We start from the raw sequence: 72,089 nt of genomic DNA, 5'->3' as shown, positions 1-72,089 counted from the left end.
AGATGCCCTGCTCGCCTTCCATTGTTGCAAACCTATGGCGTCGACAAAAATAGCCAATGTTAGTAATGTTGTCAATATGTCATGGTTTGAGATACCTCATCATGAGCGAGACGAGAGGCAGGGAGATAATTGTGAGACATGGAGGTCAGTGTGGTTGCGTAGACGAGATCACATGTTGGCTTTTAAGTCCTAATTAAGTAAAAAGGTTAGCTTTAATCATGACTGGCATTATGTTTATATATATAATGACCTGTGGGATTCAAGTTTTAAGTCAACATATTTTAGCTACAATCATCAATGGCTTTAATCATCAAGGACTTTGGAAAATATATAGAAAGTTACATTTAGGCTCAAAGTTCCAAATCAAAATGTTGTATGAACAGATTAAAGAGTACTGGTCTTTTTCAAATATGGACTGTTAAAGTATTACATCTACGAGAAGGATTGTTTCTGTATTTCTTCTAAAGACGGAATGTTAAACTATTTGTCATTTTGAACATATCTAGCTGGTCTGTTGATGTTCAATTGTTAGGACTATTTCACCACTAAAAGAACACTAATCAGTCGGACTAGAAACCCCACATGGGTGTCCGATTTTCAGTCAGCAACACAATGGCATCACTGATGGGAATGCCATCACTGATGACAGGTTAAGAATTGTCACCGGAAGTGAAACAAAATCATCAAACATAACATTCATTATAGAAAAAAAATCATCAAACATGAAAACCAACAACCATCGGAGCCAGAGGCCACCGGCGCCGCCGCTACTGAGATGCGAGAGACCACGATCAGATCTAGGGGATGGTAGGAGAGACCAAAGAGGGCGATGAGGGATGCAATATGGGGGGGGGGCACCTATTAGCTCATGTCCACCATCACTTTCATTGAGTTCACCGTCGCACCCACTGCTTGATGAAGCCACCTGTGCCAATTCATGTGCTCCATTGGAGGGAAGGGATCCCTGCCTCTCTTTGGTCATGTGTTGCCACATCTGCGTTTGTGGGAGTGGGAGAGTGAGCCACATTAACACAGGATCTGTCATCTCAAATGGGCGGATAGCCTTCTTAGTGTCGGAAATGGCCACCATCAGTATACAAAGGTTACAGATGTGAGAAGTTATTTCAATCGGGCATTTGACTGTCACGGATGAAAGTTATTTCAATTGGGCAAAAAAACAAGACCCGTCACAGATGGATTTGACCTAGCATATGAGTCAAGCATGGTTACGTAAGGCGCTCGTCACAGATGACTAATCTCAATTGGGCAACCCTTTAGAACCGTCACGGATGATGTTGTCTCAATCGGGCTTCAATTTAGGCCCGTCATGGATGAGGCTATCTCTATCGAGCTTTACTATATGCCCGTCACTGATGAGTACAATAACAAAAAAATAAAATCTGTTTTTTCGGCTAGCCTTAGGCCTTTGCTAGCCATGCCCGCATATATATATATATAGCAAAACTAATATGTGCACCCACTTAAAATAAGCTATTCTATGCCCCCCTCTCTCTTAAGGCCCAAACCCTTTTCTAACCCCTTCCAAAGGCCCAAAACCTCTCTTCTACCCTGGTCAAAGCACTCTCCCACCGGTCAAACCCGTCATTTGACCTTCCTCTACACCTCATATTTGCCAACTCCCGTCTATCTGAAAAGTACAGTAACACGAAGCCAAAAATACAGTAACATGCCTTATAAAATGCAGTAACAATATCAAAATATAGTCATGATGGATCTAGTTTTTTAAATCACATTTTTTTAACCAATGTGGTGAAAATGGTTTTGAAAAATAATATAAAACATATGAGATATTGTTCTCTAAAGATTGAGAATACAATATTTTTAGCTCCTTCCACATGCATTAGTTGTGCTGTAACAACAATATAAAATCATGATGTTACTGTAATTCTATCGTGATGTTACTGTATTTCTATCACGACATTACTGCAACTGTGCAACACACGTGTTACTGCACGTATTTTGCGATGTTACCGCACATCTATCACGATGTTACTGTAATTGTGCAGTAACAATACATATGTTTTATAGCAACATAACATTATTACTGTATAGGAAGCGCATCATTACTGCACATATAGATATTTCTTAAGATTTTGAACTTTAAACAACTTTCTCTCTCACCTCATATATTATTTTTTAAGAAGTTTTGTGCCATATTGTTTGAAAAAATTGTTCTAGATCCCTTATAGGTATGTTTCGACATTGTTACTGCAAATTAGTCGTTGTGTTACAGTATTTTTATCATCGTGTTACTGCACAACTCCTGTGAGACGAGAGGTGAGCTTAGATAGGTATGAGGAGAAGCCCATAAAGGGGTTGACCCACGGGATTAACCCTTTGCCCAGCCTTTAAACAAGGTGGGAGTGATTTTTGGGCCTTAGGAGGAGGGTAGGAGGTGGGATGGGCCTTGGGAGGCCTTGAAAGAGTGGGGGTGTAGAATAACTTATACTAAGAGGGCGCACACATTAGTCTTGCTCTCTCTATATATATATATATATTCAGCATTTTACAAAATCAAACATTCAGATTCATATTCACAAATGTCATCACAGTTAGGTTGAAAACGGTACGGAAATTCCCGACCGTACTGGCTACCGTTACCATTTTTTTCCAACTGTTTTAGCCGGTAACAGTAATCCACGGAAATGGAAATGGAAACGGTAAAGTTGTGCGGAAACGGTAATGTATTTTTTTCGACCGTTTTGTTCGAATTCCGTATTGGACCAAAAATTTCCGAATGCCCACGAACTAGCCACAAGAAATTTCAGAGAACCTAAATAATCCGAGTTGGCCCATTAGCTCCTAACCCTAACCGCTGCTGCGTTGGTCTGCCCAGCCGGCCACCGCAGCGCCCGAAGCCATTGCGCCAACGCACCCTAAGCTATCATGTCGCCGCCACTCACTGCTCTAGTCCTGCTCTAGTCTGCGCGCCCACGCCACCATCGCTAGCTGGTCTGTGCCGCCATGCCATACAGCGTTGCGCCAGTGCTGCTCCCAGCAGCCGCATCGCTGCTGCGTTGCTTCCTAACCTGCACCACCTCGCCAGCCCTCTCTGCAGCGCGGCCTCTCTGCAGGGGGAAAACTTGAAATGTCTTCTTATTGATCTATCCAATGGAATTGCATCCTCAATCCCCCAGTAATCAATCTTAATTAATTGATCTAATGTGAGTATGAAGTTGACAAGTCACAAGTGGTGGTATCAATCTATCATGCACTTATCCTTATTATATAATGCTATATATCGTTATTTTCGATATGCATTTCCGCTTACCGACCGATATCGATATATTTCCGTTCCGTTAGTACCGTTTCCGAAATTCCGACAACACCGATATCGTTTCTGTTTTCGTCTCTACCGTTCCGTTTTTGTTTCCGAACAAAAAATATGGAAATGGAAATGGGAGCGACAGTTTTCCGACCGTTTTCAACCCTAATCACAGTCATTCCAAGATTCAATTTACTCATGTTCAGTCACATACATATTGGAACAAATACATATAGTAGCATCCATTCACAATTCCTGTTGATCCTCATTAAAACCTGCAAAACTAAGCTATAATTGAAAGAAATATAAACATAATTAGCATTGCAAGTATGCACCGAACTGTTTTACATGGAATATATACAAAAATTAATGTTGACTCAAGAGAAAAATTAAAAGGCATTCAGATGCATTGCAACAAGTTCAACAAATAACGAACGAGTTAGATACTAATATGGTCAAAACATACCATTGGGTGATATGATGTCATCGAGTATGAAACGTGCTATCTCCTCTCTAATGACATCAAAGTTGTTTAATTGTCAGGATGTTAGAAAGTTTTTCCTACATGTGAGGCGCCTTAAGTTAGTGAATATACTTCAATTTTTTTCCTATATATATACTTCAAAGTACGTAGTATAAAAACAATTATAGCACAGACCTCAAGGTTGATAAACGTCACCTTATGAGCAAGGCTTCTCATTTTATGCCAGATGAGAAAACCACATTGGTCGCCAACTTGTTAACTTACTGGGACTTACGGCCGGAGGCATGGGACGAGCTGATGGTGTCTTTCCAAGCTCTAGCTTTTTGGGAACCAGAGGTGAGGCTTGCAGGTTTCCTCTTCCTTTTCCCCTCCCAACACCTTTTTTTTTTGGTTCTCGCTGCGGTGGAGAAGATTGTGCCTTCTTGCTCTTTTTGGCAGGAGGGGGATCGAAAGTGGGTCATGCTATCGACTTCCATATATACCATCCTCCACAAAATTTGTATCATATGGCAATTACAAATCTTTATCTCCTTCTTCAATGGCTGGAGGGGTTGATACTTGAGTAGGGGGGGGGTCTTGGTGGCTGACGAGTCAATAGGGCTAGCCTAGGAGTAATATTGATGTGAATGTTTTGCTTTGGGCATTGGATAAAGGTCTCAGGGGCATCTCCTAGTGTCAAAACCTTGTCGTTTGGAGGATGCGTTAGATTGAAGACTACCCATTAGAGGTTGATTAAGTCCACTTGTAACTTTGTATGCCCGGCCATCAGCCGCACCCCATGAACTCGGGTGTCAGGCGTAGGTTTGAAAGCAAGGCCCTCGGCGGTAGGAACTGTAAATGTTTGTGTCACCCTAATGAGTAGGGTGCACTATGTGGGCTCCTGCTATAGAGACAAACACGTTCTTGTACTATGTTACATATCTTTGTTGTTGTAAGACAATGTACGACTTGTCGGTTGTATTTACCATTATATGGTCAACTGCAGCAGGGTGTGGTGGTTGTTCCTCAGCTGCTTCGCTTGATCCACAACTGCTATGCCTTTATGTGGGGCTCGCTTGCACTAGGCGATCGTCACAGGATTCGGCACTCCCATGCTTGAACTGACCCTTGATGCGTGCCTCCACTTGTGACAGCTTCTGATCAAACTCAGAGCTCAACTTTGCTCTCATCTTCTCCCTAAGCTACTCCTTCAGGCGTGCATCTTTCTTCCCGCCATCATCTTTCTCTTCTCGTACTGCCACACGTACTAAGGAAACCCGTGCTTCCATGGAATATTGGAGCCAGCACCCCTTGTTCGTCCATGGTGTTCATCGTTGCCCAACGCTACCGTGAGGATGTCATCCTGCTGTCTTGCGAGCAAGTATCTTGCGAGGCATGTCGCTCGGTAGTAAGTTCCCTCTATAGCACAGTTAATGATTAATTAGTTAGACACATAATACGATAGAAACCGAGTTGAACATGTACGATGTGTTGAACTAACAATTTCCTAGTACACTGCTTGACCTTTGGCATTTGGGAACGCCAGTGTTCCCTCTCGCTACTCTTTTTCACTGTTGCCCTTGCCCGACTGGCTGGGATATAACCTAGAACAGGCGGAGTGTTAGATTGAGTAGTAACCTCATCGTCCCGATTCCATTCCTCCTATTTGCCAGCATATCCTCCCGTTCCAAGCCAGTGCGAGTGAACGTTTCTTGCTGCCTGGAGCACCTTATAAGCCTCGCTTAATGCGTGAGACTCAGGGGTTGATTTCACCGCGTGGAACTCTTGCCACATGCCCTCCGTGATGAATAGGTACTTTGCAAATGGTGTTGGCTGGGCGGGGTTGAGGATGAACTCGGACACTACGTCTGTCTTGAAAATTTTCCAACAATGCCCCTTCTTTTGGATAGTCCGATGCTCTAGTCTTTCCTTGTCCTCACGCGGTATGTAAAGCTAAGCTTGAATTCTTTCTAGGCTTCACCCTTTTCAGCCTGTGAGACCTAATTGATGTGGTTCGCAAGAATGATGAAGTGGCCGCCTCCCTAGCACCCCACAGATCGAAGGGAACTTCATAATGGCGCTTTTAGGAGAATGGGGAAAATCCTAGAGCGTCGACCTCTGTTATGTGTACTTCTCCTTAGGAATCTTGTTTGATGTCCTAGGATTCCGACTTGAAGTTGTCTCACTAGTGGTCACTGACATGGGTCATGCTCAGACATTTTGCAAATAACTATTGGACGACAAACAGAAGAGTCAAATTTAGATTTACTGCCGTCTTTTTATCTCTCAATAAGAAGAGGGCTGTGTCACTCGCTTGTTATCACTCAATAAGAAGAGGACAGTGTCACTCTCGGTCAACAAGAAAAAGACGAGGAAAGATGAAATTAAATAGAGGACTTTACCTAATACACATGATGACATGTAAATATGATGGTACGTCTCATTACGCTACGATGATTCTCTATACGTTTGTACTAACTCACGCCATGGAAATATGATGGTCATGTGAGAGATTCGAAAGAAAGCGTATATATATTGGTAAAGGCAGTTTTTACAGGGTAATTAATGATGCCTCCATGGTGAAAACATGGGCCCTTCACTGGAGGGGCGTATATATCTTATCCAGTTCGGGTGGTAGGTTTGCACACAAATGGATTAGCGAACAAAGCGTTCAGGGTTCCTCCGAAGAAGCAGTACTCCATGGGGAATGAAGCATTGTATTGCAACATACACGCTCGATGTCTTTAGAGCCACCGTCGTCGCTTTCTTCACTGATCCATTCTTGCACGCTCAAGTCCAGGATTTCCCTAAAGTGTGCAAACCTACCACCTGTCCTAACGACCAAGCATCCTATGTTCCATCACACATATTTATATGGGCATATCCACTACCAAGTCATGAATCTATGTGAACTATAGCATCAATATGTGGGTAGACACCTACTTGGTCTCTAGGAATTTAATTTTGTAGTGAGCAAATTTGAGATTTTATTAGGACTTAGCATTCCAGTCAACTATAGCCTGAGACGTGCCTGTCAAACGGCTCGATGGCGGCGACCAAATATGTTACACATCTCAGGAGACTAAATGGCGGTGCGCCTTGGGGACCAACCGCTAGCTCGGGGAGCAACGGCGGCAGCGTGGTTGGGAGAGAGAGCGAGAGTGAGAAGAGAAACGGATTTGGACCTGGGGATAACCCTAATTAAGTTAACACATCTCTATCGGGCATTGCTGTTAAGCCCGTCACGAATGAGTTTTATCTGTGACGGGCTTTAGTAGTACGCCCGATACAGATGTAACTCATCCGTGATGGGCCGGCTTTACATCAGAGCCCGTCAAAGATGATGCAATCTCTATCGGCCTTTAATATTTCACCCATTAGAGATGCGTTTGGCCAACTACAAATTCATTATAGTAATTTTAAATTGATATCTTATTTATTAAAATCGTTTACAAAGTTTAAAATTGCTATTAAATTTTAAAATTCATATAATGATGAATGCCTTTTTCAGAAATGGTTTAACATTCCTATTAAAATTTAAAAATCAAATAAGTACCAAATGGCTTTCTCACAAATAGTTTAAAATTTCTATTAAATTTTAAAAATCATATAAGTATCAAATGTGTTTCTCACATGGGGTTTAAAATTGCTATTAAATTTTAAAAATCATATAATTATGAAATGTCTTTCTCACAAATAATTTAAAATTGCTATTAAATTTGAAAAATCATATAAGTATCAAATGGCTTTCTCACAAATAGGGTTTCATCTTATATATACTTCTTGTAAACCGTCGTACGGCTTTGTAACCTTATCTCAATATAGTGAAGATATTTGCTGGTTGGTGCCCGTGGTTTTTTTTCTCCTGCATTAGGAGGGTTTTTCAGATTAAATCTCATGTTTTGTGTGATTGATCTACTGTGTTCATCGTTTATTTATCTGCCGTTTCCTAATAGTAGTTTCCATATGTGTACATAGCAAAAATTGTGTTCGCTCATATCAACTCAGTTAGGTTATTTAATTCATCAGTGGCCTTAGTCATCATTTGCTTTAAGGATAATATACAAAATCACGTGTGTACTTAATGTTACAAGTCAAAAAAAAAATCATGTTGAGTCATAAACGGCTTTAATCATTGATTACTTTAAACAATATATACAAAACGACAGGTAGGGTTACATTTCCAAGTAAAAAGTTCTCTCTGTAATCATCAATGTCTGAACAGGGAGACTCTTAATTAAAGCTGTGACCAGAATAATTTTAGCTTGACATGAGTGGCTCTTATTATAATCGTCAATAGCCTTAATCATCAATCAGCGGTCTCATTCAACACTTGTTTTATTGACTCGCCTGATTCTTTTATAAACGCTTGTTAAGTGTTAACACACTCGAGGCCAGTATATAATTGTCCCACATTTGATGCTAGCTTGTCCAGCTCGACTCAATCGCTCAGCTAGTAGAACCAGCCTTTCTTCTCTAGCACCGGCCGGCCGGCATGCCGGAGGCCACCGTGCCTAACGCCGGCATGAACCAAGGTATGGAGGCCGCCCCGCCTAAACCTAACGACGAGGACCACATCCCGGAAGGTACAGACGCTGCAACGTCTAAACCTAACGATGAGGACCACATGCCGGAAGGTACAGACGCCGCAACGTCTAAACCAGGCGAGACCCGCACGGCTCAGGCTGCCCGACCTCGCCGGACTCGCCCTACTCGTCGTCCCCGTCGTTATGATGATCTCGGTTACCCTATTGATTATGATCTCCCATGCGGGTGCAAGGTCCTCCGCTTCATGTGCAAGTCAATTTGTAACTTCCTCGGCTCCTTGCTAACAGTCTATCTTCTCTGGCTCGTCATCTTCCGCCCCTACAAGGTCCACCCCCACGTCGACGGCGCCGCCCTCACCGTCTTCGAGCTCGCCGGTCCAGCGCCAGGCGGCAACGCCACCGCGCTGCGGTACGACATGGCCCTCAACATCTCCTTCTTCAACAGCCGATTCTCCTACCTCATCGAATTCGGCCACCTCACCGCGGGGCTCTACTACAACGGTACCAAGATGGGGCCCTCCGACGACACGCTGCCCAGCTTCATGCTGCGGACAAGGCGGCACCGCGTCGTGTACCCGGTGCTGCGCGGGCGGGCGAGCAACGTGAGCGACGCCGTGGTGGAGTCGCTGGCGAGGGACCGCGCGGAGGGACGGCTGAACCTCGACGTGAGGGTGAAGACGACGCTCACATACAGGATCTGGCCCAGCAAGGCCACCTACTACTACGAGTACGACTGCTGGCTGCTGTTCGCGCCGCCGCCCGGCAACGGCACACCCGCCTTTACCGGCGGCTTCAACTGCGGGAGACGCAAATGATACAACATTATATATGCTCGCACAATATTTAGTTAATTCACTTGCATGCACTGTCTTGTATTGTGCTACCGTACCGTTTGGCTTTTCCTTCTTCTTGCATTCAAAGTTTAGTTATTGTCCCCTTGTTAACTATGTGGGCTTTATGGATAACAACAAATGGGATCCTCTGCAGTTGCAGTACTGCATAGGATCGATCCCCTTATGGATAATCATATAGTTGATTGTATCATATACTATATTGGTGAACGAATAAAGTGAAATTGTGTTACATAATATATACAATTCTTTATTCTAACTAGAGTAAACACACAATTGAGTGAATACTTTAGCTATTCGAAAGGATGCCACCAATAATCTCGCATTTAGCTTAATATGTTTGTACATATAATTACTACAAGTAGAATGATATGATCTTTATGTATATCTTTTGGGTTAATATATCGTGCTAACGACCATTATTGATACGTGGACTCAAGAAGTATTTTCAGGTTGCAACCAAGTATATGTGATATTATTGGCATGTTGAATAAGTTCCTATTGTGACATAATGTGAATTCGAGTTGAGTTCATAATAGCCCTCACTTTGGGAGGCCTAAACTTCTTATATATTCAAGGAAAAGGGGCTAATGGAAAACACTAAGACAAATGACTTAAAAGCAAATCCTAGCTGCCTCTCCCAACAACATTGACCTTGATGCCCACTATTTCTTTTGTGACAAAATCATTTGATCTAATTGTGTTTTACGTGGCGTGGGCCAACTAATAGTTGCATTTTGTTTTTTTTTCTAGTCCTTCATTCGAGCACAAATCTTAGGGTTGTTACATGTAATTGGTGGCCTAACATGGATCCTTCGTTCATGACATCCCACGAATTAATCTTAGATGGCTTATTAATATGATATATTGAGGGACTAAAGGGTGTTTTGGTACTACTTGGGATGAAAATTTGGTGGACTACTTGGTGTGCATGTATATGCGGCTAACGTGGGCCACGTTATGACATTTGTAACTGGAACAGTTTTGTTTGGTTTATGTGTGTGTAAGTGATGAAAGTCAATCTTTGCTAATAGTGAGTACCGGGACTTATGTCGGGGAGAAGCGAAGGTTTGAGGCGGTCAGGATGCCATGCGATAAGATGGGACGAACGTCAACTTCCTAGGATGTTGTTGCCAACAAAAAATCTTTGGTGTGATCGGTGTGTGGGACTAGTGATTTCCACGGAAGAAATTAAATTGCCTAGCTACTGCTTGTGAATCTGTTTGGGATCGTTAGATGCAGCACAGCAGGAGAAAGCAGGAAGCAGACAGGCACAGCACGTCCCTCCGGCGCCGGTGCACACGTAGCTGCTGCTGCTGCTACGATGCGTATTGCCGCCGGCAGGATAGCATGAGAACGATGGCACGCCAATGCCAGATCGATAGAATAGAGAAAACCTGGAAATTTTTCACCCCTACAAGGTCCAACCCCACGTCGATGGCGCCGCCCTCGCCGTCTTCGAGCTCTCCGGTCCGGGCGTCCGGTGCCAGGCGGCAACGCCACCGCGCTACGCTACGACCTGGCCCTCAACATCTCCTTCTTCAACCGTCGATTCGCCTACCACGCACATCCGCTTCGGCCACCTCAGCGCGGGGCTCTACTACAATGGCACCAAGATTGGGCCCTCCGACGACACGCTTCCCAGCTTCAAGCAGCGGCCAAGGAGGCATCGCGTGGTGTACCCGGCGCTGCGCGGGCGGGCGAGCAACGTGAGCGACGCCGTGGTGGAGTCGCTGGCGAGGGAGCGCGCGGAGGGACGGCTCAACCTCGAGGTGAGGGTGAGGACGACGCTCACCTACAAGATCTGGCCCAGCAAGGCCACCTACTTCTACGAGCATGACTGCTGGCTACAGTTCACGCCGCCGCACGGCAATGGCACGCCCGCCCTCACCGGCGGCTTCAACTGCGGCAGGCGCAAGTGATACAACAATGTATATGCGCACGCACGCCTTTTAGTTAATTCGCATGCATGCACTTTCTTGTATTGTGCTACTCTGTTTGGCTTTTTCTTTGTTCCTGTGTACGTTTCACCTGCACTGAAAGTTTACTTCTTGCCCTCTTGTTAACGATGTGCGATTTATGGATAATCGTATAGTTGATTATATCGCATACTATGTTTACGAACGAATAAAGTCAAATTATGTTACTTAAATATATAATTTTTTATTCTAACTACAAAATGGAGTATATACAAAATCGAGTGAATAATTTAGCTATTTGAAAGGATGCCACCAATCTCACATTTAGCTTAATGGGTTCGAACATATAATTACTACACGTAAAATGATATGTCATGCTAGCGACCATTATTGATACGTGGAATCGAGAAGCATTTTCAGATTGCAACCGAGTATATGTGATATTATCGGCATGTTGGGATACGTTCCAATTGTGGCGAAATGTGAATTCAACATTTCAACATGAGTTCATAATAGCCCTCACTTTGGAGGCCAAAACTTTTCATATATTCAGGAAAGAGCAATTTTACCATTCTTAAGAAGGTAGGTACCAAAAGGTGTCACTGTTTTTTATGTAAAATTTAGTATCTTCTAGTACCAAAAGGTACCAAGTTTTACATAGAAAACAGTGATACCTCATGTTACCTCCTCAAGGATGGGAAAAAGGCTCATCAAGAAAAGGGGTTGAGGGAACACACTAAGGCTGTATTCGATTGAGGAAGGATGGATATTAGTTATCCGACAAAAAAAACGTAGTAATAGATTATTACATGATTAATTAATTATTAAAAAATATAAAATAGATTATATGATTTTTTTAAAACAACTTTCCTATAGAATATTTTTAAAAAGAAATACATATTTTAGCAGTTTGAGAAACGTACACGTAAAAAATAAGAGAATCTTTGGTTAGTACAGGGAGGGCCGAACACAGCCTTGACTTGAACCAAATGCTAGCTGCCTCTTCCAACAACCTGGACCCTTGAGTCCCACTATCTCTTTTCTTGCAAAATCATTTGATCTAATTGTATTTTACGGAGAGTGGCGAACTAATAGTTGCGTTTTGCATTTTCCTGGTTCCTTCCACTTGAGCCCAAATCTTGGGGTTGTTACTTATTACGTATAATTGGTGGTTTAACTTGGATTCTTCATTCATGACATCCCACAAATTAAGCTTAGATGGCTTGATGGCTTATTAACATGATGTAATTTGATTTATGAGCATAGTAACTTTAAGTATGACTTATAATTTTGATTAAAATTTTTTAATAAGACGAGCAGTCAACACGTATATCCAAAAGCCAATGACTTCATGTAAAAAAACCATGAATGGAGTATTATGTTTCATTATTCCCGTAGGTAAACTGTCACCAATCAATTGAAGTATTCTCGTTTCAAAGAAAAATGAAACCATATATTTACAATCCATAAATCAGATTTGATGTAGGAAGTACAAACATATATAAACATAAACTGGTATCTGTCCAATTTATTCTGCAACCAGAAACGTCAGAAATAAGGCCTAAAACCCAACCGAAAACCTGCTGAAATGAACTGGGCCTCGGCCCAAGCAAAGGGCGCACTCACGGACATGCGTATGTGTACGGCCGCGTTCGTCTCCCGCCGATCGCTCGCGGCCGCTCGTCTCCACCTCCCGCGCTTGAAAGAGAGCGGCCACCCGCTCAAAGAACCCACCCTTGAAGCTGCTCCAACGCGTGTACGCCCCACCCGATCACCTCGCTCGCCGGCCGGAACACGCAGCGCGCGCGTCCATCATATCCATGGCCCGCCTCGGCATCGGAGTGGTGGCCGTGGCCGCGCTGGCGGTGGCGGCCTCCCTGTGCACGGCGGAGGCGTACTCCAGCGCCGTCGGCGGCTACGACCTGCTCACCACGGCCCACCTGGCCTCCTCCTCCTCCTCCCCGTGCGACGGCGAGCTGGGGCAGTGCTCGGCGGCGGACGGCGAGGGCCTGCTCCGGCGATCGCTGGCGGCGCGGAAGCCGACGAACCGGTACGTCAGCTACGCGTCGCTGAGCGCGAACAAGGTGCCGTGCAACAAGAGGGGGCAGTCCTACTACCAGAACTGCGCGTCGCAGAAGGCCGCCAACCCCTACCGCCGCGGCTGCTCCGCCATCACCCGCTGCTCCCGCAACATGAACTGATCATTCATGCATCCCCCCTCCCCTCCATGTCTCTCCCACTGATCGATCATGCATCGTCTCCACTCGGCCGGCACCACGACGACGACGACGACGACGTCCATGGATGGAGCGATAAGATGCGTCACTATTTGTGTTATATATTATATACATATTGACTAAGTGAATCGATTAGTTGCGTTATATTGTATGCTTGCTGTTGATGATGGTGATGGTGGTGATTATGCATGTTCTTCTTCTCCTGTTCTTTCTTTTTCTTTCTTTTTATTTAATCGTTCGTTTTCGTGGAACGATTTATCTCTATTGATGGTGTGACATTCGTGTTATGTGTAAGTAGTTTAGCTTTATCCTCTCTCGTGTGCTTTAATTTCTTGTTTATGTGGTTGATGCATGCATGCAGGTGCAATATATAGCATCAAAATAAGGTCTTATTACTACAAGCACGCCATAACTAAGATAAGTTTGATCAATATATAAGTCGACACAGATACAAATGCGACGATCGATGCACAGGATCATATCATCACATCATGACCCACATGACATACACACACAGGCGGAGACACGTGACAGCGAGTCACACGTGGCACGTACACAGCACAGAAACATTATTTATCACGCATGCGCCATGCATATGTAGGCATATGCACGCACGCACGGGCATTACACTGGACGGTGGGGCCCACATGCAGAGGCTGCTTCACTTGCCGCAGTTGCAGCCGGCGCAGGTGCAGTTGGAGACGCACTTGCACTTGCCGTCGTTCTCGTACGCCACCTCCTCCGCCATCTCGAAGTGGCTGCGTCCATATATTATTATTATTAATAATTTGATATATATATATATATATATTTCACTTTCACATAAATTTCTCGTTCAATAACAATTGCTATTTATTAGGATCAAAATATACAACTGATATAGTTTTTTTTTTTTTTTACTTTTCGTCTAGTCAAGCTTTTAAAGCTTTTAATTTGACGGTATATATAAGTATTAGTTATCGATATGGATCGATGAAAGACGATCGATCGTCTTGGCAGTGTTAAATCGATCGAGTACGTACCTCTTCTCGGCATCAACTATGACGACGCCATAGCTGGTCCCCTTCTTCCTGCAAATTCAACACGCATGCACGTCAATCGAATAACTAATCGATTCAGTATGAAATCAAGACCGAAACGAAAAGAACAAACACAGTTTGAAACCAAGACTGAAATGAAATGAAATTGAAGAACAAACAGATGGCTAGCTATGTCGTCTCTGGAAGCAGCAGCAGCAGCAGTAGATCGAAGTACTTACACGCACTGGCTCTTGTCAGCGCAGTCGCAGTTGCCGCACTTGTCCGACATGTTGATTGATCTACGGGAGGGAAGAACTTGAGAGCTTGGTATAATTTGTTTGCTTTGGAAGGTGAGTAGTGCTTGCGATGAGGAGCAATGGCCGTGGCCTGCGCCGGTATATATAGCGGCGGGGAGGCGTGAGCCGCTCGGATGCCGACGAACTATTCATTTCGTTCCTTTCCACGTGTCCAATTCTAGGTGGTAGAATTTCTAATTTTTTTAAAATAAAAAATAATAATAGTTTTACGATGGACCTATAATCGTGTTCTTAATTATGTGGTATATTTCTACAGACGTTAATTAGTCTCGGGAATCTACCCAACAATTACTAGCCAAATAGTACGTCTTAATGGCTAGTTAGCAAAAAAAAATTGTCTAGTCGTATGAATATTGTTAGTAATGTCAAATAAAAAAACGGAGGGAGTCTATGAGATCTGTGTATACTCTCTCCAATTTTCTGTTATAATAAATTAACAAATAAATATTTATTTTATTAAAATACTTTTTAAACTTATATATGCATATTTCCATAGAGTTTTCAAACTAAATATCAATATCAAAAGTTTCAAATACATCAACTTTCACCTTTATTTTTTCATTTCTGCTTATACTTAGAAACTAAAATTTGATTTTTTTTTAACCTTAACTAAAGAGTTGATTTGAATGTTTTCTTTTTTAATTTTTCATGCTTGATTTTTAGATCATTAAAACCATACATATATAAAACTTTCACTCCCAAACCATTTTTAATTTATAAATATGACGTTCGGGTTATCCCTCAGAAAGCCAAAATTTAGTCTCGTAAGAAAAACGACAGGAATCAGGAAAATCCTAGCGGTGCATCGAAGTGTGTGAATCAGATACCATATATATAAGTCACTCCAGGACGATCGAGCAAATTAAAAGTTGAGGATAATTTGGGGCCGGGGGCGTAGGTGGTTCCCACGGCTGCACGGCTCGCACACGCCTCCCACCCAATCAAGGCACACGCTTGGAGGAGCAGCTGCCTGTTTCTCTATCGAATCTCTCTTTCTCTCCAAAACCAATTCTATGATCATCTCCCTCTTTCTATCTCTATCTCGAAAAGAAGGACGAATAAACGAAGAAGTAATAATAATGATAAAAATAATAAATGAAGGAATCTCACAAAAGTTAACTCGGATAACTCGTCCATCTCTGTCGCTTGTGGGAACCTGCAACTGCTAAGCTAGCTCTCTCCTTTTACGTTTTGGCGCCACGCTACCCAACCTTGCCCAGCTTGCTGTAGCGTGTCTGACTGTGTGACTGTGCAACTTTTTTCCTAATTAACAGTGAAAATATTTTATATGTGGTGGACAGCACAATATATGTTGTATAAGCCTAATAACCTTGTTTTAATAGTACCAATTATACGTACTTCTCGTATTATAAAATGTTTGTCTTTTCTTCATTCACATATGCACATTGATTCATTCATAAATCTAAGGATTATCAAAACATCTTATAACATGAAACAAAATATAGAATTTCACATGTAAATTGAACTTCGTTTTTGAATTATAGAATTAGCAACCTCACAAAGAGAAAACACCAATTTTTGTCTCTTTTTACTATTTTTCATTGTTATGTGTAGGGGTGAGATTGTTTCAAATGTTTTTAAGAAATCTTACGATATTGTATCCGTGGTTTACGTAAAGATAATGGTTTCGACCTTATACTTATCCTTTTAACATAGTAAGCGGGGAAAAAGGTTTTGTTACGCACAATTATGCCCACAACCCTACTCACAGGATCACACTGAGATGCGCGCCATGGGGTCCAAACCATATATTTATAAATGAAAAAAAATTTGTGAATAAAACTTTTATATATGTATGCTTAATGATCTATAAGCCAATGCTAAACAATATACTTAGGGTTAAAAAATCAATTTTTTTTCTTATAAGCATAAACATAAGTGAAAAGATAGCGTGTTTTTTCGTATGCCATTTGGTCACCATCAAGACTGGCTACCTTTCAATTGTATATAAAGTTTAGAGAATTTTAATCCTATGGAAAATTTTTCATGTGAAGATATTTCAAATAAAGTATTGAATCATACCATTTTCTTTAAAATTTATTTGAATTTGGCAATCCAGATTTTGGAGGAAAATAAACACGAGGTTTTACCTCACATTTTCTTTTCCCTCCCACTCTAAATTCATATGTTCCTCCCTTGTCAATCAAATGACAGTTTTTACGAGCTTTCCTAAGTTTTTAAGCAGCGGACCTATCATTCTGTTAACACGATGTTTTTCATATTCTATAGGAAATGGACTAAATTTTCACAGGTGCCAAAATATGTATAATTAGAAATCGTTCGATTTTCTCTCTTTTTTGGTATTGGCTCAAGCTGGCTTAGTTGCCGTGGTCAAGACTCATGCAATTATTGATTTTGAAATAAAAAAACTTAAAAATGTACGAAGATATCATTTGCACTATGGATTTCTTACAAACTAAGCGCACATCGTTTCGCTTTATGGAAGAAAAAGTGAAACAACCTACTTATAAAAAAACTGTAGGTAGAAACTTTTCATATTTGTAACTACAATAAAGCTATAAATTCAACTCAAAACTAAATTTTAAAATTTAAATATTAGCTTACAAGAAGATGTATAAGTAAAACGACGAGAGCGTAAGTTTCTTAACAAAGCCGTTATTACCAATGGACCCTCAAAAGGGAGCTCTGGAACTATATCAAATAGTTGACACACGCGACTATAGTATTCTGTGTCCTAAAATAAATTGACTTTTAACAGCTAAAGAAAATACCAGTGAAGGAAACAGACAAAAATACGTCTAATTAATTGGAAAGTAGTATGGTTGATGAGTGAGCGAGGGATATCGAAGGATAAAACTTATCTCTTTTTTGTAAAACAAATGTAGGTAAAAGTGTGAAAATCAAATAAATTTCTAACTTAAAAAATCAGTTTATTTTTGGAACAAATGAAGTACCATGAATCCTCTCCATATCTGCCACACGATGGCACAACTGTCTTCGACCGAAACTGAATCGCATATATGAAATTAAAGTTAGATATCGATGTGCCATATTGTTTTAGTCCAAGACACTAATGTTGACAGATTCTCATCTGTTTCAATCTTCGAAAGAACAGAGAATAATTCAATATGAATTAATGGATGTGCTTAGAAGTTAAAGCAAAGTGGACAGGGTAACTATAATGCAGATACTTGTTAGGGCCACAATAATCTCTGTAAAACGGTGACCTTAGATGTCGCTGGTAGACAGACCTTATCTCCTCAACGTTTGGTCGCTTCTGAAGATTTTACTGTGCCGTAGCAATCACAAGCGTCGTGTCAAATCTGTCGCTAATTCACATTTACGAAAAGAGAGGTCACATTAAATTGGTGGTATATCAATCGTGAACTCAGGTGTCAGCAATCGTTTTTTTATAGGGCTTTTGTAAATTTATTTTTTGTTTTTTCTAAATTGTAAGATGTCATTAGAACGATAGTTCTATTGTTATTTTTTAATTTTCTAGTGATAGTTTTATAACGTTTTAAACTACTGGCAAATTGGTGGTATATCAATCACGAACTCAAGTCTCAGCAAGCGTTTTTTCATTTATTTAGGCAATTCCATTATTGCCTTTAGTTTTAGCTTCAATTATGATTGCACCCCCTTTTTTTTTAACTTTGTGATTTTGCCCTCGTTTTTCCAAACTGAAGTTAATTTGTGTTTGTCCCCATTTATTAAAGACATATATGTGCCATTTGCAGATTTTTGTTATGAGTTTCACAAAATAAGTTCAAGCAAAAGCTTAGACATATGAATTTTGATCCTGTTTTGTTATGGATTTTAACACCGTCAAAAGTATCTCATAAAATTTAAAAAGTAAGTAATGTAAAATCTCAAATAAAGTTTAAAACAAGGGTAATAATATAACTGTCTTTTTTTCATGTGTGTAAACTCGAGCAAAGTCCTCTTGTTTACACTCTTGAACTTCAGTAAACTAGATGATCGATCTGCACGTTACTTATCAATAATTAAAACCAAATAGCACCTTAGTTTTTAATACAGGGTTGTTGACAACTACATCTATCACTAGATTGGATTTAAGCAACTTCAAGCTAAATTTGAAAAGAACCAGAGTTTTCCTAAGGAAACAGCTGGTCTCTGACCATTACTGTGTGCCCGGGCAAAGCAAATGGTGTACTTGGGTGGTATGACCAGCATCCTCTGAGTCTTGAGTCCAATTAAAGTTAGTTCTTATGTTGTATAGCTTGGATCCAAGATTTGTTTGAATTGCAGTTGATCTCCAAGCCTGATTTATAGGATGTGTGGAGAAATCCACGTAGAGGCAAGACCACCCTTTTCTGTAACCATGTGGGGCTAATTAAGCTGATTTAAATCAACCAACAGTAAATGGACAAACCAATCAACGACCTCTACAATCTATCTAATACATATCCCTGTGTGTTTATATGTCTTCGTGTAATTTGATGCCAACTACGATGTTGTTGAATTTTGAACATGACATTTGACCATTATTCATCCAACTAAGGAAGCTATGCAAGTATGATTTATTTTGTTACACTTATTTTATCATTAAATATATTTTAACGATGACTTTATGTCTGAATCTTTGGACCAAAATTCTGGATGAATCATTAATATCATGTCTAAAATCAAACGGCATCATATATTTGACTTAGATTTTCGCTGAGGCCGGTGTTGTCATGTATAGAAAGAATAATCCATATCTGATCCAGGAGCACGCGATGCAGTCATTTGGTGGACACAGCCGTGACTTGTCATGGGCACAAAATGATCATCCAGCTATAGACGTGAAAACAACTACCACTAAAACCAGTCGCGAATGTGATATTTTTAACGTGTTCCAAAATTCAGGGATGAATTGTAACCGTTCTACTATAATGTACGGTGAAAAAATGGATCCATAAAGTTTTATGGCCAAAAACCCTTTTTTTTTTCTGGTTCACTTTGTCACTCTTTGTCATCTTCAAAACGACATGGCATGTTGACCCGTTTTTGTGAAATGTTTTTCGTTGGCCCCACTTTCACCATCATATTTCTTGGGGCTGTGTATGTGTTTTGAGCTTTTTCGTTCTCCCTATTGCCGAAAGGACCAAAATTCCAAATATATATTTCCAATTCAAATTGCTGCAAAATTTCTCCGGGAAAATGTTGCCGCAAAATTTGCTCTAAAATTGAGATTGAGAAAGTCCATTTGGAAATCAGCTTTCCTAAGTTGGGCCAATATTCTTATCTTAGGCTATCCAGGGTGAGCAAACTAGTAAACCCAACAGCGCCCACTAGGCATATCCATCTTCCACCTGACGGGCCCAGTCATCCCATTTCTACACAGACAAAGTCCAAATTTGGTCCCTCAATTATGGGCTGAGTTACTACAACTGTTGTTTCCCTCAATTTGGTCCCATAGACAAAGTACAAATCATGCTACTAAATAGTTTCAAGAGTAGTTTTGTCTCACATGACATCTACGTGGCAAGTTGTCTAAGTCAGACATACAGGGCTTACATGTAATTACAATAAAGAAAAATAAAAAATACACAAGGGTATCTGCATGTTAAAAAAAATTAAGAAACATATCTCATCTCTTTTTGTTCTTTTTCCTCTCTCTCCTCCACGTACCGGCGAGCTCCCCGATGTGGGGGGCGTTGAAGGCCGCGATGTCAAGTAGGACAACGATGACTGCCACGCGAAGGTTGGCATAGAGCTTAGCTCCCTAGGCTTGCACACAAAGGGCCCGCGATCTTGATGCGGGGAGGCTGCACTTCGTGTTTTGTGGAGATAGCTCATTTCTTATTGCAACAAAAATACTGAATAAAACAACGATCGTAAATTGTTCCAACAAAATATAGTCATTTGTCATAGAAAAAATTATCATTACGATAGTACAGTATATTATTTTTCGTTGTGATAAATTGGTGGCAATAAATTATTTTTTTAAATAGTGTGAGTCGTTCTTTCTCGCACCGGCGAGCCTTCGTCCGGCTGTTAAAGCCTTTGTTGCATGCATTCCTTTGTGTTGTTGCCAGCAATGCATGTCCATGCTAGCTCCTCATCCTCGTCGTGCTGCTCCTCAGTGCCAGTGGCACTTCGATCTTTCTCAGCGAAAGAGGATGTGAAGAGAAAGAGAAGAGAGAACATGGACGGTGAGAAAGAGGAGCAGGAGAGATGGTGTGATGATAACTCGTGGCCCACTGTTTTTATTTTATTTTTGAGTTTGTTACTACACATGGGCAATGTTTTTTTTATTTCTTAATATGCTTACATTAGCTTCCATTGGAAAAAATCTTGCTAATACATTAGCTTTCATTGTTCAACCATGAATACATAGAGTACTCAAAAGTCACCACTACAACAAGAGTTTTGAACACATGGTTCAAGGATGGACGTTATTTGCATAAAGACAGTTTTTGTAAAGCAATTCACATGGGCAATGTTTTTTTTATTTCTTAATATGCTTACATGTCGGCCCCACCGATTTTTAATTGTTTTATTTAATTTTTGTGTCCCGCCGATTTATGTCCATGCTACATAAACGCTATATATGCCACATGAAAAACCTAAAATATTGAGTCCATATGTCCACATTGGTGTCACGTTAGTGAAAACCACTTAGAAGAGGATGTTTTATAAGTTAAATGTCTAGCTTTATTCAGTTTTGTGATTGAAACTCTGACCAGACATGTAAAATTAACATTTTCCTTATTACATCCAACAACCTACACGAACACGTACCATATCCACTCGGCCACCTCCATGTTTTCGCTACTCCTTATATTTGTAAGTCAAAATTTTAATTTTAACCTTAAATTTAAAGTTGCTTTTATGTTTTTTTCACCTAACTTTATTTTCAGCCTTGTTTTTTAATCAGTAAGATATGTATATAAAATATTTACTCATAAATTATTTTTCCAACAAATATGCCATTCCTCCCCTGCATTCGAGCACGTGCCAATCTTTTCTTTTCTAAAAATGGTGCCAATCATTATTAGATAGATACGTACAGACACATGATTACATTGATTCAGAAACACTTAAATGCAAATACCATGCATATGCACCTACAATCACATATATGTAACTAGTGTCCCTAATACGCAGTCTAATGAAATGAACCATAACATCTCTGAAAGAGGAAATAAAGTTGATATACAATTAGCCATACACAAATGAGCAATTTACATGACACTTCCATATACAGGTTTTTTACTGTCCATGTTAAAATACAGGGTATCTGAACATTAAAATTAATTGCACGTTACTGAAAGATAAATACGATCACGTCAAGAACCTTGGCTGGCAGCTGAGTGTCCTCGCCATCGTTTTGCCAACCCGGAGCTGGTCGTGGCACGTCGCCGGCGACGACGACGACGACGACGTCCGCCGGTTGAAGCTCCTCCTGGCAATGTCCCTCATGGAGCCGGCGAGGGAGAGCTTTGGGTTCAGCCTCGTCGTCGAGTTGAAGTTCCTGCACACCGCCATGTGCGAACGCAGCGCCTCCTCCATGGTGGCGCCGCCGTCGGCGGGCGCCCGGCGGCGCAGCCGCTCGCTGACGGCCTCCGCGCAGAGGCCGCACACCCAGTAGCCGCAGTGCGCCGCCCGGACGCGGCGGATGTAGGCGGCCGTGCACTCCTCCGTCACGCTGCAGCACGCGCACCGCACCGCCGTCGTCGTCTCCACGTCGGAGCCGCCTCCGCCTGCCGCCACCGCTCCGGCGACGAGCTGACGATCCGCCGCAATGGGGTTGGAGCACTCCGAGTGTGATCGCCGCAGCTCAGCTTGATCCTTGTTCTGGTGAGGGAGAACAGATACACATATTAGCATTAATCACCAACATATTTCATTTCACCTATGCATATTAAATTTTCCCTCAAAAAATTTGTTCTTGCATAAAAAATCCTGCTAATACATTAGCTTCCATTGGAATAAATCATGTCATTTTGGATATAGTTGTTTGCAAAATTTTAAATAAGCTAATGTCTTTACTAATTATGAGAAATTTTTGCAAGATGAAAAATTAGTTAGGGTGATTAATTAGATGTTTCGTGGAAAAAAAAACAAACAACATATTTGCAAACGAAAAATAGTTTGTAAATAAAAATTTTATATACGTATTCTTACTTTCTAAATAAAGTTTGGTGAAAAAAACTCAAAATCAACTGTAAGATAAAGATTAAAAATTTAAATTTTGACTTATAATTATAAGCTAAAAGATGGGGCGTTATGATGTGATAACTACCTTGGACAGCAGCACGAAGCATTTTGTTCGTTCCAAGCTCTTGTTTACTGCCATGATCTGCATGCCGTCACTCCCTTGTCAATAATTAAGCCAAATTTCGATATGATTTGGGCGCCTTGTTGTCTGATCAACTGATCCAATTTATAGGCATTACCAAAGGTAGCAAGAGCAACTTGGATGTCGCCCTGTAACCGAAATGAAACCGACAGATTTAAGTGCAGATTAGGGCTTGTTTACAGAGGTTGGCTGCAACCTTTTTCTGGAGGAGAAACGTACGTGTGACACTGTGAGATCAAACGTACATAAATTCAGAGATAGATCCATGAGTTAGCTACTGCTCGATCTTGTGACGGTTAGGGCGTTACCTGTCCTCTTCGATCGGGATCGATACCGACGGACGATCTTTTCGTGCAAAATCATTTTTGCACGATGGAAACTCCAACTGAACCTACACTGCATTAATTAGTGACAGGAGTCAACTGTTAAGCTCCAAAGATGTTGGAGAGTTAGTTATAATTTTTTCATTAGAGACACGTCCGTAGATTAATTAATACATGGATCAGGGGCGTTGACACGTCCATAGCCGTCTAGGTGGACACGTGTCTGCCTCTATTTTAGTCCACGAAGACACTTTCTATATTTTTTTGTAATTAAAATCGTATTTTTAGTTAATGGGTATATAAAATTTTATATGCGATATTAACTTGTGACGTGTAGGACTACCAACGAAAGAAAATTTCTACCCATATCACTGGTATGGGTTAGTGTAGCTTTACATGGATGGATCCTATCATCTTGTAAAGTTGTAATTAATGAACAATAAAGCCTCTCCATTCATAGGATCGAGGAAACCTCACTATACAGATATGTCGTCGTAGAAAAGGACTGAACTTTGGTTATGCACTTTTAGTTAGTGAGTGATGTGCGGCGGTGATTTGTATTCGAGAGTTACCTAGGATGCCGGGGTTCTCTCATGTAACAGTATTTTTAGTGGACTTAATTTCAGTATTCCTCTATACTACGTCCACTCGGTTCTACTCCATCCCGCTCGCCGGTATACACCGGTAATCGAGATTGCAGGTGTTTTAAAACATTTGTCTTCGATGTCTGCACTAGGAGAAGATGACGATAAGGTTTTTCGGTAACGCGTTGCGCGACTGCTCGCTAATCTTTCACGGCGGCTCGTCTTTCTCTACGTTCGAGGGTTGCACGCCGATGACAATATCCGGTACCGCGCGTGGTTCCTTTATTGCATGTTGTTCCTCGTCAACATGATACACAATAGGACAATGATACACATCAGGACCAAAACACTTGGTACATATTTACCATGTTTCTTATATTCGAATTTTAGTACCAAGTTTACATGTATAGATCGTACGATATAATTATAATAGTTTGCATGGTAAAATGTCATGATTTATTTATAGAATAAATTAAAATCAATGTGTGCTTATATATTTAAAATTGGCAGTGTACAATTTGTATTTGTTTTAGTAAAGGCCGAAATTGGTAACAATCCAAATATACATGTAATACTATTCAATTCACCAAAACTTTGTTAGGGCAAAAAAATGGCTTCAACCAAAAAAAAGCACTATATTTAATTTTGACCAAAGTGAAGTGCTAAAAAGACTTGCATAGTCAACTTCTAAACATGTACTATATATTTTCTGCTCTTTTTTTTTCCTTTCTTAGTCATCACTATTCACTAGCACTTTCATGTATGGCTAGTTAGCGCCTAGCAGTGAAATGTGAGACTTAAAAGGCTAGTGCTGTCATTTTCTTTCATCAATCTAAGATATTAAATAGCTGAAAGGTGGTTTACTTTTGGAACTTTTTGTCACTCACTTTCTTTGGCTTACACCATAAACTTCCAACACTTGTTTAGAAAATATCTCCCAAGTATTAAAACAGCTGAAATCAGCAATAGAACCAAAGTATGCAACTATGGATCTGTTTGGGGAGCTTTAGATTCTGATAAGCAGCTGCTTGGTAGCCAGCTTCTGAGAAACTGGAAAATCTCCTAAACCCAGCTTCTCCAGATTCTAAATTCTTAGTTCATTTTCTAGAATCTGTAACTACAGATTCTCAGAAGCTGTCGACCGTTTGAGGCAGCTTCTAGCAGTAGCAGCTTCTGGAAAAAACTGCAGCTAGAAGAAGCTCCCCTAAACAGGCCCTATACGCGATCCTTTAACCTAGTAGTTACAAAGACCTTAGCAGCACTTGAGATCCTAGGTTTGATTTCTTGTTGGAGTTTCTACCGGCTTTATACTTTCAGTGGTAGGGCGTTATACTGTGTTCTCAAAAGAAAAAAAAGTATGCAACTTTGCACCAAAAAATTACAATCGTTAAAGAAGACAATTAAGTTAATTAGTATTCTAAAAACTTATAGTGAGTTCACGGATTAAATATTTCTTGTCTCCATTTCATGATTATTTGTAATGCCCCGCTTTGAGCGAGACGTTAAAAAAATAATCTAATAAAAATATATTTGTGAACTTACGTTCTTTGTTTGTGCCAAAGGTCTCAATTAGTTTTCATGTCCCTGTCAACCCGAGATTGACTCCCAAAGTTCTGATCAAGTTCGCTCAAACTCGCAATATCATTCCATCATTTAAAACAAAACGATGGTGTTGGTGTTAGTCCGTTGGCTGAATTTGCTGATCGATGTTGCTTCTTATTTGCTTTTTTTTTTTGCCATTATTTCATTTAAAAGAAAGCCTAAGTACGTGTGTCTTTAATCGGAAAAAGGATTACATACATAGGCGCACACCGTGCGCCGCCCGCCGGAGGCAGCACGTAAATAACCCGTGAATGCGAGCAAAAGATGAGTTTAATTAGGTAAGGGCCATACTATTCCTAGGACGGAAAAAAGCAAATGATTTTGTGTACAGCGACGGCATGCACTTCCATCTCGTGCATTAATCCGTTTCGCCTTCTAATTAAATCGCAAAGTAGCAGCCAATTGGAGACCCCACCGCCCATAACCCGTGATACATCAATTGCCCTCACCTACGTACGTATACAACCTCATTCATCAATCTTTTCATTTCTATATATGGTTATAACTGATAGGCTAAAAATACATATTTTCAATCTTAAATTTGAACTTTTTTATAAGCTAAAATATATATTTTTAATATTAAATTTGAACTTGATTTTAGAATTTTTTTCATGGTAGTTTATTTTTCAGCCATTTATTCTAGATTGCTAAGAACACGAATTTTATAAATAAATTATTTTTCAACTGTAAATAAATCTCTCCCTGAAAATACAAACGCGTACGATGAGTACCATACTACCTGATGACGCGAATGGAAACCTGTTAGCTTAATAAAGCATTTTTTTTATCCTTTTTTCTCTCTTCCGGCCACAGTCCAAAACATTATTATTTATTGTGTCAACTACTTAGTCTTCTCGTTCCCAAAAAAAAAAAGAAAACTTTACTCTTGTTACTGTTTCTTAATACCAATATTTACCATATTTTTTTACTTCATCGATGTATAAATATATAAAAATAAAATATAAAAAATATATTGACATCTTAAACCGGTAACCAATATAAAATATTAAGATTAAATGTGCAAACTGGTAGATTCATGGAAAGTATTTACATTCAAATAGATTAATAATTATATCATGGAAAAGATAATGATTACCTATGTATTTTTGGCTTGGATCATGGCTGTTTTTTTTTTTGGAAAATGATCTTGTAATTTGTAGGCCCAAAATTCTATGTTATTGGATTATGAAGGACTATTGTGGTTGACTAATTTTTATATAGACTAGTTAAATCTACATGTTTTAGTACATATAAATACTAGCACCATACCCATGCTAACGCTACGGGCTCTACTTATGAATGCAAATAAGATATCCAAAACTCTTTCAAATGCAATTGATCTATAAACCAAATATTTAAAGTTGTCTGCCTATCAGATATTTGTTACTTTGATTATCTAGCAAAACTCTGATAAAATAGCAACAAACCACCAGTTAATAGTGACTATGATAGTTCTGCAAAATTATTTGTATGCTAGCATACATTACAAGTGCTAGCTTTTAAGTTTGGACAGTAATTTCAATAAGACCAATGTCATTCACAAATTTCAAAAACATTGCAACAACAAGTTTAGACACTAATTTCATAATCACTACAAAATCAGGTTCACACATTACATTGATAATTTCAATTAAATAAAATATTTATATTAACTAATATGAGCACAAGATTTAAATTTTATAAAGCTAAATTTAATAAAAGCTACTTTATGCAAACATGAGTTGCATCCCATACAGTTTACTGTCACATTTTATTAAATCAAAAATCAATGATAATTGTATATATCAAATAAACAAGAGAATTGTGCAACTCTCAAATAACATGTAATTCAACATCTAATTTTTTTGTGAGTTTTCAAATAAATATCATTGTGTCTCCTTCTATCACATAAAATGAAATCTAAATCAAACATTAATTACCGTATAATACATACAAAAATTATTTATCACATAAGCTCTTTTTAGCTCAAAATATACTATAGCATCAAATAAATAAATTGGGGCAAGAATAAATTAAACTATGTAATATATATCTGTATAGATATTATCTAAAAAAGTATATAGTACAGATTGACAAATAGAAATAGAGGGTGATGTTTTTGACATAGTGGTATTCATAATACTTTTCCCTAGATTTTTCATGACACCTTTGAATTTTGGATCTATATTTAACCATTCAACTTTTTAAAAGTTTTTTTTACAAATATACGATATTATAAGTCATTCTTAAAGTCTCTTTAGTAATAATAAATAAAAGTCATAAATATATGCATAATTTCATTCAAATGTTCATCTATAATTGACAGACGTATCTTCATACAGATGCTAATCAATAACATGATATAGATAAATTAGCTTGGATTTTAATTAGCGGGAGGTTTTTGCTGACACGGTGGTATTATAATGCTTCTTTCGGTCTTTTTATGACACCATTGAATTCTAGATCTATATTTGACCATTGGATTTGATGCGCTAGATTTGATGTGGGGAGGATGGATGGAATGTGTGTGTGATTTGGGGAGCCGGTAAAGGGGAGGAGTATTTTTGATAGTTGGATTTGATGCATTAGATTTGATGTACGGAGCATAGATGGAATGTACGTATGATTTGGGGAGCCAGTAGAGGGATGGAGGGTAGATGGAACGTGAACCGACTGATCATCTGCAGATGAATTGACCTGTTTGATTTGTTCAATGAGTAAAACAAATTTGGGCACTATATGATAAATGAATTATGTGTGCTAGTATTATTTGGAACAAATCAATTGTGAGGTTTTGACATATATTTTGATATTTGCAAATATGGCAGAATAAGTGTGTAGGACTATTTGTTAAACAACTCTGAAATTTATACAATATACTTGGTAGGTGGAAGATTTATTGGCACCACCATTTCCCTTTCTTTGGGCCACTAAGGCTTTCGGCACGTCAATTAACACAAAAATGATATTAAGTTTCAAGAAAAAGACACTTAAGGTCCCTCAGCTATGGGTTGGATATCATTTTTATCCCTAACTATGAAACGAGAAACCAGATGAAGAGTGTCCCAATCTTATAAAAACTAATTCAAAAAAAACATATTGACACGAGAAGAATTCAAAAAACTAATTCAAAAAAAACGGCTATTTGATATAGTGTTTATGTGGCACGAGAAGAATCATAGAAAAATAAAAAAACTAAAACAATGTGAAGATTCATGTGTCAGTCAAATAAAAAGATAAAAACACAATTATATATCCAACCTCTCCATGTCACTCCTTCCTCCTCTCTACTTCATCATTCCTACTCATGTCCCTCTTTCATACTCTCTGTTGCTTTCCCACCTTCTCCATGCCTTACGCGGAGGAGCTCTACGTACTTCGTTAACGCCGCTGCCTCCATCCTCTCTGAATAGAAGCAATTGTCCTCAAAGGCGAGAGGATGACCCACTTTTAGGGAAACCTCCATACCCTTACCCACAATTGCGGGGCCACATATATATATATATATATATATATATATGGGGTGATATCCTAAGGGAAACCAAATAACTTACGAATGATAAAAAAGATAAATAAGGTACCGGAAGCACAAAGTATCGTGGTCACACATTCTCCACATGCATTGACTTGGGAACACGAAACCTATGGTTCCTCCTGCTCATGGTAGGGCGTGTATGGGTCACTCTCTTCTTGTATAAATATAAAAGGGGGAATTGTTCAACCATGAATACATAGAGTACTCAAAAGTCACCACTACAACAAGAGTTTTGAACACATGGTTCAAGCATAAAAACAGTTTTTGTAAAGCAATTCACAAGCCTATGCTTAGTAATTTTTGGGAAGTCACGATCAATGAGTAAAGTTTAATTCACATGAAGTTGTTGTCCACCTAACCAAGCTCCACTTGTTTTGGTTTACCTTCCTGTTCCAAACCATCGTTCCATCCATTAGTAGTCGTCTTTTGAACTCCACTGGAAAAGACTCTCAACCAATATCCAATCCATATCTAGTCAAGTTTAAAACATTCAAATGCAAGTCAAGAGTAGTACAAATGTCAATGCTCCTTTAACCACAAGTACGATCATCCGAGTAGTTTAGTTTTAGTCACACTGCAGTAGATGTATCTTTACTCATAATACATGTGCATATCCTAGCCAAGATTATTAGACCCCTAGTGTTGCATCACCCCTCCAAAGATTACAAGCCCCCATGCATCCCCTAGCACCCATTTTACCTTACCAATGGTGTGTGAATTCTTGGACACAAAGGTACCAAAGTAGGGAAGCAAAAGCAAGTTTTATTGTTATCTCATTCTCATTAATTTTATATCCTAATGAGGACATCACTTATATGGATACACATACACAGAATACTCCTCAGGTTATTATGCAAGGTCCAATCACTAGAGCTCGTGCCTTATTGAATTTACAGGTGAGCTCATTCCTAAGTACTTCTTTTGATAGTTTTAAGAATAGAATAATACCTAATAATCTTATCATGCTTAGACACATTGGAGAGGATCATGAAGTACATGGAGAGAGGTGTAGAGTTGGAGAAGACCATAAGGGACGTACAAGTAAAGCAAGACTCCTAGTCCTACATGAGTTCGTGTCTGCCTCGGCCTCTATGACAAGCTTGCAGTAAAATGGATGCCTAGGATGGATACAAACTTATTTTTATGACCCACATATGCATGGAATGAAAATTTTATAATCTATCCAATGGCTTTGGTTTGACATTAAAATCACGTCGGAGTCAATGGGAATCGTTGAAATAAGTCAACGTTTAGAATCTACCTGGGTGTTGCGACATCGTCTTTTGGGCCGTTGGGCCCTGTAACATCTTAGAGCCCATTAGGGGCGCGTCTAGGGGTTACCATGTCCCAAATACCATATTTAGTCACCATCCCCTAAGTTAGGTTTTTGGGTTTTTCTTAGATTAATTGAGGCATCCGCAGTGCTACTGATAGATTAGTTTGTGAAACCCCAACTTTGAGTTACTGATTAATTAATTGATCATCCGCAACTTAGTTCATATCTTTCTTGTTCTTGATTGTGTTCTCTGATTCGCACACAGATATCAATCTTCTCAGCGAGGTCAATCGGGTTTTAATTGGATCAGTTGATAACAAAAGGAGATATGGTGTTACGATTGAAGGGTCCAGAGTGTGTGTCAAGTTTCTGCCAAATCGATAGTTATCACCTCCTAAAGGAGGAGCGGGCAGCCCGTTAACATCATATCCTCTCATTATCAGAATTGGCCATACCTAAAGTGCGGCCCACCAGGGTCACTGAATTAATCCTCCTATTTATGTACCCATGCAAGAATTGCAGCCACATTGGGTTCATTTCCTATATGTTTTCTAGACTCGATCCTTAATTCACTTGGGTTGGTGCGAGCATTTCGCTAGAACCACCCAAATCCAACCATGTCGCCCCGCTCAAAATAAGTGGTTTTATTAATATTTGGATTTTCAAAAAAGATTTTGCATATCATCTACGTGGGTCATATCATGTCAACTCCCACTCATTGACAACTACTTGCTATCTGAAGTAGTTGTCTCCCAATAATTTAAGAGTAATAGAATTGCTTGTAGCATAGTACCGCTAATCGGTAAAACTAAGCATTGCTATATAATCAATAAATAATAATTAACATACGACATCAAGGTAAAATGGCATGGATACAAAGTTACAAATAACAGATTGTAGGTACATTTTAACATAGCATGCAACTTATTTTTAAACAAAACATTTCACATATGAACAACATGTTCAAGGAAGGGGGCACATTGACTTGCCATGTTGAATTATCGAAACCTCCACGTTGATGGCGACAAATTTCTGCTCACATATGTAACCTAAATGGCAAGGTATGGTCGATTAATACGTGTGTCTTAAAAGGTAAATAAAAGGGAGAAGAATAAAGAAATAAAATTTGGAATAATACCAAACCATGGCCAAAAGATAGGTCTTGATTTTGAACTTTGGGTCAGAAAAAATTAAGCTTTCAAACTTGAATTTGAACTACACTAAATAATACTGAAAGCTAATATTTAACCATTTTATTTTGAGATACATTTTTCTTATAGAAAAGGTTATGTCTAACGAAGAGGTGGTCTACCTGTCAGCCGAACAGGCGAAAGAGGAGGTTTGGGCCATCCAGCGGACATGGAGGGGCTACTTTCCAGCTAGAGAAAACAGGGTGGCCTCTACTTACTCTGTAATGCTGGATAGAGGAGGGTGGTGAACACGGATGCGTGGGTGTTAACACCAAAATTTAATGTATCCGGTTAAGGAAAGAGCATAATAGTTCTAGAAGGGATCATAAAGATTCTTTAATGGCATGGTAGTTTAATTATATCTATTAATTAGGTAGGGTTTAGTATTTTTTTCTTTATCTTTTAGAAAGTTTTGTCTATTGTCCGATCAGGACTTATATATTTCTTTTTGTCTTTAGGAAACATGTATCATAACTGATATGCACTAGTAGATACCCATGGGTACAAATATATACACCCAGGGTCTCTGTAATCTATCAGATCAATAGAACTACTCTCGGTGGATGATCACCCTCTTCTCTGTGGGGTTTTATATCAATGCGAAACTTGTCACCTAGCGTAGGTCTATATTGGCTTTGATCTCCGGCGAAGGGGTAAGCCCTAAATTTCAGATACATTGGTGTTGTTCATGGCCGCATTGTTTTGATCTCTTGGATTGCTCTGGTTTGGTTGCTATAATTGCCTACCTGACATTTCAATTCTATGTTTCCTAGCATTGTGTTTTGAGACATGTCGGATTTGTTTGAACTATCTCGATTAGGTCTGATCTTCTATCTAGCCAATATATATCCATGATCACAACGATGCTTTTGATAGATTTGTTATATCCATCATATTAGACAGATTTATCGACTCTTGGCTAAACAATTTGATTTCTCTTGATTCCTTTTTTGAAATTCAATTTCTTGTCTTAAGGAAAACTTGTGATGTTACACAATAGACATCTTGCTATGGATAGGTTCATCACCACTGTTGAAAGAATAAATAGTTATAAATATAAGCACCCGTGTTAAATTTATGATTCAAACCGGGTGGACTAGTTCCACCATAGGGAACCTAAATAGTTTGGTTAAGCCCACTTAGCATATTTTTAGATACTTCAACAAACATCATACCACGTGCTCAGAATACATCTATGAACGAACAATCACACAAACCAACATATTTGAAGTTTTAAAAGAGTAAATTATATGCAATTTGGGCCACATTATATACTACAAGTTTTACTTTAGATCAACCTTAAACATATCTTTTTATTTTGAAACGAGTAAATTTGTCATAGTTACGGTTTGTATCAACCCAAACTATTCTTTCATGCACATAAACAACTATAAACACATCAGCTCCAGTACACCATGAGACTACCATAAATTGGGTGCAATCCATATATTTTGCAGAAATAGAGGTTAGAAATGTGTAGAAGAGTTGGCTGGGTGATCCAAACTACAATAATGACAAATTTACATAGTCTAAGGTGTAAAGAATACGTTTAGTAGTACTTGAAAGTTCAAATTGGGTGATAAAAGATGACCAAACTATAATTTTCTATTAAAAAATAATGTCATGTTCAGTACTGGGTTCAAAATTTCGTTGATTGCTAAACTTAAATCCTATAAAAAACTAGATCTTCAAAATTGTAACGAGTTATCTGTGACGCGCCAAAGAAAACCATTACAGATGACTATAGTTGTAACGAGTGAAATTGGTGGCTATTAGAGACAAGAAACTAGGAAAGACATATTGACTTGTGTGTAACGGCTACGCATGCCGGTCTTAATAGGGTTTCATGAAGGCGTCATACATATTAATTAGGTGACACATCAGTACAAAAGGGAATATTTGCATGAAACTATGAGGAGAGAGAGGAAATTAATTTCATGGCCATAAAACGTTTGGACACCCTAAGTCCTCGGTAACGCAGTAAAACTCGCATTGAGGGGCTTGAGGCGTTCCATGCAATCAAACAATCTCTGCATGAAATCAAACTTTTAGCAGTAATTAAATGATTTATTTAGCTTTGAAAATGGTACAATGAAATGTTGCACTGTGAGTAGTTGTTTTATCATCATTTTATTGAGTTAGCTGTTTTGAAAACCGTGTAGTGAAACTAGGTATTGAGATTGGCCTCATGAGCCGTTATAGATGACTGTGTATCTATAACGGGTTTAATGGAACAATTACAAATAACATATAATACCAACAAGAGAGAAGCGATAGGATCTCCTACTTTCCCGTTGCCGCTGTTTCCTCTCACTACTGCCACCACCGCTCCCCCCACACTCTCCACCGCCGACACCACTGTTTTCCCTCAGCCCCACCCCCACCATCAAGTCCACCGTTCCCCATTCTCTCGACCGCCGCCACTTCCATTTTTCCTCAAACCCCTCCGCCAAGGCCACTGCTCCCTATCACTCTCCACCATCTTCACCATTGCTCTCCGCCGCAAGCCAATGAATCCGGTCTCAGTAGTCGCGGGGAGTGGTAGAGTTGACCTTACCACTTAGACCAGTCTCAATGGATGTTTTATAGAGGTGTCATGCACATTAACTAGGTGACACATCAGCACAAAAGAGAATATTTGCATGAAACTGAGGAGAGAGAGGGAATTAGTTTGATAGCCATGAATTCTTTGGACGCCGTTACCAAGTCGGTAACGCAGTGAAACTTGCATTGAGGGGCTTGAAGCGTTTCATGCAATCAAACACTCTATACATACAATCAAACTTTCAGCAGTAATTAAATGCTTTATTTAGCTTTGAAAATGGTACAATAAAACTTTGTACCGTGAGTAGTTGTTTTATACATCGTTTCATCAAGTTAACTGTTTTAACTGAGCACTGAGATTGGCCTTACAAGCAGGCACGAATCTGGTCTCGACAGCAGAGAACGTGGATCCAACCTCGATGGTGGCAAGGCACGGTCGATCCAGGGAGCAAGCACGGTGTGGCAGCCACCACCACTCCAGTGTCATTGCTCCTTGTTCATTCAATTGTTCATTTTTAGGCGATGAATGTGAATATTTGAAACCATGGATGAGTTGGGTCGCATGTGCAGTGAATATATGAAACTAAAGACTAGTTGTGGCATGGAAGTTAAAAATCTGTTGAATATTGTTAAATTCAATTGACTCGTTGTTGCTGTTTTTTGTTTTCTTAACTGAATTTTCACATAAATATCGGCTTGTGATATGGAGTTATTCGAGATGGTATATGTGTAATGACTTGGGACGAAGAGCTATTACATATGAGTATATTTGTAAAGACTGGCGAGCAGTTACATATATACGACCCTCCACATCAATGACCAAAAGTCTATAATGTCTGTACACTGAACGGGATCAGTTATCTCTAACGAGCTTAAAGCATCATCTACCTGTCACTGAGTAAAAGTCAGTGATGTGAGAAAATATCTCAATCGGGCATCCGGCCATCACATATGACACATCTCAATCGAGCCAACACAAAAGCCCATCACGGATGACTCTTGTCTCTGACGGGTTTAGATTATAGCCCAGTATAATCCAAAAAAAAATAATTTTGTTTCTTTTTTGTTAGCCATAGGTCTTTGCCCTCAGTCGTATGTCTTTCCAGTAGGTCACCAATCCCGAGATTGCTCTAGGCTATGCACACTTAATCTTATAGTTCTTTGGAGCTAAATTGGTCTAGGTCATGCACACTTAACCTTATAGTTCTTTGGAGATTGGCTTCCGAAAAAGAAAATGAAATTTATTGGTATAAGTATTGTATTAATCCTATTAACGATGTCAGACCCTAGCATCCCCAAATGGAAAAATTGTCAATAATAAGGTTGTATAACTCATCATAATCTATAACTTTCACTTTGGTCTTTTTGCTATATAACATTTTTTGAACAATTTGAATTTAAATTTTAAAATATGATAACTCCAAACAATATTTTTAAATACTGAATAATTTCAACTGAAAAACTCATCAACAACAAATTTGTATGACTCATCAATATCTATAACTTTTATTTTGTTCATTTTTCTATACAATATTTTTTGTATAGTTTGAATTTAAATTTGAAAATATGGTAACTTCAAACAACATTTTGAAATACTAAATGATTTCAACTAAAAAAATCATCAACAACAAAGATGTATAACTCATCAAGATCTGTAACTTTTATTTTGGTCATTTCTTTATCCAACAAAGTGATAGTAACATTGTTTGCAAAATTCATATACCTCTCATCTGTTTTATAAAGCATAACACAAATACAAAAATTTTATGAACAATGTTACTAACAATTTGTCAGATGAAGAAATGATAAACATAAAAGTTATAGATGTTGATAAATTATACAACTTTGTTGTCGATGACTTTTTTTAGTTGAAATCATTTAGTATTTGAATATATTGTTTGAAGTTGTCATATTTTCAAATTCAAATTCAAACTGTTTAAAAAATTTATATAGAAAAATGGCCAAAATAAAAGTTGTGAATCTTTGTAAGTTATACAAATTTGTTGTAGATAATTTTTCTAGTTAAAATCATTTAGTATTTAAAAATATTGTTTAAAGTTGTCATATTTAAAAATAATTTAGGCCCGTCAGATAGTCATCTGTGACAGGCTATAATCTAGGTCCGTAAGAGATAAGAGTCATTCATGACGAGCTATAATCAAGGCTCGTCAAAGATGAGAGTCATCTGTGACGGACGCTAACTTGATGCCCAATTGAGATATGTAATGTTATCTCAATCGGGTCTAAACTACTGCACGTCACTGATATGTGTCATCCGTGACGGGCCTGAGTTTTATGCTCATCTAACATATCTGTATGACCATATCTCAATCGAATGTTTTTTTGCCCTACTATTCTAGGCACGTTAGAGGCCGTTACAGATGGAAGGTTCTGTACTAATGGTAGGACCAAAAGTCAATGTCTATATGGCCCATTATAGATGAGGATTTTGAGCCTTCAGAGATAATAAGGACCGTGATAGTGGGGAAATTAACAAATAAAAGCCACTAACAAGCTTAGGATTCTTCGAGAAAAGCATAAGTACTTGTCACCTTTAATCGTACGTGAAGACATCTATTTTGATCTGTCGATTCCAAGTTTTGGATTCTCATCTCGATGGAACATATGCACACAGCCTACCGCGTAACATGGCCACACATCACAAGAGGGAATAAATCGATATTCGATTTCAACCTCCATTTGCAACCATACAATAATCGTGTGGACGATTTGGATCGACCAAACGCGATCAAGGTAAGCACGACGAAATGTACTATGTCAGCATGCTGAAGAAAATCTTGAATCTGGAAAATATTTTGCCACTGTACTTCGCTACTTGCTCCGCTGTAAATATGACGTTTTACATGATGAATTAAAAAGTCTTTTAAGTGTGACTTGGATAGCTGGATTAACTTAACAAGTTACTTTTTTAATAAAACATAACAAACTAGGTTAGTTGTAGGTGATGTATCTAGCAAGATGCTAGGTTATTTTGTCAATCTCAAGACTTAGCCGGTCGTCTATATAGGTGTTCATAATGACAAGGTGTACATGCTTACATCAACAGGGGCGAGGGTGGGAGCGTTATGAGCATTGAGTTTATATTGTGTTTAAAAAAATGTAATTAACTAGAAAGAAAATTACTCATTTACTCTAACAAAAATTTTAATAAATGTCAACCTTAATTACTAGACATAATCATTCATCTTATTGAATAAATTTATAAAAAACATAAAAAATATAAATCATATTTTAAGTATCTTTAATTATAAACCATATCGAAACAAAATAAATGATAACTTACAAATTCTTATTTTTGCAATAAAATAAACGTGCAAACGTATGTTTAAAAGTAAATAAGGTAATCTATTAAATTCCGATCGAGGAAGTAATTTTACTTAATGATTCTAGCTGCAAGCTGCGGGGGCGTCTTGTACAGCAATGGCAGCCGCGGCGGTGGCGGCGGCCTCCTCGATCCGCTCGGCCATGCCCTTGACGGAGGTCTCGAGGTAGCCGAGGAGGCCGTCCCTGGTCCACCCCTGCACGGGCTCGCACTCGAACGACCACACGAGCTTGCACCCAGCAGCAGCTGCCGGCACCGTCTCCGGCGCCGGCGTGTTGACACCCTCGTCGTCGTCGACGACCGTCATGGTGGCGACGTAGCGGCCGAACCCCAAGTTGCTGCCGACGACGGAATAGACGAGGCGGCGCCGGGCGCCGTCCATCTCGAGCAGCTCCTCCCTCGCCCACGTCTCGACTCCGGCGGCTGCCTGCTGGCCGTCCCCCTCCTCCGCAGGCGGCGGCGCCGGGCGGGAGGCGACGTAGCGTACGCAGCCCGGGACGCCGTCGTCCCCGGCGACGCGCTCGCAGACGTCGATGCCAGGGAGGTACCGGTGCAGCGCGCAGAAGCTCGCGACGTGCGGCCACGCCGCGGCGGCCGCGGTCGACGGCAGACGCGCCTCCGCCGCGCCCTCCCACTGCTGCGCCGCCATCTCCGGCTGCTGCTGCGGCTGCTCTGCCATTGTCAACGCCCGCGCTGGTACGGTAGCGACTCGCGGCCGGCGAGAGTGAGGCTGTGGAATAGGTATATGGCCGTAAAGGCTGCTGCGGTGGAATCTTTCGGGGAGAACAACGTGCATGCGTCTGCGCGCGCGGAAGGATGCAATCGGAGCCAGTATAATAGCGTACCATTAGTCGGGCTAAATGCTAAAGTGAAGAAGAGATAAAAGCAGAAAGAGAATAAGCGGACAGAAAGCTTACAGCTGGCTCGGACATAATAACAAAAAAAACTCTGTAAAAGAGAAGTGAGTTTACAATTATGAGTGTGCTAAGACAAAACTGCAAAGAGTCTTATATCAGCGTGCTGGCTATAATAACAAAAAAACTCTGTAAAAGATAAATGAGTTTACAATTATGAGTGTGCTAAGACAAAACTGCAAAGAGTCTTATATCAGCGTGCTGGCTATATTATTAGCTTGCTATCATGTTGAGTTGGACAACGAGTTTTATTTTAATATAATAGATGATTTGATTTTCATGACGCGTTTAACCATTTGTCTTATTTAGAAAACTTATGTATATATTATTTATTTCGATGCGGTTAAATTTATTACTAAATGTATTTTACTTAAAAATTAAAGTCTTATATATTTATATTATTTTTAAATAAAACGAATAATCGACTAAAAGTAAAGTTAATTACTTCGTAACCTCAATTACGTAGGGAGCATAAAAGAGATGGCATGGGACGATGTGCAGTCAGCGTCATGTGCGCTCCAGGATAATCCCGTTTACAACAAGATTTGTTTAAGTTTATTACTGTATTTTACATCTACTAGCAGCTAGCACACAGATGCGCGCCTGCCACTCTGGAATCTAGGGCAAGTTAACGTTTGGATCCTAATCTAGGCTAGGCTCATTGTTTGGAACTGCAAAAGTTAACTAGTTTGTTTTTATGGTAAGTTAGCTAGCCTAACGGGGCCAGCAAAGTCTCGCCGGCGAGGGCGACCCAAATTGGCTCTCCTTCGATCGCAAAAGATCTATTTACGCGTGATTAATGACACATGCCAACCAAATTATCCAGAGCTTTTTTTTTACCATCTTAAAAAAAGTAACTCAAAAAAGTATGATATCCTAATATATATTGTATCTTAAATTTGTACTTGATACCTCGAGGTATTTCTTATAAATGATAAAAAAGCCCAATTACCAAACATACGAAACATGGCAAGTATAGCTAGCAGGCGGAGAACAGGCTTGCTCTTGTCGAGCTAGGCTACTTCGGCAACAGAATCAGATATGTCCTAGGTTGATCGAATACTTCCCACTGCTACGAATGCTATCTACGGAGATGGATAAATAGCATCAATAAATTGTATATAATTGTCTCCATTCGCTGTGGTGGTATGTAGCCCTGTTACCAAGAATAAATTAACCATTGAATTTCATCTGAATGGATATATAGTTAGCCAGATGGGCTTGGCCCGGTGGACCGGCACTGGCACGACACGTGTAAGCACGACACTAGCATGGCTTGGCCCACCACCAAACCGTTCCCATGCATGGTACAGCACGCCAGCGGGTCGTGCTCGGGCCTTAAATTCGGTCCACAGTACTAGCCCGGGCACTTCATGGTTTTATGGGCCGGCACACTTGGGGCACATCCTGCTGGTGTTGGAGCCGTTGGATCCCACCCCTGACGTGCTTCTGATAGTTAGATGTAGCTATTGGGGAGTATATAAAGTGACGCGACACAATGCCTCCTGAACCCTAACATATTTAATTTGGACCATCGCGTCATCGTTCTCGCTCCTCTCTTTCTCTCTCTCGCTCACTGTCTCTGTTCTTTCCTCTTCTCAAGCTCTGTTGGCTTCTTGAGTCGTCGCTGATCAGCACAGCCACACGAAACGACCAGCTAAACAACTTATCTCCATCTCTCACCAATGATGTAGCATCGTCCTTACCATGTCATCCACCTCGTCATCTCCATGTTCGCTATGGTCGACCTCGTCGGAGCTGGATGTTGGTCACTCTGGTGCTTCGGATCTAGTGCAAGACTCCTGATTTCTACCTCTGTATTTTTAGACATATATACTCGATCCGCTAAGGAACCAGAGGGCCAGAGGTAGATCCGTGCATCTTGGACATAGTCAGTGATTCTGGTGCTCTGGTTGCAACGGTAAGAAACTCTAACCCTAACTCTTTGCTTCTATCTTTGAAGTCGTCAAAGAACTAGGACGCCAGTGAAGGCCGGTGCTAATGTCGGACGAGCAGGAGTGCCAGGTTGGCATGAATGAGGAGGACAATGATGACATGTACGAGGACATTGCGGCCATCTTCGAGATCAACCCTAAGGGTCCTATCCTTGTCAACGATTATCCACCTGCCGCCGCAGCTTTCCGGTGATGGTGCTAGGGACGCGAACAGCGCACCACACATTCGTGCTAGTAACTTTGTTGTGTGGTTGTTAACACCAAAATTTAGTAAATTTCCGTATTGGATTCGGATAAGGAAAGGTGCAATTGCCGATAGAAAATCTTATCCACAAGAAGCCGAATTCGAGAAGGAATCGTAAAGACCCAGGGCTTGGCGGCGCAAATTTATCTATTAATTAGAGTTAGTTAGGATTTTTATTTTATCTCTAAGTGAGTTAGAGTCCAATTGGGACTTGTGTGTTAGAGAGAATCTAAGTAGGAGTTTGTTATTTCTTTTTATCTATTAGGAGTTGTATGTCGTGTCCAACACGACCTAGCCTCAACCCGAGGGTATAAATATGTATGTTCGGGGTCAATGTTGTTCATCTACACATCAATTAGATCAAATACTTTCGGCGTATCGCCACCCTCTTTCGAGGTTTCAACTCCGGCAGAACTTGGCACCTGACGTGGGGCTGCATCGTTTCGATCTCCGATGGAGTGGTAAGTCCTACGTTCCGCTGGGCCACGGTAATTGTTCGGCTAATTAGAACTGTCTCGGTTTGATCTGATATTCTAATCTAGTTGCGCGATTGCTAGTTATCGTATCAGTTTCAACTTAGATCACTTTCGTGTTTTGAGTTAATCTGGTCGACCACTTTTGGCGATCTATGTTGGTTTGATATTCGCTATTTGACATATTCACTCTATTACTGTCTCGGTTAGATCTGATTTAGTAGATTGCGTTTGTCAAATGGTTTATATCAGATCGACGTATTTTGTTCATTGTTTTATTGGAGTACCAGCTGATATGTTACCAGTCATTGGCTCATTGATTTGATAGCAATCTAGATCTGTTTAGTACCTATCCTGACATTGATAGGTTTAACCTTGAACTGTCTCGGTTGGGTCCGATCTTCTATGATTATTATTAGCAATCTGGGCTAGGTATTTTATAGATCTTGTTTGTTTGTCCGCCGTCTATAGCTGATGATTTGTGCTGATCTATATGCTTATCATATTTACATCAATAGAGCAGCCGGATTGCCTTATTGCATCGTTTTTATACCAATCGGCTTGATTTAGTTAGATCGGCAGCTATTTATGTTGCATCGGCTTATGAGAATTACATGCAAATTGGTTTTAGCCGATCGTAACATATGATTCATTGTTTATTCCAAGTAATTCGTCGGTTTATTTATTAGACTTATCGATTTCATGTTTCCAATAATCATATCGTGCTCGACTGCATACTGTCTTGGTTAAGTCCAATCTCTGTATGTCTAGTTCGATCTGGTTATAGGGGCTCGTCCGATCGGCTAAGATTAATAAGTAACTTGGCGGATCACGTTGGTCTAATATTTTATTTTATTTTATTTATATCAAGTTTCTGGCCAATCTAAGCTTTTACAACCGATCGTTTATCCTATCGGCCAACCGTCACAGCATCAACATCTGATCGGCTAGATTTTTGGTTACCTATCTGCTCGATAGCCGATCAGTTTGTTTTACTATTTATCTTGGTAGTTGCAGGATCAAACTGACTGGCATGCTCGCGCATTCTAAGAATTTAGGTCCTGCACTGGAGCTCTCTAAGATTGACTCCCAAGCCTTCATGTGTGACACGTCAGATCATTTTTGACGTCAACAATGGGATGATTTTGAGAAGCTCTATCAAAAGGAGGGTGATAGGCAAGTAAGGTATGCAGCTAAGTGTTGTTGTGTGATACTTATACTATGGGTATCCGTAGACTATATGAATACATACAGTCATAGGGGTGCCGAATAGGAAAGAGATTATACTTGTATGGTAACAACCGGAGTTTGGTAATTATCGGATTGCATGCCACACATACTGGATCCGAGTTGTAACCGAATTAGGATAGATCATAATCTTATCATATTAGGACTCTATCATATCTGTAAATCCTAACACTCAGTATATATACGAGTACGGGATACACTGCAAGGGGGACACGATAATATATATCCAATACAATCGCCAAGAAGGATTAGGATATTATCTCGCCAAGCCGAGAGCCTGAACCTAGATAAATCGTCTTCTTCTTCGTCCTAACCATCAAGTTCCGAGCCAAATAGCCACCCTATAAGTTTATTGCCGACATCAATCGTCAACAGTTGTGTTTCATGATTATATGAAAATCCAATGCTAAGTATTTCAATCTGATCTATAATATGTTCGATTATGTGAAAAATCCAATATATCATATATTGATTTGTTATATGCTTTTATCTATTTTGTGCATCTGTAATTTTCAAGACTAGTGAGGGCATGAGCCTGACTTAGTGTCGTGCTTGGGCCTCCATCTCGACCAACGACAATTGCAGGCACGACATGGATATCTTCCTATGTCAAGTAGTGTCATGCCTAGCCGTGTCATGCTAGTGCCGTGCCGTCCCTAGCTCCCTGGACGCCCTGTTTGGCCAACTATAAATGGCTACAGATTTCATAGTGTGTACAAGCTAGCAATCCACTCCCAAGTATTGATAGCGTCAAATTAAATTTCCCTGCTTCACACAGTTAGCCTATTCAAATTTACTCAAATTAAACTTACCCTCGCAATATGTGCAATTGAAATTTTATAAATCCTCTGTATTTAATCACATCTTAATAGAATGCATGCATGTAAAACCAAATTTCCAAATGTTCACATCGCACAACCGATGCATATATGCATGATTAAGAGCAACTAGCATTTGCAAGGACGTTTTCCAGGCCTTCTCCATCTTTCCACAAGAAGTAATAACGTAAATTATTATTCACGGGGTGATTATTTGACATATTTAGAAAAAAAATATAAAATCAACTCTAAATTGATGGTCAAAAAATTAAATTTCAGCTAATAAACATAATGAGAGAAGTGAAAACATAAGGGCGTCATTCTTACATGTTGCATCTTAAAGACAGTCGAGAGACAGAACAGAAACAGTTCATAATCCGTTACTCACCCAACATATCTTTATGTATATCTTTGCATCAGGTCCTCAGGCATTAGTGCATCAGGTAACATATTCATGTCACCTGAGGCATTAGTGCATCCAAAACCACACAAATAGCTCAGGTCCTGTTTAGCCGGCGAAAAAAAAATAGGTGTGTCATGTTGGATGTTTGACCGAATATCGGGAGGAGTTTTCAGACACCAATAAAAAAACAAATTTTATAACTCACCTGGAAACCACGAGTCAAATCTTTTGAGCCTAATTAATCCATTATTAGTACATATAGGCACTGTAGCACTTATGGTTAATCATATACTAATTAGGCTCAAAAGATTCGTCACGCGATTTTCCCCAACCATGTAATTGGTTTTTTTCATCAATGTTTAATGCTCTATTTAGACGTAAAAAAGTTGATATGATGTTTTTAGAAAATTTGGGTAACTAAACGGGCCCTCATTTGTCCATTGTTCCAATCCATTATGTACTTATATTCTTCTTACATTGATCAGCATTAATTTTCTTCAACCAGGTTCCCACATGGTAAATGCTAGGCCATGGTCAGTCATGCGGTTACAACTGTTGATGGTACGTCCCAGCTAACAGTTTTAAATGAAAAAAGTTACGCAGGTACGCTGTAACATTATAAGAGTTACTTTTATTGAAAAGTTGTCTTTATTATTCTGGCGTTCTCTAGCTAACTTATATTTTAAATAATTATTATGATTAAATTAACTTGCGATCATGTCATGAATTGCAAAATTATATTCTTTTGTAAATTAAGGGAGAAATATTAAGTAAAGCATTTTAATATCTAGATAATTGTTTAACTTTCTATGCTGTAATTATTTTGTTCTTATTTTCACATAAGGAAATATATGTTCACATTCGAATAATCGTTAAGCTTTCGAGTAGAACTTTATTATACAAATAACTCCAGAATAAAATTAGCAATTATTAAGTAACATGCGCAATTTGTTGTCAAGGGCTTAAACTGTATATTTCGGCCTCTTGGGCCAAACTAATTAAAGTTTTGTATGATAAGGCCTTCTATAAAGTTATTATCAGTATTATTGGGCCGGAAATACATATGAATTGGGCCTGAAATATGTTGTTGTCGAAAAGGCCGACCTGAAAATTGGACCCGCATTCACTGGTCATGTTATTATTAACATTTTTCACCAAATTATTACGGTGGATGAAAACTTTCTTCTACTGTACTATGGTATTATCTAGATCATTTGCTATAAACTATTATAGTTACATAATTACTATCATATTGGTTCTTTTGGATCAGATTAAGATAAACCTTTTACATTTTAACTATTGATGTGAACACATTAGGAATATATATAGATGACTCTCAACATGCCGTTCAATAGAAGTAAATATTTATTTTCTTTTTATATATTACAGTAGAAAATCATAGTTAAAAGGTATGTTTTTGTAAACTGTGACATTAAGCCTAAAAACGGAGCGAATATGGACGGATACTACATGTACCGTATTTGTTTTTATATTTTTAGGCGGATATGGAAACGGATACGAACATCTCGGATACGGAAACAAATACGAATTATCTCGAATACGAATAAGGATCGGATGTAGCCAAACATGAATACGAAAACAAATATTTCTCGAAGCATATAAACCACTCAAACCGTTCGTAGAGACAAATAGCACACATATATAGCTAACTTAATCGAGATAGCTGTTATTTTAGGCATCATCATAGATTTAACACGTTACATTTAGTTTCACGGGTAACATATAAGTGACATAAGTCCACCACATAGCATATAATGAGTTCAACAAATACTGATAGTCCAATAGCACAAAAGCAATTTTTAGTAAATTGATTCATGGGTCAGACCTGGAATTAAGTGGGCTGAACTGGTTTCAGGTGTTCGCGGATATCCGCTCATTACAATCTTCAGATATCCGTCGGAATATCCGTATCCGTCGGAAACTGCCATACTGTATTCGTATTTGTATCCGTAGAAAATTATCCGTATTCGTATTCGTATTCAAATTATCCGAGAAATATCCGCTCCAAGCTGCTGAGGGTGACCAAACAAGAAATAAAATATAGATAAGAAATAAAATATAGATGGGACAGACTCCATTAGGACAAACTAACCTAATTCGTACATCCTCTAGTGGTGGTGCACCTACTCTCATTACATTTTTACAATCTACTCCTTTAACTTTGTAATATTAAAAATCAATCAAATCTATATGGATATCTATATAAAATCAAATTAATATTGATATTTCCTATATAAAAAGATGGTCACAAACATAATATGTTTTTATCTTTTGCAAAGCACAAACATTTGGCTAGTAACACTATAATCATGTAAGTATAATTCATCATGCACTAAAAAATACATATATTTATCTATCTATAATTCATCATATGCTAAAATGCTAGCAAAAGTTGCTTTTTTGAAAAAAAAAAGGTCAATTTAACGGTCAACTAGTTAAATATTTTAAAAATTGGTTAATACATGAGAAGACATACAGCAAATAAATCACTTTACATTTTTTACATACTCTAGAAGACTTTTGCAAACCTATTCTCCGATCGCCCATGGCTTGAAATCTTTTCAAAATCAAGTCCTCTAAAAATGTCCTCCTTAATATAGCACAACATCAAGTCATTAATTTAGCTATTTATCGGACATTCTATTGCGCGCATCAGTCTTAATTATACTAGATGGATACCATGCGAGTTGCTACAGGAAAATTGTAATTTAATATAGTAAATATGAATTCTAAAAAATTTTCTTACCTACTATACGATTTTTTTCACGGGTTTATATATTTCTGTGCCTTTATCAATTATCCATAGGTAATAAATAGCTAGGTTGTATGGTGTGCCTTTTGGGAGAAGAGATGCAATTTACACTCTTGATGAATTATGCAAAGGTTAAATATAAATGAGATGATATGAAGAGATGTAATTTACATCCTTAATGTGTCATACTAAGGTTAAAAGTAATTAAGATGATGTGGTTTAATTTACACCCTTAATGTATCATTTTAAGGTTAAAAAATTAAGAAGAGAGAATGACATTATGTTTATAGAAAGTAAAGATTTATAGCTTGACGTCCACTGCACAGCCACGGGCGCCGGTGGCCGATGGGTTGTGGGCCTACGGCAACCGGCACTTGTCGGACATCATAAGTAGACTTCAGCCATCAGAGAGTTGGGACTCGTGCTTGGAGGATCCAGCGGCGTGGCATCAGTATCAGGATCAGCTTGATCCGATCAGGTGATCGCTGCCCAGAGGTGTTCTCTGCCGTTCAGCATCCCATTCTTCCAGTTTTGGGATTTGCTCAACCAAAAAGAGAGGCCAAGATGAGAGGGAGTTAGGCCGCGTTCGTTGAGAATGCTGGTAAGCTAACTTACCGGCATGGAAAACGTAGTAACAGATTAGTACATGATTAATTAATTATTAATTATTAAAAAATATAAAATAGATTAATATAATTTTTTAAAACAACTTTTCTTTAAAAAAATTTTATAAAAAATATACCGTTTAATAGTTCGAAAAACGTGCAAGCGGAAAATGTGACAGATAAGATAACTAGCAGGTCTGGACGAACGCGGCTAAGAGTGTTGCCTGCATCGCCTCAACCCTGCCCCATGGGCACTTGGGCAGTTCCGCCCACGACGGACAGACACTGTAGAGGGTATTGGGTGGTAACCCATACATGATTTTACAATTATCCATTTTGAAATAGATTGAATCCTACATGTAAAAATGGATCAAAGTTTATACAAAGTTATTTTTCTACGTAATAAATTATCCTACCAAATTTTAGTAAAATTTAATAAATTTTCAGTGCGAACTGAAGTTTAGAAATTTTAGATCCAAGTTTATATATACTAAATACCTATCCCAAAGTAGGTAAAATAGGTACCACACTCCCTATATCCAAAATTTAAATCGTTAATTATTCTTTACCTATGCAATATCCAAATAACATGGGTATAGGATGGATAATGAATAACCAATAGCTAGCAGCACTGCAGAAAGAAACACTTGCAGGTTTCTCTACGGTCTGATTCTCTACTGGCCTGTCTCTTTCACAAGGAGAAATTTAACTATATACCACTCAATAGGCAGGGCTTTAACAAAATGTCACCCGATAGTTATAAAAATTCCACCCACTAGCTCCATTTCTTAACATAATGCTACTATGGAGTACTTTTGCATCCAACTGGCTCGCAAAATGACTAAAATGCCCCAATAATTCAGTGGAGAAGAAGAGAGTTCAAGAAATGGAGAGGAGAGAGAGGGGCCGGTTGTGACGCCGATGCCGCCGCGAAGCATCCCCTCCCTGGTCGCCGCCACCGTCGGGAAGCTCGCCTTCCCCGGTCGCCACCGCCGCGAAGCCTGCCTCTCTGCGACTCCCCGGCCGCCGCCGCCATTGCAAAGCCCGCCTCCCCGCGACTCCCTCGGTCGCCATGGCCGTCGCGAAGCCCGCCTCCCCGCGACCACCCCGACCGCCGCTGCCATCCCGAAGCCCGCCTTCCCCGACCACCGCCGCCACTGTCACGAAGCGTGTCTCCCCTGGTCGCTATCGCTGCGCCACGCGTCGTCCTACCTCTCGTCGGCGCTAGAGCCGGCCGGCCGGCCCCTCTCTCTCTTCTCAATTTCTTGAACTTTCTTCTTCTCCACTGGATTGTTGGGGCATTTTAGCCATTTAGATGCAAAAGTACTTCATAGTGGTATTTTGTTAAGAAATAGAGCCAGTGGATGGTATTTTTAACTACAATATATTAGGTGACAATTTGTTAAAGCCATGCCTATTGAGTGGCATATAAGTTAAATTTCTCCTTTCACAAGGACCTCAGCATTGCACTCCCTATATGACCGTTGGCGAAGCTCTGCAGGCCGCAGTAGAGAGGTAAAATAATCAGGGGGATGATCAGTGTAATGTGCACTTTGGTACCGAAGTACCATTCTGTTGTACTCCATTTACTGCAATCCTCTCTCCTGGGAGGGCTATTTCGATTTTTCAATTCACACTCATCTACTATATTTACTAATGAAGTGTATAGTATTTCTATAAAGCGGGAAAACCAAAGATATTTTTTAAAACCAGATCCGTAGAAATTAATAGTTAAATGCAAGCCAGAAAATCCCCCTCCCCCTCAAAAAAAATTAATTTACTCCCTCAGTTTTTGGTTTACTCTAAGTCAAACTTCTTATGATTGACCGAATATATAGAAAAATATAGCTATAGTTAATTCTAACACAAAATAAATATACTATAAATATATATAAAATGGTAGATTTAGTGAAACTTAATCATTTTTGTACTAGGATAAACCCTAGCTGACTTATAATGTAAAACGGATGAAGTACAAGATAACTAGGGATTAATCTGGGCATTCGCAATAGCAATATAATTATTGTTTACTGAAAGAACTAATAAATTTGCAAATGATACACACACAAAATATGGAGTTCCTGTCTTGTGTTTATTTAGTTATTAACTAATAATTTTTTAAATCTTACAATATGATTTATTTTCACTAACTCATTTTGAGTTATAAATCCAATTTATTAATGACTTTTACCAAATACTACATGCATCCCAAAATATAAACACTTTTGGGTTGCTTAACATGTATTAAGGATTAAAAGAAAAGACTATATTGCCCGTTAGTAAATAAAAAATGTATGGAGTTGGGAGGGTAGGTGGGGGTAAAATAAGAAAAATTTTAAATGTGAAGTAACTGAAAGAATAGTAGAAACTCAAAATTCAAAGGTTTGCTAATAGTGATACTACTATCCGTAAAATTCACCATCAAAGTACTGAAAATCTATACATACTTTGATTTGTCAAACAAGCAATTCTGATTTTTTTTTTCACAAAAGCACTGTTATTTCCATTTCCATTTCAAGTTGGCTTATTTCCATCCAAGTGTATAAACGGTATGTTTCATGTAAAAAATATAAAAGTTCCTCATTTCATTTTTATAGAGCACATTTTGAATTCATTTGTTTGTACCCTCAAATAACTATAAAAATTCAATATCAAAAAAATCCAAAATGTTCAGATATTTGAACCAAGCACTCAACAAAAAAGCACTTAGGTGTGGTGTCGCTATGAACATCTCATATTACTTAGATTTCTAACCGGTATCCTGAAATCCTGAATACTCGGCCCGGTTTAGTTCCAAAAACATTTTCTAAAAACATCACATCGAATCTTTAGATACCTAAGTAAAGCATTAAATATACATGAACATTAAAACTAATTACACAGTTATGTGAAAAATCATCAGACGAATTTTTAAACATAATTAGGATGTGATTAGCCATAAGTGCTACAGTAACTAACATGTACAAATGATGGATTAATTAGACTCAAAAGATTCGTCTCGCGGTTTCCAGGCGAAACTGAAATTTGTTTTGTAATTAGAGTACGTTTAATACTTCGAATGGGTGTCCAAAAATTTGATTTGATGTTTTGCAAAAACTTTTTATAAACTAAACAAGGCCTTATTGAAGAACCGTTGGTGGACCCACCTCAAATGTATCAATAGTTTGTCTACCAAACCTAAGCCTATACTATAGGTGTGGACACTATATTTTTTGTAACCCACGAAAATGATGATTAATCAATATATAGGTGTCGGTTGCATGATAATCGGTACATATACGTGCCATCACTTGGCAGTGAGGGCCACAGTGACCCAAATTTATCACCTATTATAGGGCTTAAAAATTCATAAGCCACACGATCAGTCTAAAACCAGAATATGGATTCTCCACGGTGGGTACAATCCATCATGCTTGTTACCTTTCCGCGTCTTCATCATCTGATCCATGACGAACATTTGTAGAGCAAATGCTAAGGTTGTATTTTTTTGGTGGATTCTTTCCTGATTTTTTTTTAATTTTTGCGTGCACGTTTTTCGAAATACTAAATATATGTGTTTTTCTACAAAAGAACTATATATAGAAGTTCATTATTTTACATTTCTAAAAATATTTTGGTTAATGTTAGTTTTTAGCTATCACATAAATTAGATATTTTCTCATGTTTGAGCGACAAAAGAAGACAACCTAATACGTAATAGTATATGTTTATATCACAAATAGTGCTGTTGTACAGTAAATCCAGAAACTATTGCAACAATGTGATGGGTACAGTAACATATACTAGTACGGCAATCCTGTTCAGGCCGGCACCCTGGGATGGCAGCTGCAGCCTGCAGGACACAGGTAGTAGCTGGAACAGTTGGTGAGATCGACGGATGGACGGATATGCACGCTGCGAGAGCTACACACCTGGAGCTTTTTTACAATTTAGTCCTCTCCAAATTTGTATTACAAATAAACACTCCACAAAACGTATTGTGAAAAGAGATTGGGCAAGAGATTACTCTGCTTGACACCGATCCTCTGCCACGTTAGAACTGAATTCCACTCCTCCAAACCCCTCCTAAATCATAGTTATTTTTTGTACTAAATTTCACTAGAAAAAATTGACAAATCAACTCACTAGAATTAATTCCACTCTAATACTATGTTATGTTTTTGACATTTAGACCCAGGATAAGGATGTGGGTCCCCTCTTTCCCCACCCCTAAACATTATTTCGTGTCAAAGAAAATGCAAAATTTGGCAAAGTACCATTTCCTATTATTTGCATTTTTTTAGCATTGAGTCTTTAGTATGCGTTTCAGGGCAAAGGATATCTAACATTAATTGCTGCCGAGGATGTCGGTGTCCAGTTTCGGTCCACTATTTATGAAGAATTTATCATTAAATTCGTTTATCTTAACTTTTTTATGACCCAATTTATATGTACTCTATAATATATCACTAATACTGTTAATTAGTCTATTTGATACCACTTTCTCTATTTTTCATCTACTTAATATTTCTTAATTTCATTTATACAATTTTCTTAGATTTATGGATATTTTTGCCCCTGGACTCAGAAAGGATCGATCTCTCTGTTCAAACACCTACCGCCATGACGTTCTTCGTGGGCTCCACGCCGACGAGCGGACCATCGGCCCACCGCCCCGTCGTAGAGCGTCGCCCCACCGTTCTGCCGCCGATCGCCACTCCACCACCCACCGCTCCGCCGCAGAGCGCCGCCCCATCGCCAAGCGCCACTCCGCGCCACCGACCCCGTCACTGCAACGCTCCTCGGTGTTGGCCCCACCGGCGCGCGCTACATCGAGCCCGCTGCCGAGCGCCGTCCCATAGTGAAGCTGAAAGTTTTTCGAAAGCAGAATTTCTGGGTTTTTTCTCAGAACAATCTAGCTGTGCAGCAATGCATTCATCTTGATGCTTACAGTACAAGGCAAAAATTCAATTGCAGCAAGCCAGCAATGCATACCAAGGCCTTCGCAAAGATGTAGGGCACTTTGTTGCTTATGTGAGAAAAGGTCGTCTGCAGCAGAGCAATGGCTCTTCCCTATGGTTTTGTGCAAGTGATGCCAAAATCAGAAAAATCTCTTTAGAAGTTCTTACGTGTGAGGCTGACCTTATTTTCTATGAGAGGATATTGAAGGCTAAGGTTTGTAGAATTCTATAATCCATCAGCTGCTAATCAAAATAGCAATCAGAGGGTTCTTGGATGGTGAACTATCCAGTTCTGTTTAGCACATCCATACTGACGTTGGATCAAATTCAAGATAGTTTGTTGCTTTGGCCGAGTCCTTGCAGGACATCAATTTGGGCGTAACATGTGTGTACCAGATTTCGGTTGTTCTTGATTGACTAGCTAGTCTGGTGCGTTGGCACAATTTTGCCGGATTGCATTATTATCTGAAATTTGTAACATTTCATTTGATATGTTGAGCTTTCCTGCAATATTTTGTGATGGCAAGCTACACTGTATGCAAGGTGATTAAGATTAACCTTGAATCAGTTGTAACAAGAGCATATTCTTTCTTCCATTGATTTCTGGATGGACATGATATAACATGGGTTGAGAACCTGCTGCTTTGGGCCTCGGTTAATGCTGTGATTTTATCTGCTTTGTTAGCATCGTTGGAGTGCGTCGCGGCGGTGACGCAGAGTTGAGGCGGGGGCGATGGCCGGTGTAGCCGACCGGCGACAACTGTAGCACTCGGTGGTGGGGCGGTAGAGTGTGGTGGCTGGTGGCAGGCCGGTGGGCGGCGCTCTGTGGCGGGCCGGTGTGGACAGCTCGCCGGCGTGGGCAGCGACAACGTCGCGACGATAGATTGATGGACGAGAACACGCAGCGACGATGACGTTGGTTCGGTGCATGGGCTCCTGGCTCCCCTGTGCATGGCGAGAAAGATCGATCCAACCAGATCCTTTCTTTTTTTTTTATATGACCGGTGGGCCCCGGGGGCAAAAATGTCTATAAATCTAAGAAAATTGTATAAATGAAATTAAGAAATATTAAATAGATGAAAAATAGAAAAAGTGATACCAAATAGACTAATTAACAGTCTTGATGATATATTGTAGAGTACATGCAAATTAGATGGTAAAAAGTTAAGGTAAACGAATTTGATGGTAAATACTTTAGGGATCCAAATATGGAATATTGAAATAGGTTTTTAAAAAGGATTAGAATGTAAAGAACAGTGTACACACGTTATCTATCTGCACGACAGGTTTGAAGGTTTCTCTGTACTCTGATTTTCATAATGACCTGTCTGTGGATCGATCTACTTTTTTTGCTTGTAGTACAGCGACGATTGGGATGATACCCCTCAGGCGGTGTTTAGTTTAAAAAACAAAACTTTTTGCGGTTAAATCACGCATTTGACCGGATATCGAAAGGGGTTTTGGATATGAATAAAAAACGAATTTCACGGCTCGCCTAGAAACCACGAGACGAAACTTTTAAGCCTAATTAATCAGGTCATTAGCACAGGTGGGGTACGTAGCATTTGTGGCTAATCATGCACTAATTAGGCTCAAAAGATTCGTCTCACGATTTCTCCCGTAGCTGTGCAATTAGTTTTTCGTTTCATCTATATTTAATGCTCTATTTAGGTGTCCAAAGATTCGATGTGATTTTTTAGAAGAAAATTTTTGGAACTAAACAGGGCTTTAGCAGAGAAGCAGAGGATTACCCGATCTGTGCTACAGTACCATTTATCAGGTTTCTATTCGGACAGCTGATGTATAACAGTACTGTCTAGTAGAACAATTTGCAATTTTTCCTTTGTTGTCTGACACTGTTTCATGTGATGCTGTTTCCCTCAACGTCCAAGAAACAGCCTATCGTGTGTATTCTTGTCTATCCTCTTTGGGAATGATATCGGCATACATATAAAATATATAAAATATAGATATTTAAAATAGAATTTAATTCATTCTAGTACTTACATATAAAATATAGACATTTAAAACAGAATTTAATTCATTTTAGTAAGTTTCACCGTATTGTTTTGCTTCTTCTTATGATTACAAGTTAAAATTTAAATTTTTGACCTTAAATTTGGTCTTTATTTTGGGGTTCACTGTAGTTTATTTTTTAGCCTTAACTTTTAAATCGCTAATAATACGTATATAAAAGTTATATTCATAAATTACTTTTAATTTATAAATATCACCCTCTTTTGTCTATATTCGTATGATCAAATATTATTTTACGATGACGTAATCCGGGTCTTGCATCGGGTTACATATATGGTTAACTAGAACACACAGAGTTTATTTGATTGCACCATCTTATAACAAGAATGATTTGTGTTAATCTCCAATAAAACGAGCAAAATATACATCCTTTTAAAAAATAGAGGTTTATGTTTTTTCACATCAAACAAGATGGTCTACGACTAAAGTACTAATAAGTAGTGCTCCCAAAATAAATCAGGGTGCGCTATTGCTATCAAGGCACAAATCCGGATTTAATTAGGAGTATATCGTATGCACGCACGTGTTGCAACTTATGTGTGCAAACTGATGTTTTGAGGTTTAGGGTTCTTGGAGCAATGTCAATGGCATAGCTGGTTCATGGCTCTAAAAAATTACACATCAATAACTGGCAATGATAGTAGAAATTGACATGAATAATAGCGAGCTCGGCAGGCCTTCTGTATGCAGTACTCACTTTTTTTTTATTTGTCTAATCTAACCAACCATTAATCTGGCACTCTAGTCTCTTTGGAAGCTGTGCTGCCGCTAGCAACTAAATGAGCACTCATTTTTTTTTTCACTCTCCGCATATCTCTTTCTTCCGAATCATCTCAAGTCTCAAGTCTGATGTATCAAGTCTCAAGTCTGATGTATCGTGTACTGAGACAAGTGTATTGTACATGCTTTTATCACTCCAACATTATTTAAGTTTTTACAGAACATGCGCACATATTTGTGCATATGGTGTTGAGTTTTAAGTTTATGACTAGGATCGGCAACGGGATGGGTAAAGGCTGGGTTGGGCTAAAATGGCCCCAACCCCGTGCATCCCCAACCCCGACCGAGGGCTCCATCAGGGAAGCTGAGCCGGCGATGGCGTGGGTGGATGCCGGTGGCTACGGGCTCGAAGCAGCCGGCAGCGGTGGTAGAGAGGAGGCGCGGCGGCGCAACGGCGGGGGAGGAGATAAATAGAGGAGGCACGGCGGCGGCCAACGTTGACAGATGCGCGCACCAACAGCGGAGGTGTGGAGCCGTGGACTAGAGAGGGGAGTTTGGGAGCGGAGGGGGCAGTGGCTGGGAGTGGGTGTGGTGAGGAGAGAAGAGAGACTGGGGGAATAGGGTTATGGTGCATATATGGTGTGAGTTATTGGGCCTATTGGATCAAATTTGACCGTAAATTTGCATATCAGCGCCTCGCGGGGATTCTTTTGTCTGTCCTCGGCCTCGTCGGGTAATCTGTCATCCCTATTTATGACCAAATATATTATCTAGATAGAAATAAGGAAACAAGGAAAGAAACAAAGAAAGGGGCCATGAAGCACAACATTTCAATTTACAGTACTGTTGTATTTAAATGCTAAAAGGTGATAAAAACAATAACAAAATATGCTGCAATATTGTACAATTCGTTCACGCAATAGATAACCATTCAAAGATAATACTACCTTCATTTTGAGACTTTTTAGTCTTGTCTACGTTTATACATTGATGAATACATATAATTTGTATTCATTAATTAATATCTATATGAATCTACATAAGGGTATAAAGTTTTACATTATAAAACCGAGGAACTATGACCTTAAGGATTGCCAACATCGTTTTAACAACTAGTTAAAAATTACAGTAATCTTTAAAATTGTACATCAATTTACTTATCTAAATAACCTAATACTATCATGTTTTTCTTTGGATCCAAGACCACCTTTGCTACAACAACACATGTAGCTACCTTTCGTCTAGCCATACGTGTACAACCGTCCTCCCCACCCCCAACTCCCCTGGGGCACACACCACTCAGCTCATAGCTCAGAGATGATTCTCTTTCCCTATTTGTAGCACCATATATAATCATCTCAAGTTCTAATTTCACGCCATCGCCTTTCCTTAATATATGAATTAATGTGCATGTCCATTGGGTCACTAGGTCAACCCACAATTATCAAATTTAAATAAAATGTCTATAACTTTGAAGTGACAGTAGTACACTACTAAAAAACTACTCTCTCTATATATAAAATATAAAATATAAGCATTATTCTCATCACATTAATGATTCTAAACCATTTAAATTTTAAAGATTGACAACTGAAATGACTAAAAGGGTGTTTTTTCCAAAGTAAAGATTTCTAAACAACCTAGAAAAGCTTATATTTTCTTTTGAACGGAGGGAATAGTGTTCATAGGTTAGTTTTTTAGTTTGCTGGTAAAAATAAAAGATGGTGTTGAAGGAATGGTTTTTATTAGTTCCATAAAATCTCACCATATACTTATGAAGATTAACACATGGCAAGTCATTTTACCGATATGGTGGATCTACCATGGACGTCGCAGTGGAGCTCTAGCCCCCAGTATCTTGTTAGGACCATGTGAGCCCACATTAAGCTTGTCCTAAAAGTTTATGCACAGTACCATGGGAACCTACCAGGCCCGTTAGAACCATAGAAAGGGGCTAAGGTTATATCTAGTTTGTTTGAGTCCTCCTAGCCAGTATTATTTGCTAGATCCGTCATTGTTTAAGGACTTTTAAGCAAGCATGGTGCTAATTTTCATAATGTTGATATATAGCAACATAAGTCGTATGAATACAATGGCATGGTGTATAAATAGAGGGTTGGACTCGCCCGATCAAACAACCAGACGCATCGCAACCACAAAACACACACAACAATACGATAAAACAGTGCAGCGAAATTACAGAGCGAGTTTGCATGGATTAGTTGCTCCTCCAACAGCAATCGACGTTCCCAGCTTCACGTCGCCGGCGCGGCGGCCGGAGAGCGCCTCCTGCACCCTCCGCGCCATGCCGTCGATCCCGTCCTGAAGGCGCGCGACGAGGGCCTCCTTGGCCGTGCCGGCGACGGGCTCGCACTCGAACTCCCACCGCAGCTCGCACCCGCCGGCGCCGGCGCCGGCGGCGTCGACGACGCTGAGCGTGGCGAAGAACGTGCCGAAGCCCATGTTGTTGTCGTTCATCTCGTACCGCAGCATCCGCCCGGCGGCGTCGTGCTCGAGCAGCGTCTCGTGCGCCCAGTCGGCGCCTCCGCCGCCGCCGCCGACGCGGCCGGGCACGCCCTCGCAGTAGCGCACGCACCCGGGGGAGCGCGGCGAGCCCCCCGACACGCGGCGGCACTTGGCCACCCGCGGGTGCCACCGGTGGAACGCGGAGAAGTCCGACAGCAGCGCCCACGCCTCGTCTGCCGTCGCCGCCGGCGCCGCCGCCGTGACCCTCCCCGTCCACTCCAGCTCCCTCGCCGCCGCCATGGCCGGCCACACCACCAAAAGGAAGGTCGTAGTGCTCGCTCGAGCTCGACTCGAACCGTGGAGTGGAGGCAGATTTATATGGCGGGAAAACGGGTTCCGGGTCCGGCGCGCCGGGCGCGTTTGACAGGTGGGGCCCACAAGCGTGGTCGTATATATAGGCAAGTGGGCGCACTGTGTCATCGCGTCATGCCGGAGGCTGGGGTGGGGCCCACGGAAATGTACGGCGTACTCACTCTTGACGCTGCGAGCTTAACGATATGGACAGTAACGGCTGCGTTTCTAGATAGATGCACCCATGATTATATCATATACAAATACTCACAACGCAAGTATATTCTTCTTTAAAAATATGCGCACGTAAATCCTACGAGAAGTCGAATTTAGGATCTCAAATGCTACTATAAGCTCTATATCCACTAGGCTACGGGACCTTTCGTGAAAAATCGAAGTTATATATGAATTCGATTTAATTTAAATGTCGTGATGAACAATTGTGTCCCGTCTCGTTTGCAACAAAGTCTGGTGCAAACACAGTGGTGCAGATCAGCGACGTCGACATCGAAGTCAGCTGGTTAATTAATGGTGTTTTGTGGTGATCGATCAATCGGGCGTTTTTATGTACCTTAATGAATGTCGGTAGTGGAGATGATAGCAGCGGAGCTCCAGCAATCATCCAACTTGCTCGGGGCCGGTGCCGATCCACCACTGAGCCAAAATATACTTCTAATTAACTCTTTCACAAAATAAGTTTACTTTTTGGTTTTTTATATAGTTTGATTATTTATATTATTTTTATTTTATGTTTTTAATATTTTTGTTTTTATTATTATTAGCTGATAAAATATGAATAGTACTTTACGTGTGACTGTTTTTTTTATTTTTAGTAAATATTTTAATAAGACGGATGATCAAACATTGTACGTAGTAACAAAAGAATAAGGTTTTTAGGGACGGAAGGAGTACATGGTTCATGGATTTATTCTTTATGTTCAACGAGCCAAAAGTCATAGTTTAAAGGATATACAAGAACACCGGCAATGAAGTTCAATGATGGCGCATAGGATTTAAAAAGCCCAAGACTGTGCATTTGCCTGTGGAGGTGGTATTCAATAAGAAAGAGAAGAAAACAAATGGTTTATGCCTCTAGGGAGTTCACTTATGTAATGAAATTCATTTTGACCTTTCCTTTGAATAGAACCAATTATTACAAAGGTTGGATAAATAATTGTTAATTATAAAAAGAACTACTTAGGAAACCACTTGAAGATCAAAATCCTAGCCTTTTTCAAGTTCTATACTCCCTCCCTTTCCTCAAAGCAAAAGAAGAAGAATCTTCAAAATCGACGACGGATCATCGATGGACTGAGTTTTGCTTTGATTACATCGGAAACTAAGGTGTAGATCACTCACTTGTTTTGATATTTTCACAACCATCGTCGGTGAAGCTGAACCAGCGGGGACATCGCAACTAGGATGCCACACCAATAGAGAACCACCGATGCGATGCCTCCAAGAAAGTCATGACATCTAGCAATGTCTCTACAGCTCGGTTTTTACTCGAAGAATTCACCCTGAGGCACAAAAGTGAAAGCAGGTGTCAGCAATGCTAACAGAAAAGCGTGTGGTGTTCACTAGAATCAACAATGTTGGTGGACCGACACTGACCTAGATGTATGGTGATTTGATCTTGACCACATCAAGCAAGAATATGGACCTCCAAACATGGATAACAAAGGCCAAATGGTAACCAAACTAGTGTAACTGTACAGGATCAAATATGCAGCATAGATGGGGTGGATAGGATTTCTAAGAAACAAGGACAAATCTGAGAACATGTTAGAAATATAACCTAAGGTTCAAGGCATGGCCGAAAATTTTCACTCTAGGAATATAAATTGCAAGATTGAGAGAAATATAAACTACAACGCCAAAGACAAAGTGATTTTTCACAATGGTATTGAAGATTCAATAGTCTCAAATAGTTCTTGTTGGAGCCCTCTACATAAGTGTTTTGCTCCTCTCATCGCCACAAAGACCATTAATGCTTAAAGGTAACTCTTCTTCACTCCCAATAGACGAGATCCAAGACCATCACACGTCACCTAGTTCTCCCCCAACCTTCTTGAGAGATCACCATAATAATAGCAAGATGAATCTTTACTTGGATAACACAATGTCTAGCAAAGCTCATTGATGTAGACTTGACTATCATTTAGCAACAAAGTCTACTGGTAACCTTGTCCGAATGATCAACAAATAATTTATGGCATTGTAGAACCCCCACAAGTTCTAAAGATGTTTAATGACTCCAAAGGCAGTGGAATCCATTCAATGTGGTATATGTATCCCATAATCACCCCAAAGTAGCCATTGGAAATGCGGAGAAAAATTTACTCAAGACGAATAATCTAACCATAGTAGGATTGTCCAACGCTATATAAACTTTTGAGTAAAGTGCATAGGTAGTCCTTAAACTTTATCGACTGAGTGAACCAGGTCGCCAAACTAAGAAAAAATAATTTTTTATGCAGGAACTCATCTTGGTTGCCATTAGTGGTCCAATCTAGCTCCACCCCACTCCGTGCACTAATGTGGAAGTGACGGTGGATACTCCATGGAAATGGTATTGACATGCGGGTCCTACAAGAGGGTAGGGCCAAATATCAACATCTCGCTTCTCTCTCCTGATCTCTCCCTCACCTATCCCTCTAACGCTGGCCTCCTAGGAGACCCAACATGGCTGTGGAGATGGCGGCGGTTGTGCAAGACCGATAACCATGTCGAAAGGCGTGATGGTGGATGCTAAATATCCTTGGATTGATGATGGCCACATACTTGGGAGTAGGATAGTAGGTCTAGCAGCGATGACGATCGTCTTGAACTTCTCCTTAAGCTTCTTCAGCTGGTGGTAGCACCAACAAAAAGAATGGAGAGAAGTTATGAGTGCCCAATTGCCTCCTTGCTAGCCAGCTCCACCATGGCCACCATTGTTGATGCTCCCGCCCCTTCTCAGGTCATCGTCTTCGGTTGCAGTGTCTCCGTCGTCTCCCTTGCTTGTGAATGCCCTTGCTTGTAGGGTTACTGCTGATGAGCTCTTGCTTGCTTCCCGAGTCATTGCTATCGTTGTATGGCCGCTACGAGCTCTCCCCAAGGAAAAGAAATAAATACAAGAAAAAAGAGAAAGGAAAAAGAAAAGGAAGAGGAGAAAAAATTGAAAAACAAATGTCATATAGTAGCCATGTCAGTGTCCATGCAGCATGCTAAATATGTTTCCGGAGTGCTTGTCATACTTTAGACCAGAATGACACATTTTAATAAGTTTAGAGACTTGAAAATGCACTTTAAGAGTTCAAAGACCAAGATGATACAACTAGAATAGTTTAGAGACCACCCATGCATTTTAATAAGTTTAGGGACTTGAAAATGCATTTTAAGAGTTTGAAGACCATGATGATACAACTAGACAAGTTTAGAGACCACACATGCACTTTAATAAGTTCAGGGAGTTTAAAATGCATTTTAAGGGTTCGAAGACCATGATGATACAACTAGATAAGTTTAGAGACCACTCATGCACTTTACACTATTTTTTTAACCATCACTGACAACTAGGTGTCTCATCATTATTAGTTCAGTTAAATATCATTAATTAAATGTCATAATTAAGAAATTTGTAATTGATAAAAAATCCTTGAGAGAACACATACTATGAACCATGGGTAAATAAGGATGAAAAGTTGAAAATGAATACATAGTTTTGTGAGGCCAAATAAGTGAAAGAGTATATTAAAGCTTAGAGGGGGTGAATAGGCAATTTAAAAATTAAACCTAAAAGCGAAAGCTGAGACTTTCGGAAGTTTTGGTTAAGGCTTTGGAACTTCCGGCCTTCGGAAGTTCTGTTAATCTTTGGAACTTCTGGCAGCACCAGATCTAGAACAAGAAAGAAATAGATATAGCCAACTAAAACACGAATAAGTAAATCACCTCGAAGCTTTGCACAATCAGCAACTAGAGTATGCGCGGCAACTAAAAGGAAAGCTCAAATCACAAGTTAGAGAGATTTCATCTCAAGTAGGCACGAAAACGTTTTTACCGAAGTTCCAATCCTTGAGGAGATTATACTCTCCGTTGAGAAGCTCAAACTTAAGCCGGGTTTCTACAACCCTTTCCTCGAGGTTGAAGTCGTGCACTGCCCCTCACTCGAGGTGTCTCTTCCCTTTCGGAGGCAAGACCCAACCTTCATAAACCTTCTCCGGCACACCATAAGAACTTTGGTGGCTCAAGCAACAACGCCTAGTCGTCTAGGTATCTTCAACCACCAAGTGTAATAAGTTTGCAATAAGTTCTTAGGGATGAATCTATTGCTCAAGATATTTCTTACGAAGTCAACACCAAGCAACTCAAAACAATCAACTCTTATACACACAAAATCCAAATCACTTAGATCCATGAAGAGAAGGAAGTAAGGAAGTAAGGTTCAAAGTGAATTTCAAGAGAAGCAAGCCAAGAGCCACAACAATGTGAGCAGCAACCCTAGCTTGAGGGGTTGGGGTATTTATACCCCTCTCTCTTTCTGCCCGTTGGGGACAAAAGATGCTCTCTTCGGAACATCCGAAGATCTTTTTCGGAACTTTCGATCAATTCAAAATAACTGACCCCAAACACTTTGAAAAATGCAAAGGAAATCTGTAAAAACACTCTTGGGAACACACGTTTAAGTTTATATATTCGAATTAGTTGCGCGACCATGCATGAGATATTCAACATATAACACACGTTTAATTAATAGCTTTTGTGTACTTTCTCTGAGTTAAAATTAATATAAAAGGACAAGCTCAACTAAACGGATCCCGGAGTGGTCCTGGGGCGATCTCTGAATCAGTACGTACGGCAAGTTACTGGCAGTGGACCTTGAATCAACAACACATGGGAGCTACAAAAGTCAGGATTACTGTTTGGTGGCATTAACGTTAACGTCTATGAGATGGGGCAAGATAGGAGCCAGGACCAGCTGATTCCGTTTCAGGAGTAGCTCACTCAATGTTCTTTTGTTAAGATTAATTATTTCTAGTTTTTTTTCTCGGCTTTTATACGCATGATTTTTAAACGGTTAAACGGTATATTTATTGCTAAAAAAATTTATGTGTATAAGTTCATCATCTCACATTTACATAATCTATTTTTTTAAAATTTATAATATTTAATTTTATCGTTTACACCATTAATAACTATCACAAAAGTCTGATTGTTTTCTGCAAAACAAAAGGGGGGCAGTTTTTTTGGGCTTATTTTATTGGTTGCTCCAAGAAGGATTTATTTTGTTAAAGAAACCAAACTTTTTTAATCCAGCAACAAAATATTCTAACTCAGAAAGGTTTCCACTCAAAACTTCTGACTTTTCCCTAGAATGTCAGGATTTGAGTTCCCGAAATATTTCTGAAATTTCGAAATGATGAACCCTAGCCTAATTGAGTGTTTTGGCGTTAAGGTAAGAAACAGTGGTGGCTTCAAGATTTTTTTCACTGGAGGGTCCTACTGTACGCTCTAAAATTTATAACACCACAAACTCAATATACAAATATAAAATTTGCTCAAAGTTTAACACAGATATGGCAATAATACCTAATAACATTACAAATCAACTAAAACCAGCATTTTGAGTTCAAAAATTGCAAAACTACAATATAGTCATTATGTTCCAAAATCAAGGGTGGTCTTTTTAGGAAAAATACATCTTGGATAAAAAAGATCTTTTCTTTTTCGAGAATAAAACAAAAGATGAATAGATCACTCTCTCTCCAACATGTATGAATTCTCTTTTGTGAGACCAAATCTGCTAGGATCTTATCTGATGGGTGCATGGTGGTTACAGGCAGGCAAGCACGCTGTCATGGGTGCGTGCTGCACCAGGCATGCCATTGCAGGCTTTACGGTATGATCATCAGGTTGCCAGAGCCATCATATAAATTGGCCCCCCAACCTATCACGTCATTAGCAAGCTTGCATGCATACAATGGCTGCATCCTAGCTAGCTCCCTCCCCATTATGTGATAATGCTGCAATGATCGGGGCCGGCCATCCTAACCAACCCTGCAGGCTCTGGCTATATACTCTATCCGGTGTAAAATATTTATAGTTTATGATAAGATTTGATTAAATTTCTAGTTTTCTGGCCATCGATAATTTCTTATATACTTAGTTTAAATATAAAACATATGATACACATATATTCAACTCGAAAAGTAGTACAGTCAGAATATCATAAATTTATTAACGTGAAATTATTTGTCAGACTATTAGAAGTTTAATGAAATTTATAAATTTATTTTAACTTGAAATTGTTTATCAAAATTTTAAAAGTTTAACCGAATCTTGTTCTAATTAAACAACAAATATTTTTGACCGGGGGAGTATCTGGCTAGCTAGCTGTGTCTGATCTGCGTCGTCAGATCACCTTGGCTCGATATGCTGCATACTCTTGCATTATTCATGTGCTCCTTACCAGGCACTGTCCACACCTTTCTTTCTTTCTGAGTCGATCCATCAGTCGAAGGTGTAAGAGTGGTCGCCATGCGTCCATGGCCCCTCACCCTCCGGCCATGAGTAACAAGGCCATGGCTTCACAGCGAGCTAGCAATGAATAATTACTACTAAAAAAATAATGTGGGCATCTTCACCAATGGTGACAAAAACAGATCTCTTTTTCTTTTTTTTTTCTGGTGAGGTATAAGACTCATGCATTTTATTTAATTGAAGAAAGTGTTACATGAGCAAAGGAGTGCATTTCACACCGTTAGCTAGGCCCAACCCAGTTCTATAGGAAATACCCTCGATCTTATGGAAGAGCTGAGGAAGAATTTGTAAATTAATAAAACCGGGTGGACGAATTTTCCATCTCCAAGGAAAACCCTTTTGTAACCAGAGGCAGATCTAGCATGGGGGGCGGTGAAGGCTCGAGGCCTCACTACTCCGCTTAAAGCCATTAAAGCCCCGACAAAGATCTGCTAAAATTTTAAGGCAAAGATCAATAGAAAAGGGATTGAAACTCTATCTAACTTGTTCAGACCCCCTCTAATCTTGTTGGCTAGATCCACCACTGTTTGTAACAAAGCAATGCGCAATCATCTTCTTAGATGCAACATTTCATATATTTTGCATTCTTGTGCATTTTGTAATAGCATAATATATAAGATTTTGTATTAATTTAATTGAATCTAAAGCCTTAAACAGCAAGAAAAGCTCAACTTAAAATTCCACAAAACTTCCCATATTTACAACCTAATGGAATAAAAACCATTTCTGGATGTTTTTCCTCATTTTATCATGTTAGAAAAATACCCAAACAATTATTTCATCAATTTAAAAATATGAGAATCCAACAATATAAGTTTACCTATTTAACCCCTTTGCCAAATCCAAATCAATTAAAAACTACATAAAATGTTGATTATATTTGTATAATCGGTACATGAAATTCCCAGTCCAAACCACCTAAATGATTTCCAGTCTGCAGTAAACAGAACTACCAAACCCTTCTTGAAATTTCACCCAGGTTAGTACATTTTGTATTTGCCTTTGCTCTTTTGGACAGTTGTAGAGACTACCCTCATTTAGCTACAGTAAATATGACCACCACTGGGACCACATGGAAGTCACCCAAACCGTGCATGCAAGCAGTCAACCTGGGCTGGTTTTAGCACTTACAAAAAAAAATTAGGCCATCTCTCAATATATCACTGACCAGTGGGCCCCACTACGAACCTAGGGACCCACTAATCAGTCTCTCCACCGCCCTATACCTCCAACCCGCCCGCCCCACTACGAACCTAGGTGCTCCTTGCCGTGAGAACACCCCTTCATTAAGTTATATTTTAGTTGATTTACTAAAAGTCTATACCATCAACCACTTTAATTTAGAGCTCGAGAAGCCCAATATATTAGATGAAAGTGAAATAGTTTGTCAACCCAATTAAATGAGCTAAATAGACTAAGCATGGCTACATTTAATTGTGACAGGTAACAGTAATACAACAATATGACATAATAGCATAAGCAAGGGATTCATCTATACTATACGTAATTGTGAATTAAGTTAATGTATAAATAATTTATAAACTTAAAAATAATTTTAAAACAGAGTACAATATTACCGACGAGTGAAGTACGACTTGTCATGAGGCTCTATAAGTCGTAATAAATGAAAACGTCAAAATCGCCAAAATCTGGAACATACAAGGAGAAACACTAAAAAATGTACCATATGGATAATAGTAACGGTAAAATAAATTATTTTATTGCATTCTTGAATTTTTCTAAGAATTAATAAAATTTGAATGAACTCAAGAATAAAGGGCATGATAGGTGGCCCGCACCTAATCAGTAACCCCCGACAAAGCAAGCCGGGAGGAAGAGAGAGGCAAGCAAAGCGCAAGTGGGACAGCTAGTTGGGCCAGGCGGCCCGAAAGGGATTGGGGAGGAAGTGGGACGGCCAAAATAGTTTAAAATAAGTTAAATTGCTCTTAAAATTTCACGAAAAATTCTCTTAGTGTATTTTGGCACAAAGAATACAAGAAAAATACTCTTAGCCAATTAATACTTATATTTAATGCTTTTTTCTTTAACTGAGTTATCTGTTGACATAAATAATTATTTATTTATTTCCTTCTCCTATATGACTTAACCTAAAAAAAAAACTTCAGACGTGACACTGCACCTCCGGCCTCCAGCCAACAAGGCAACAACGGCGCCGTGACATCCGCGCAGAGCTGCGGCTGCCCTCTTGGCCACCAACCAGGGGCCGCGGCAGATCCAGTGGGCCGAGGGGGTGTACTTATCGGACGTGAAAAATAAAGTATAATAAAATAGTATATAATTAATTAATTATTAATTATAGAAAATATAAAATTAATTAATATGATTTTTCTAAAACAACTTTTCTATAGAATATTTTTATAAAAATATACCTTTTATTAGTTCGAGAAACATGCTCGTGAAAATCGTGGGAATCTAAGGTTAAGGTGAGCTGGGCAAACGCAGCCCTAGTCACCTAGAGCTACATGGTGTTGAGGGGCGATATCGATAGGCGTCACTCTCATCTGTATATATACTCCAATATAATGCGCTGCATATCTCTCCGATATGTACTGTAGTCATTCCGGCCTGTCAAGTTGTTAATCAAATTACAGTACAGTCTGTCTGATCGATCGTGCTTAATCAGTGAGTTAGTGCTAGCAAAGAGTGGAGAGAACTATTTGGCAAGCATAATGATTACTACGGCTGCGTTCGGCAGCTACTCTTAGTTAACTTATTTTCATCGTTTTCTGTACGTATGCTTGTTGAACTGCTAAGCGGTGTATTTTTTTGCAAAAATTTTCTATAGGAAAGTTGTTTTAAAAAATTATATTAATCTATTTTACATTTTTTTATAATTAATAATTAATTAATCATGTACTAATCTATTACTACGTTTTCCGTGTTAGGGATAAGTTAACTTATATCCTATGTGCCGAACGCGGCCTAACGCCCCGACGACGTTCGAGCAGGTACAATAGCAGGCTATAAGCCGGCTGTAAACATATTTTACTGAGATAAGATTGGAGAGAGAAGAGGAGTGAGCTACAGATTTTGCAGCTAGCTGGAGCACGAACTCCAAGACGCATGGGCGTGTATGACAGGTGGGACATAATAGTATATGTTTTGTAGGTAGCTATTATATGAATTGGTTATAGATGAATTGGAGCTAGTAGTTGGCTATACTATTGAACTTGCTCTTAGAGAGTGCGATGGACCATGAGTCCGACTAGGGCTGTGTTCGGTAGAAGGGTGCGGGATGGGTTAGTTATTTAGCGTGAAAAATGTAGTAATAGATTAATTAATTATTAACTATTAAAAAAATAAAATAGATTAATTAACATGATTTTTTAAAACAACTTTCCTATAGAATTTTTTTTAAAAAATATATTGTTTAACAGTTCGGAAAACGTACATGTGGAAACTAAGGGGCTACGAATAGTCCAAGCTACGCCAATCATAATAAATTTTTCTGAGCGGAGAAAAGGGAATTTGAGGAACTGAGGGAGCGATGGTAGCTCATCTAGCTAGCCTTTTTTCGGGTGAAACTTGTTCATCTAGTTAATTTCAAGTTATACACTTTGACACTGGTGTTCCGATTTATGGCTAATCGTTTTTCCAGTATCCACAATCTCAAAGATAGCCCAAACAAATTTTGTTTACGCAAATAAAATAAGTTGTTACTGTATTATTAATTATGTTTTTGCATAAAAAATATAGAAAAATTGCTCTAAAGCCACAAATAAACACATTTTTTGATATTATAAGGATTAAGTCAGGGGATCTCAGTCCCTAAAGGAATAGGCTTACCCAAGCTTGATTGATGCATGGGTCGTCTTACAACCTTACATAAAGCATATTATATTACAGTAATAGTGCATTGTGACAAAAAGAAATGGAGTAAATTTAAAACTGTAAGTCTTTCACACTATCTATCTATCTCCATGAACCTGCAGCCACCTCTTAATTTGCTGTGCTAGCTTAGCTAGGATTGTAGTATTATTGGGATGATGAGGTCGTTGGCCCGTATGGGTTAGCATCGCATTATCTCACGCACATTGCACGGCCCACTAGGGCCCACACTGATCTTGGTCTGCTATTGTATGGATCAATGAGTACTTAAGTCTGAGTGTCTGATACGGCCCGGCCCATTATCCCACCCCAATTCATCTTAACCCTCATTCATTCTCATTTTCTCAATCCCATCTCTTAATTAAAACCCAATAACCAAACATGCTCTTTGTCTCCTACTCCATATCTCATCTTATGTTTTGTGGGCCCTCGCAATCCCTTTTTCTATTTTGAAAGGCCGAATCCTAGCGGTGGGTGATGCACCATGCATGTGTTTTTGTTTAGACTTCTTTTCAAATTGTTTCTTGATTTTGTTTTAAATTTCTGTGTACAGAATTTATAAATTTTCCATGTTGGTAGTTTGGTTAGGAAGATGTTACGAGGCTCTTGGTAATTTAGCCTTGAATTTAAAAACCAATAGAGCTGTTTCTAATGATATTGTTCCAACCCAGTTTAGATAAATTATTTTTAATGAAGAATTTTGGAGTTGTCGAAACTTTTGAAAGACTGATAATAGTTCCAGCCATATTTGACAGGCAAAATTGTAAATTTTGAATGAATTTTAATAAAAAAATAACTTACAGGTGAGGCTGAAACTAATCAATTATCGGTTTGATTGAACATGAGTTTTGAAGCATATTTATTTTTAGTTACGAAATCTCAACCAAATTTAACTTAGACCGATGCTTATATTTAATTCAGAAATTATTTTTTTCCCTATTGCCTTCAATAATTTCGGCGATTTGGGTAAATGTGCCCCCAAAACAAAAACAAAAAACTTTACTTGTTGAAAAAAATGGTTTCCCCGAATTGTTTGATTGGGGCGGGAGATTTCAGGCAAGGCCAAACACACCCAGGCTGCGTACATCCAGCCGAAACTAAGACCAGCAACAAATTTAACGGATTTTAATCAAATTAATTAAGCTTTTGCTGCCCAAACTCGCTGGTCATCCATCCATCGATTGATCTCTACTTTTTCTCCTCTTTTACAAAGCTCATGGTCACCTTTGTTGCTTTATTTTTTTTCTCTTGGCGCGCCCTACCAATCAAAACCGAAGTGCCCTTCCTCTCCATCCAGCCGCTTTCCAACTACCAGCCTCTCTTGTCTGGTCCTTATCCTGGTGTACAGCATAGCTAATGCTACCTCCGTCCTAAATATTTCATGTCATTGATTTTTTTATATATGTTTAACTATTTATCTTATTTAAAAAAATTACATTAATTATATTCTTATATCATTTTATTTATTGTTAAATATATTTTTATGTAAATATATAGCTTTACATATTTTATAAAAAATATGAATAAAACGAATAGTCAAACATATCTAAAAAATCAACGGCATCAAACATTTAGGATGGAGAAGTAGCTTCTTTCTCTGCCACGGGTGATGGAGTCCTCCTCGATCCCAGGTCCCAACTCCCAACTATATAGCTCCTCATACACAACCAAAACATTTGCCAACAATTGGTATATAGTTTTGCTTATGTTTTAAGTATTTACCGAATTCTCACATTTTTGTTGTTTTACCACTGATGTTTTTTAAGACTTTTTGGTTAGGTGAACGCTATTAGAAAACATCAAATACATGACACTTTATATGTATAGGCATTTCGTAGCCACGAGAGGTCAAATTTTGAAAACCGACATACAATAATATGATATGTGCCATAAGTAAAACCTAGTGTCATATGTTTCGGTTTTTGAAGATAAATCAATATAGAAAACAATTATTAGTATCACTTATTTAAGAAACTAGCACCAATAGACTAACCCAAGCCAAACTGAGGCCGCCATGTCGCCAAATTATGTCTTTGCACATTCTCCCCACATTCTCTTCACGTGTTCTCCTCTCCTCATGCGCCTCTCCTATTCTCCTTCGTCCTAACTAAATATCCTCTCTCTCTCTTCCTAGCTGGCAAGGAATTGCTTGCCCCTCCTCTCTCTCCATTGACAGATGTTAGTATTGGTGGTGAGACCCATGCAAGAGCCCACCAACAATGGGGCCACAAGGGACAATGGTGTCGTTAACGGCCTACTGTCAACTTAGTGGGTACACTTCCAAATTTAGCTACATGGAGGTCCATGTAACCTCCTCTATCAGTATACCATCGATGCCCTCCTCGTCATCTAGAGGGCCCCAACTTCCTTCCTCGGCATCCACCCATACCATGAGCTCATTACGGTTAGATCTGGCATCCACTCATGGGAGACTGCTCTACAGTGGTGGATAGGCAAACGGATTTCACCCATGGCGAGCCACATTCATCATCATCCCCTTTGTTTGCTTGGATTTTATTGTTGATCTACGGATAACGATTTTGTTATGGTATGTTAGAATCTTATGATTCTGTGATGTTCTTCGATATCGAGTCTATGGATGTTGGATCAATCTCAAGAAAAATTAGTCTATGGATACCCCAATACAGATATCCCACGCTTATGCTTATTTTCAAAAGTTTGAATTTTTAACCTTAAATGTGAAATTGATTGTGATGTTTTTATCGTAATTTATTTTTCAGCCTTTACTTCTAGATCACTAAAATATATATATATAATTGTATTTGTAAATTATTTTGTTTCTAAATATGTCATTTGGCCCAGCGATGATGGCCTTTGTTTTGATTTCCCCGCAAACCAACTGTTATAGTGCGTGAACGACATGACTATGGCTGCCTCATTAGATATTAATATATGGTGTAAATTTCAATTTAAAATTCTTGTAATTCGACTAAGTCAAGATTAATACACGAAAATTTGACCTTGTGAAATAAAAATGTGCACAATAAGAACCAATAAAAATATGCACAATGAGAACCAACAACGGAGGGAATATTTTTATAGTATCTTTGCAAATTTGTCACACTGAACATAGTTATATTTGAATTCCACAGGAAATACCTTAAGTGACATGAAAAATTCTAAAACGAAGACTAAGGGCTCCTTTGGAATGCAGAATTATCAAAACACAGGAATAGGAAACATGCACAATTGGAGTGCCCTACTAACCAAAATCTTATGGAGCGGTGAAACACATAAAAACTATGGAAAAAAAACCATCTCGATCGAGCACAGAATAAAAGTGGAAATTAAAAAAGATAGATGAATTTTTCCAAGAGGATGGACCTCATGTTAAAAATCCTTAAAAATTCCACTATTCTGAGGTATTCCTAAGAAATCATATAGTTATTTTTCATAGAAATATAGTTCTCTAAAATTATTTTGTTCCAAAGGAGCTCTAAAGGTCATCAATATCAACACAGCCAAGTGTCGCCCATATGCAAATGCATGCACCCTGCTCCTTAGCTGACGAGTAGCTGATCCAATGGACCATTTCTTCGTACTCTGCTCGATCAGTGGCATTGGTACGGTCTTGCTCTTTTGTACGTGTGCTAGCTTAATTATCCCAAACAGATTCACACTTTTTAATGGATGATAAAACTTATGATCGATTCATCGACATAAGGACATATTTGGGCTTAGCCACACCAGCCCAGCTGACTCAGCTGAGAAAAGGTAACTAAAAAGACTCATCCAAAGGTTAGTCGATCGATCAATGACCGAAACCATTAATTCTGGCATGTCCATCAATCATTTTCCATCTAAAAGTATTTGTTGCCTTCTTCGTTTTTTAATTCTTCTCTCTCTTTTGATCTCATATTAATGTTTGGATCTCTTCTTAGATCCTTAGCTGATAGCATATATAAACAAGGATTCATCCAATTAGGGCATGTTTAATGATAGAGCCTCTTAATTCATGTTAGCGGAAAAAAAACTCCTCATACAATAGACAGTCTTTTAAGCTGAATCTTTATAATTATAGGCTAATTAATTTCTCGTTGACATTCCATCTGGTCAGCGCCTCTGATTAGAGTCAGCACACGTACAAAGTAGATTTTCTAGTTATCTTGCAGATTTTCGAGTTGTCTTCTAGAATCCATGTTTTGCTGACTCCATACAAAATAATCACTTTTCTCTTTCCTATTTTCTCTCTTCCACGTCAGCGAGCGTGTATCGATAGAGACGGCAACGAGAGCAAAATGTATCACAATTCAGAAATCTTTGTCCTTTCGTTGCTAAAGAAAAGTTGCATTTTAATCATTTATGTAAACAAGTGAATTAAAGATGGCAGCCTTTTTGCTCTCCCTCTTTTTACTAGTGGAGAGGGCACAATGGGATCCTCTTTTGGAAGTGTGCATAGCAAATTAGCAATTAACAAATGTACCACAACCTGAGGAGTTCGT

The 72,089-nt window shown here is 39.2% G+C and overlaps 4 protein-coding genes across 4 annotated transcripts; 1 reads left to right on the top strand and 3 right to left on the bottom strand.

Moving 5' to 3' along the window:
* Nucleotides 1-12,771: 12,771 nt before the first annotated feature.
* On the top strand, nt 12,772-13,777 carry LOC102719867 (protein RALF-like 19). Its single transcript, XM_006655017.3, has one exon. The coding sequence runs from the start codon at nt 12,887-12,889 to the stop codon at nt 13,265-13,267; it is 381 nt and encodes a 126-aa protein (XP_006655080.1). The 5' UTR covers nt 12,772-12,886; the 3' UTR covers nt 13,268-13,777.
* Nucleotides 13,778-21,914: 8,137 nt separating this feature from the next.
* Nucleotides 21,915-22,938, bottom strand: LOC121054414. Its single transcript, XM_040523912.1, has 2 exons — nt 22,876-22,938; nt 21,915-22,427 (listed from the first exon to the last, which is right to left on the bottom strand). Exons 1-2 carry the CDS (start codon nt 22,936-22,938, stop codon nt 21,915-21,917), a joined length of 576 nt encoding a protein of 191 aa, XP_040379846.1.
* Nucleotides 22,939-37,293: 14,355 nt separating this feature from the next.
* LOC121054545 (lachrymatory-factor synthase-like) lies at nt 37,294-38,142 on the bottom strand. Its single transcript, XM_040524580.1, has one exon. The coding sequence runs from the start codon at nt 38,102-38,104 to the stop codon at nt 37,373-37,375; it is 732 nt and encodes a 243-aa protein (XP_040380514.1). The 5' UTR covers nt 38,105-38,142; the 3' UTR covers nt 37,294-37,372.
* An 18,335-nt stretch (nt 38,143-56,477) lies between these two features.
* Nucleotides 56,478-57,237, bottom strand: LOC121054536 (lachrymatory-factor synthase-like). The gene has a single exon (XM_040524549.1). It carries the CDS (start codon nt 57,202-57,204, stop codon nt 56,635-56,637), a length of 570 nt encoding a protein of 189 aa, XP_040380483.1. The 5' UTR covers nt 57,205-57,237; the 3' UTR covers nt 56,478-56,634.
* Between the last annotated feature and the right edge of the window lie 14,852 nt (nt 57,238-72,089).

The sequence above is a fragment of the Oryza brachyantha genome, chromosome 5 (assembly GCF_000231095.2).
Source record: "Oryza brachyantha chromosome 5, ObraRS2, whole genome shotgun sequence".
In the NCBI taxonomy this organism is placed as follows: domain Eukaryota; kingdom Viridiplantae; phylum Streptophyta; class Magnoliopsida; order Poales; family Poaceae; genus Oryza; species Oryza brachyantha.
The sequence above is the reverse complement of the archived record's forward strand: the minus strand, read 5'-3'. Positions and strand labels throughout refer to the sequence as shown.

Excerpts from the sequence above, each read along its gene's own strand:
- LOC121054536 (XM_040524549.1), bottom strand. The coding sequence starts at position 57,204 with ATGGCGGCGGCGAGGGAGCTGGAGTGGACGGGGAGGGTCACGGCGGCG.
- LOC121054545 (XM_040524580.1), bottom strand. The coding sequence starts at position 38,104 with ATGCACGTTGTTCTCCCCGAAAGATTCCACCGCAGCAGCCTTTACGGC.
- LOC121054414 (XM_040523912.1), bottom strand. The coding sequence starts at position 22,938 with ATGCAGATCATGGCAGTAAACAAGAGCTTGGAACGAACAAAATGCTTC. Across the intron at positions 22,428-22,875 it reads GCTTCGTGCTGCTGTCCAAG|AACAAGGATCAAGCTGAGCT; the intron begins GTAGTTATCACA and ends CTCCCTCACCAG.
- LOC102719867 (XM_006655017.3), top strand. The coding sequence starts at position 12,887 with ATGGCCCGCCTCGGCATCGGAGTGGTGGCCGTGGCCGCGCTGGCGGTG.